Source organism: Staurois parvus, unplaced genomic scaffold, assembly GCF_062004578.1.
Source record: "Staurois parvus isolate SC_StPar_1 unplaced genomic scaffold, SC_StPar_1.0 ptg001766l, whole genome shotgun sequence".
In the NCBI taxonomy this organism is placed as follows: Eukaryota; Metazoa; Chordata; class Amphibia; order Anura; family Ranidae; genus Staurois; species Staurois parvus.
This window is the reverse complement of record NW_028319562.1, coordinates 140,625-208,412: the sequence shown is the minus strand read 5'-3', so window position 1 is coordinate 208,412 and position 67,788 is coordinate 140,625. Positions and strand designations below refer to the sequence as shown.

Here is a 67,788-nt window from a genome sequence, read left to right as displayed (position 1 = left end):
AGAGTGGGAGAGAGGGGCAGAGGGTTCTGGTTCTATAGGAAGGAGAGTCAGAGAGAGGGGCAGAGGGATCTGGTTTTATAGGAAGGAGAGTCAGAGAGACTGACAGAGGGATCTGGTTCTATAGGAAGGAGAGTCGGAGAGAGGGGCAGAGGGATCTGGTTCTATAGGAAGGAGAGTCAAAGAGAGGGACAGAGGGATCTGGTTCTATAGAAAGGAGAGTCGGAGAGAGGGGCAGAGGGATCTGGTTCTATAGGAAGGAGAGTCAAAGAGAGGGACAGAGGGATCTGGTTCTATAGGAAGGAGAGTTGGAGAGGTGGATAGAGGGATCTGGTTCTATAGGAAGGAGAGTCGGAGAGAGGGGCAGAGGGTTCTGGTTCTATAGGAAGGAGAGTCAGAGAGAGGGGCAGAGGGATCTGGTTCTATAGGAAGGAGAGTCGGAGAGAGGGACAGGGGGATCTGGTTCTATAGGAAGGAGAGTCGGAGAGATGGACAGAGGGTTCTGGTTCTATAGGAAGGAGAGTCAGAGAGAGGGGCAGAGGGATCTGGTTCTATAGGAAGGAGAGATGGAGAGAGGGACAGAGGGATCTGATTTTATAGGAAGGAGAGTCAGAGAGACTGACAGAGGGATCTGGTTCTATAGGAAGGAGAGTGGGAGAGAGGGACAGAGGGATCTGGTTCTATAGGAAGGAGAGTCAAAGAGAGGGACAGAGGGATCTGGTTCTATAGGAAGGAGAGTTGGAGAGGTGGATAGAGGGATCTGGTTCTATAGGAAGGAGAGTCGGAGAGAGGGACATAGGGATCTGGTTCTATAGGAAGGAGAGTCAAAGAGAGGGACAGAGGGATCTGGTTCTATAGGAAGGAAAGTCAGAGAAAGGGACAGAGGGATCTGGTTCTATAGGAAGGAAAGTCGGAGAGAGGGACAGAGGGATCCGGTTCTATAGGAAGGAGAGTCAGAGAGAGGGACAGAGGGATCTGGTTCTATAGGAAGGAGAGTGGGAGAGAGGGGCAGACGGATCTGGTTCTATAGGAAGGAGAGTCAGAGAAAGGGACAGAGGGATCTGGTTCTATAGGAAGGAGAGTGGGAGAGAAAGACAGAGGGATCTGGTTCTATAGGAAGGAGAGTCGGAGAGAGGGACAGAGGGATCTGGTTCTATAGGAAAGAGAGTCGGAGAGACAGACAGAGGGATCTGGTTCTATAGGAAGGAGAGTTTGAGAGATGGACAGGGGGATCTGGTTCTATAGGAAGGAGAGTCGGAGAGAGGGACAGAGGGATCTGGTTCTATAGGAAGGAGAGTCGGAGAGAGGGGCAGGGGGATCTGGTTCTATAGGAAGGAGAGTCGGAGAGAGGGACAGGGGGATCTGGTTCTATAGGAAGGAGAGTCGGAGAGAGGGGCAGAGGGATCTGGTTCTATAGGAAGGAGAGTCGGAGAGAGGGACAGAGGGATCTGGTTCTATAGGAAGGAGAGTCGGAGAGAGGGACAGGGGGATCTGGTTCTATAGGAAGGAGAGTCGGAGAGAGGGGCAGAGGCATCTGGTTCTATAGGAAGGAGAGTCGGAGAGAGGGACAGGGGGATCTGGTTCTATAGGAAGGAGAGTCGGAGAGTGGGACAGAGGGATCTGGTTGTATAGGAAGGAGAGTCAGAGAGAGGGACAGAGGGATCTGGTTCTATAGGAAGGAGAGTCGGAGAGAGGGACAGAGGGATCTGGTTCTATAGGAAGGAGAGTCAGAGAGAGGGGAAGAGGGATCTGGTTCTATAGGAAGGAGAGTTGGAGAGAGGAACAGAGGGATCTGGTTCTATAGGAAGGAGAGTCGGAGAGAGATCTGTTTCTATAGGAAGGAGAGTCAGAGATTGGCACAGCGGGATCTTGTTCCGTAGAAGGGACAGTTGGGAATGAGGTTGTTCCTCTCAGATCTTGACAGTGTAGAGTTAAACATTAACTACTCCAGCCCAGCAATTCCATCCTATAAATCTGACACTTCAGCGCGGCCTATAAAATCACTTTATGTTCATATTAAACTTGTTTTGTATCAATAGAAATTTTTACACAGCAATATAAACACCACCTTTACCTGACCTTGAATCCTTGTATCACCTCAACCTCTCCCTCATGAAATGGCTCTGTACCAGCAAAGAGACTTCCAAATACATGGCCAGTGCTGGGATAAGGTCATCCAGTACCCAGGGCAAAGATGCAAAACTGCGCTCCCCCGCCCCTCTTGGTTCATGATGTACAAACTTACTGGATCCTATGCCCAGCATTCACTCGCTTGTTAAAATCACTGCCACTGTCACTACTCCTGCCAGCCTTGTAACAGAAGAAAGGCACCATCCATCCCTACAGCAAACCACTGTGCCCGGGGCAGCCGCCCCTTTTGCCCACCCCTTGTCCCATCCCTGTACATGGCAGAGAATATTCTGTGGCCATGTTGTATTTTAGGCTTAGTGGAGCCCTTTATGGGATCCCATCAGTCTATATACACAGAGTGAGGCCGCATTCACTCTTCTACGCACCTTCTAGATTTTTTGCAAGTTACCATGACAAACCAATGCACATACATGGACAAAACAAATGCACCTGACCCTCAGCGCACAAAAAGAAATGTAGATTGCCTTCCAATATGCTGAACAAAAAATCAGGCAGGTGTGTTTATTTGTTCCATGGATGGGCGTTGAGGGCCCCTGAAATGAATAGGCACGCTCCACACAAAACACGTCAATATTCTATCAACACACATGTACAAATACATGCACAAGTGTGAATAAGCCAGGTGTGTTGGTGGGACCTGGACTTTTTTGTGAAAATCACATCAAAACAAATGATCTGTTCATATAGTCTGTATTCACTGAGAGAGGGACAGTCCAGATTGGGGTTTCTCAACCAGGGTTCTATGGAACACTAGGTTTCCTCCAGAGGTAGCTAGGGGTTCCTTGAGAAATGAGCAGTTTCTGCCTCTCAGATGAGTTCCCACTAATTCCACTGATTTTTTTTAGCTATCTGTAAGGGGGCATTCTTCTCAAGGACCACAAATGTAAGGAGAATTCTTCCCACTGACCATCACAGTAATGTATCTTGAGTTGATATATTTTTATCAGGGGTTCCCTGAGATCAGAAAATTATTTCAAGACTTCGTCCATATTGCAAAGGTTGAAAAAGGCTGATCCAGATGATGCAGGAGTATATTGGAGGTTGCATTAAGGCACAGGTGTCACCAAGGTGGAAAAGGGTGCACTAGGAGACACGGGTGGATGACCCATGGACTGGGAATGCATTTGGAGTTGCTTGACGCAAAGAAGTCGCAAAATGACCCATGACCTGGGTACCCACGTGGAATCACTGAGTAAACTGACTCCAGTGTACTCAGTGATTCCAAGTGGGTACCCAGGCCACTAGATCAGATTTTTCAGCCAGGGAGCCATGGTACCTTGAGGTGCCTTCTGGGTTATCCAGGGGTGCCTTGGCAAAATGCCTAAAATTTTCCCCACATTGTTCAGAAATTGTCCACAATGGGTCGATCAAGCCTGCCTTTTTTTGGTTACAGAGGTCCAAGCCACAAGTTTTTATTGTGCAGCATTACAAACTTGGACACCCTGCAGGCCAGCCACTTGCATCCTAACAATCATTGGCATATTTGGTTGATATGGAGCATGTTGGGTGTCTGCACAGTTGTCCTTGTTTGCCCTTCCCCTGCCCCACTGGGGTCACATTAGCTGCGTGATGGAGAGAAACTGAGGAGAAGAGAATGCTGGAATTATTATTATTATTATACAGTATTTATAAAGCGCCAATAGTTCACTCAGCGCTGTACATTACAAAGGGGGACAGAACATGTGACAGAACAATACCAATACAATGCAAAACATGAGGGGATCGAGGGCCCTGCTCTTTCGAGCTTACAATCTAGGAATAGAGGTCAGTACCAGTGTGCAATATATATATATATATATATATATATATATATATATATACAGTCAGGTCCATAAATATTGGGACATGGACACAATTCTAACATTTTTGGCTCTATACACCACCACAATGGATTTGAAATGAAACGAACAAGATGTGCTTTAACTGCAGACTCTCAGCTTTAATTTGAGGGTATTTACATCCAAATCAGGTGAACGGTGTAGGAATTACAACAGTTTGCATATGTGCCTCCCACTTGTTAAGGGACCAAAAGTAATGGGACAATTGGATTCTTAGCTGTTCCATGGCCAGGTGTGTGTTATTCCCTCATTATCCCAATTACAATGAGCAGATAAAAGGTCCAGAGTTCATTTCAAGTGTGCTATTTGCATTTGGAATGTATTGCTGTGAACTCTCAAGATGAGATCCAAAGAGCTGTCACTATCAGTGAAGCAAGCCATCATTAGGCTGAAAAAACAAAACAAACCCATCAGAGAGATAGCAAAAACATTAGGCATGGCCAAAACAACTGTTTGGAACATTCCTAAAAAGAAGGAACGCACCGGTGAGCTCAGCAACACCAAAAGACCCGGAAGACCATGGAAAACAACTGTGGTGGATGACCGAAGAATTCTTTCCCTGGTGAAGAAAACACCCTTCACAACAGTTGGCCAGATCAAGAACACTCTCTAGGAGGTAGGTGTATGTGTGTCAAAGTCAACAATCAAGAGAAGACTTCACCAGAGTGAATACAGAGGGTTCACCACAAGATGGAAACCATTGGTGAGCCTCAAAAACAGGAAGGCCAGATTAGAGTTTTCCAAACAACATCTAAAAAAGCCTTCACAGTTCTGGAACAACATCCTATGGACAGATGAGACCGACATCAACTTGTACCAGAGTGATGGGAAGAGAAGAGTATGGAGAAGGAAAGGAACTGCTCATGATCCTAAGCATACCACCTCATCAGTGAAGCATGGTGGTGGTAGTGTCATGGCGTGGGCATGTATGGCTGCCAATGGAACTGGTTCTCTTGTATTTATTGATGATGTGACTGCTGACAAAAGCAGCCGGATGAATTGTGAAGTGTTTCGGGAATATTATCTGCTCATATTCAGCCAAATGCTTCACAACTCATTGGACGCTTCACAGTGCAGATGGACAATGACCCAAAGCAGACTGCAAAAGCAACCAAAGAGTTTTTTAAGGGAAAGAAGTGGAATGTTCTGCAATGGCCAAGTCAATCACCTGACCTGAATCCAATTGAGCATTTCACTTGCTGAAGACAAAACTGAAGGGAAAATGCCCCAAGAACAAGCAGGAACTGAAGACAGTTGCAGTAGAGGCCTGGCAGAGCATCAGCAGGGATGAAACCCAGCGTCTGGTGATGTCTATGCGTTCCAGACTTCAGGCTGTAATTGACTGCAAAGGATTTGCAACCAAGTATTAAAAAGTGAAAGTTTGATTTATGATTATTATTCTGTCCCATTACTTTTGGTTCCTTAACAAGTGGGAGGCACATATGCAAACTGTTGTAATTCCTACACCGTTCACCTGATATGGATGTAAATGCCCTCAAATTAAAGCTGACAGTCTGCAATTAAAGCACATCTTGTTTGTTTCATTTCAAATCCATTGTGGTGGTGTATAGAGCCAAAAATGTTAGAATTGTGTCGATGTCCCAATATTTATGGACCTGACTGTATATATATATATATATATATATATATATATATATATATATATATATATAGTTTTTTTGGTTTTTTTTAATCACCTCTAATGTCAGGTGTCCTACGTGTGTAGATGACAACTATTTCATTTTGTTTTTTAATATTTTAGAATGGGGTGCCTTGAGATTCTGCAGAATTTTAAAGGGTGTCTTGACTGAAGAAGAGGTTGAGAAACACTGATCTAGATCAGCCTTTGGGGTGCCTTGAGGATTCTTCAGAGGTGCCTGGAGGTTTCTTTAGGGGTGCCTTGGCAAAATGTCTACAAATTGCCCCAGACATGTTTTAAAGCCCACGGGTGGAACAAGCCTGCCTTTTAGTTACACAAAGTCACAGGTTTTCATTGTGCTCCATTGCAACCTTCTAAGCTGCCGGAATCCTGACAACCAATGACATCATCAATTGATAAGGAGAATGTTGGTTGTCTGCACAGCATCCTAGCTTGACCCTCCCCTGCCCCTCGCCATCAGTGTTGGGGTCACATTAGCTCAGTGATGGAGAAAAACTGAGGGAGAAGAGAAACATTGGAATACTAGTCAGTACCAGTGTGCAAACATGTATTTGTTTTGGAAGAATAAATCACCTCTAATGTTCGGATTTTGCTGCGTTGTATAAAACTTTTAGAATAGTTTTCACATTTTAGAAAGGGGTGCCTCGGGACTGTCCATAATTTTAAAGGGCGTCTTGATTGAAAAAAGGTTGAGAAACACTGCTGTAGATAACAGGGGACTAAGCAAGCACTTGGAGTCACCAGGCACACTGGAGAAACTAGTGATATGTGGACTGGGAATGTACATGGAGTCACTGAAGTCAATAGAGGACAATGGGACTAGAAGCACACTTGGAGTCACTGAGCATACTGGAGTCATTAGTGAAATGTGGACTGGGAGCGTGCCTAAAGTCACAGGCTGGGGCGGACTGACCATTTGGAAACTTGGGCACTGCCCGAGGGCCCGGGGTCAGTAGGGGGCCCCATGAGATGCCCCTGGTACCTTTTTCATAGGCTTTTATGAGTTTGGGCAAGGACACAGGGGCCCCATGATCCCCTATTGCCCGGGGCCCCATGAGTTGTCAGTCCGCCCCTGGTCACAGGGTACACTAGTCATTAGATGACACGGACCCAGAGCACAATTGATGTCACTGGGGAGTTGTTAGATGACGTGGACTAAGAGCGCACTTAGAGTCGCTGGACACACTTAAGTCACAAGATGACACATGATGCGGAGTGCCCTTGGAGTCATTAGATGATACTGGGACTCAGAGCACATCTAGAATTACTGGGTGCACTGGAGACTTCAGATGACACATGGACTCGGAGCACCTGGAACCACTGGGCACACTGGAGTTAATACATGACATGTAGACCTGAAGTGCAGTTGAAATCAGGGCCATCTTAATAACCTCTTGGGCCCCTGGGCAAAGTAATGCACTGGGGCCCCTACAAGCCTGGACAAATTTATGCACCTACTCTCAAAAATTAAAGTATAGATGACAGAATTAAACATATATTTATTAATGCTGTCAATAAAATTGATTTTAAACAATAAAAATGCATGCCATAAATCAAATACGTATCAACACAAAGGGCAGAGTACAGAGAGAGTCAGGAGGGCACAGTACAGGGAGAGTCAGGAGGGCGCAGTACAGGGGGAGTCAGGAGGGCACAGTACAGGGGGAGTCAGGAGGGCACAGTACAGGGGGAGTCAGGAGGGCACAGTACAGGGGGAGTCAGGAGGGCACAGTACAGGGAGAGTCAGGAGGGCGCAGTACAGGGGGAGTCAGGAGGGCACAGTACAGGGGGAGTCAGGAGGGCACAGTACAGGGGGGGTCAGGAGGGCACAGTACAGGGAGAGTCAGGAGGGCGCAGTACAGGGGGAGTCAGGAGGGCACAGTACAGGGGGAGTCAGGAGGGCACAGTACAGGGGGAGTCAGGAGGGCACAGTACAGGGGGAGTCAGGAGGGCACAGTACAGGGAGAGTCAGGAGGGCGCAGTACAGGGGGAGTCAGGAGGGCACAGTACAGGGGGAGTCAGGAGGGCACAGTACAGGGGGAGTCAGGAGGGCACAGTACAGGGGGAGACAGGGGGAGTCAGGAGGACACAGCACAGGGAGAGTCAGGAGGGCACAGTACAGGGGGAGTCAGGAGGGCACAGTACAGGGAGAGTCAGGAGGGCGCAGTACAGGGGGAGTCAGGAGGGCACAGTACAGGGGGAGTCAGGAGGGCACAGTACAGGGGGAGTCAGGAGGGCACAGTACAGGGGGAGACAGGGGGAGTCAGGAGGACACAGCACAGGGAGAGTCAGGAGGGCACAGTACAGGGGGAGTCAGGAGGGCACAGTACAGGGAGAGTCAGGAGGGCGCAGTACAGGGAGAGTCAGGAGGACACAGTACAGGGGGAGTCAGGAGGGCACAGTACAGGGGGAGTCAGGAGGGCACAGTACAGGGAGAGTCAGGAGGGCACAGTACAGGGGGAGTCAGGAGGGCACAGTACAGAGAGAGTCAGGAGGGCACAGTACAGGGGGAGTCAGGAGGGCACAGTACAGAGAGAGTCAGGAGGGCACAGTACAGGGAGAGTCAGGAGGGCACAGTACAGGGAGAGTCAGGAGGGCGCATTACAGGGGGAGTCAGGAGGGCACAGTACAGGGGGAGTCAGGAGGGCACAGTACAGGGAGAGTCAGGAGGGCGCAGTACAGGGAGAGTCAGGAGGACGCAGTACAGGGGGAGTCAGGAGGGCACAGTACAGGGAGAGTCAGGAGGGCACAGTACAGGGGGAGTCAGGAGGGCACAGTACAGGGGGAGTCAGGAGGGCACAGTACAGGGAGAGTCAGGAGAGCACAGTACAGGGAGAGTCAGGAGGGCACAGTACAGGGAGAGTCAGGAGGGCACAGTACAGGGAGAGTCAGGAGGGCGCAGTACAGGGAGAGTCAGGAGGACACAGTACAGGGGGAGTCAGGAGGGCACAGTACAGGGGGAGTCAGGAGGGCGCAGTACAGGGAGAGTCAGGAGGACGCAGTACAGGGGGAGTCAGGAGGGCACAGTACAGGGAGAGTCAGGAGGGCACAGTACAGGGGGAGTCAGGAGGGCACAGTACAGGGGGAGTCAGGAGGGCACAGTACAGGGAGAGTCAGGAGGGCAAAGTACAGGGAGAGTCAGAAGGGCACAATACAGGGAGAGTCAGGAGGGCACAGTACAGGGGGGGTCAGGAGGGCACAGTACAGGGAGACTCAGGAGGGCACAGTACAGGGAGACTCAGGAGGACACAGTACAGGGGGGGTCAGGAGGGCACAGTACAGGGGGAGTCAGGAGGGCACAGTACAGGGAGAGTCAGGAGGGCACAGTACAGGGGGAGTCAGGAGGGCACAGTACAGGGGGAGTCAGGAGGGCACAGTACAGGGAGAGTCAGGAGGGCGCAGTACAGGGAGAGTCAGGAGGGCACAGTACAGGGAGACTCAGGAGGGCACAGTACAGGGGGGGTCAGGAGGGCACAGTACAGGGGGAGTCAGGAGGGCACAGTACAGGGGAGTCAGGAGGGCACAGTACAGGGGGAGTCAGGAGGGCACAGTACAGGGGGAGTCAGGAGGGCACAGTACAGGGGGAGTCAGGAGGGCACAGTACAGGGGGAGACAGGGGGAGTCAGGAGGACACAGCATAGGGAGAGTCAGGAGGGCACAGTACAGGGAGAGTCAGGAGGGCACAGTACAGGGAGAGTCAGGAGGGCACAGTACAGGTTCTGGGATGTTGCCCGGGCCATCCCGGGACAGCTTAGTAAAAAGCATGACTGTCCTGGCAAATCCGGGATAGTTGACAAGTATGATGTAATGCAAGATTATCTTGGGGTAGTCATGCACCGGGGGCTCCTGGGCAGTGCCCAGGGGTGCCTGTGCATTAAGACAACCCTGCTTAGACCCACTAGGCACACTGGAGTCATTAGATGACACATAGACTGGAAGTGTACTTGGAGTCACTGGGCACACTGGGGTCACTGGCTGCCATGTGACCTGGGAGCATACTTGGAGTTGCTGGGTGCACTGAAGTCATTAGACATTTTTGGGGTTCAGAGCACACTTGGAGTCACTGTAGTCATTAAATGACACGTGAACTGGGAGAGTACATGAAAACACTGGACACACTGGGAACACAGGGGACCCAGAGGCTGGAAGCAGGCATGGAGGGCTCAGGTGAGTACTGCAGCTGGGGGGGGTGGGGGAGTTCAGTTGAAGCACAGCTATAAAATGCTGGAACGCCAAACCACATGTCGCTTTTTAATAGAAGACGGTGCAAATCAGCAGTGTCGTCTCCTGATTGGTTGCAGCGTTGGCACTCCAGGTGCATCCAAGAGCCAATCAGTTTTGCTACAGTGCAAGAAGTATGCCAATAGGAGGAGAGAGCAGAGTGACAGACAGATGAGCTCATCAGTCTACTGCTTCAACTGTTACTGTCCAATCACAGGCTGAGGGAGAGACTAAACCTCTGTTAGGCTTGGTTCAGATCTGCGTGTGTCAGGGATGTGTGCAAAATCATGTTGTGTTCCCGACCCACGCAGAAACCCGCTGCTCATTAGCAGATGCATGGGGGTGCCACTAATTTGCGTTTCAAGAGCGCCAAACCACATTGAGTCTCAGCACCATGCAGTTTGGTGTGGCACTATTTTAACAAAAGGTGTCAGGGTATTTCTTTCCCTGCATTTCTCATGGATGGTGCAGCACATTGAAATGAATGGGCTACCCTACCTGTGACATGCATGCGCAAACATGTAGGCATAGGTCTGAACCAAGCCTTACCGAACTGCAGCAGCGAAAAATTGGGACTCCTGCTCTGCCAGACAGGGCTGTGCCTTGTGGCAGAGCTGTGTAAATCTCAGGACTGGATGGGCAGTGATACAACTCCTCTGGCAGGTAAACCATCTCCCTTATATGTATTTCATCTGTTTTCCCGGAGTTCCACTTTAAAGCAAACCTCCTTTCACCTCAGTTGTCCTGAACTGGAACTAACAACGAGGAACAGTCAAGCAGGATCACTGTGCAAAAGTAGTATATAGGAAGCAAAGCTCACACAGATAATGAGGAACCCTCTATAATGATGGACTATATACAGGATCATGGTTTATAGAATGTGATTGCCTTATTCCCGAAGCCCCTCCCCATCTATATATCTCTAGGAAGATGGATGCATGGTTATCTGTGCTGGAAGGTGAATCTTTCTCACGGGTGGTAATCTGTCACTGTCCATTCCTTCCTTGAGATTTTTTGAGGTTTATTGTCCTGACCTCCACCCATAACTTCATCTTATCACCTGCTGCTGACACCGGAGCCGATATAAATCAATAAATCTGATGATCATTAAATCCTGGGAACTGCAGCCTGCAGAGAAGCACAAAGCAACCCTTGGAACCCTTTGAGCAATGTGCTGGGCTGAGCATTCCATTCCTTTCAATGGATAGTGACCTGCTTCAGTGGTGTCACTTATCACAGGCAGAGGCATGACTGATTGGGATGGGTGTCACATACTAAAGAGGTGTCATCCAGTGAAGCCAAGATCTAAAACAGAAAATGTTGAGAGTCCATCCACACTTGTTGAGAGTCCATCCACACTTGTTGAGGGTCCATCCACATTTGTTGAGGGTCCATCCACACTTGTTGAAGGTCCATCCATACTTGTTGAGGGTCCATCCACACTTGCTGAGGGTCCATCCACACTTGTTGAAGGTCCATCCACACTTGTTGAGGGTCCGTCCACACTTGTTGAGGGTCCGTCCACACTTGTTGAGGGTCCGTCAACACTTGTTGAGGGTCCGTCCACACTTGTTGAGGGTCCGTCGACACTTGTTGAGGGTCCGTCCACACTTGTTGAAGGTCCGTCCACACTTGTTTAGGGTCCATCCACACTTGATTAGGGTCCATCCACACTTGATTAGGGTCCATCCTCACTTGTTGAGGGTCCGTCCACACTTGTTGAGGGTCCATCCACACTTGTTGAGGGTCCATCCACACTTGTTGAGGGTCCATGCACACTTGTTGAGGGTCCGTCCACACTTTTTGAGGGTCCGTCCACACTTGTTGAGGGTCCGTCCACACTTGTTGAAGGTCCATCCACACTTGTTGAAGGTCCATCCGCACTTGTTGAGGGTCCATCCACACTTGTTGAAGGTCCATCCACACTTGATTAGGGTCCATCCACACTTGTTGAGGGTCCGTCCACACTTGTTGAGGGTCCATCCACACTTGAAGGTCCATCCACACTTGTTGAGGGTCCATCCACACTTGTTGAGGGTCCATCCACACTTGTTGAGGGTCCATCCACACTTGAAGGTCCATCCACACTTGTTGAGGGTCCATCCACACTTGTTGAGGGTCCATCCACACACACTAGCATTGCTTGCTAAAATGCGCACAATATTAACATGGGCTGGCACCAGGGGCGGACTGACAACTCATAGGGCCCCCAGGCAATAGGGGATCATGGGGCCCCTGTGCCCTTGCCCACACTCAATGCACACCCAAAAAGGCCTATAAAAGTTACCAGGGGCATTTCATGGGGCCCCCTACTGACCCCAGGCCCTCGGGCAGTGCCCGAGTGCTCAAATGGTCAGTCCGCCCCAGATTGGCACAACACATGGCAACACACTTGCTCTATGTACAGTGCTTTGTGGTGACATTCAATGTGACCAGAACCCCAACTCACTGTACAGTAGAGCCAAATGCACTGTGGCACTCCTCAATGCATATACTGTACCTGCGGTGCGCTGCATTTCTTAGAAAAGGGTCATGTGCGCTCATTGATTGTAGTGCACTTGCAGCCCATTAATAATAAATGGCTGCCATGCAATAGAATGCTTGAATATGAATGGGCCCTTGCATTTTAATGTACCTTGCTGCAACACACAGTATACATGTATTATATTGCATTGTTATTCAACGCACATGTATAGAAAAACCAAAAACAAACAACTCAAATACTCCTGCACTTGGGGATGGACTCAGCTTGGGCTATGGCTACATCTCGGATGTCCTGGAATGTACACTCCTTGCTGCCCTCAACGGACCGGGGTAGTCCAAATGCACTGGATATAAAGAAAACAAATTGAGGGCGCACCAGCCATTACCGTAAAAAACATTTATTGGAATAATAAAAATAGGTATCATACTCACAAATGACATAAATGTCAAAGGCGCATCATAAAGAACAGTTCTGTCCAATCCATACTACATGTCCATCTGCAATGGGAGCCATGGACTTCCAACAGGCTAACGCATTTCAGGGACTTGCCTCTTCCTCAGAGCCAACCAAAAACGCCCGTTCCTGGCTCTAATAAGAATTTATGAGCAACTGAGTAGAGAACGCGGCACGCGGCGTCTGATTTATTGCACCAAGGATCGGCATTACACATATACTGTATACTTCATTGCTGCGTACTGCGCTGCTCATTTGCCATCGCCATCTTTGCTCTCGCTGAGCTCCTCCTACAGCACCACTCCTGCTGTAAGTTAACACCTCGCCTTCCAGTCCCCAGTGCCTGAAACAGTTAAACCCTATGTTCACACCTTAGCGTTTTCTACAGCGTTTTGCAGAAACGCAGTTCAGTCCATTTAACATGATTTCCTATGGGACAGGTTCACATCTGAGCGTTTTCACCCGGTACGTTTTTTGGAAAGGGTCAGGGACTTTTTTGAATGCAAAAAGTTGCATTTTTGGTTCTATAGACTTCAATGGAAACGCTGCAGAAAAGCATGAATTGTGTTTTTGCTGCATTTTGCATTTTAAATCCGCCAAGCAACAAGAAAAATTTAAAACAAAAAACCCCCCAGCAAAACGCATCAAAAACGCAACTCAAAAACGTCTCAAATGTAACCTGCACAGGTGTGAACCTAGCCTCAAATGGCATCATTATTCAGGATCCATTTGTGCGTTTGTATTATGGTGAAGATGGCATTACCCCGACACTTATCAATGCATGTTACATACATTCCATGCACACTAAGGCACTAATGTATGGTGGTTGTGCTCCTTTACAAAAAAGGAATTTGGCCCATCAGGGAGGAATGGCAGCCTATTCACTTCCATGGGCTGCTGTAACACAATGCTTGTTAACGTGCGACATAAATACACCGCAAAGAAGTAAATGGGATCTTAATATATTGCAGTGCAGGGTTTGATTTGTGCTGTGCGGGGGGGATAATATAAAGACAGATGTCTGGAAGTCATACTGACTGGCTCACACCAGAACACAGTGCAGGAAAGGTGCGTTTCCCACACCGCGTTCAAAACGCACTGCCTTTGCAATCTGCTGCAGGTGCCAATACATTTGCCCATGGCACCCCTAATGCAGATTGTAAGTGCATTTGCTGACATGGGAACACATAGTACGGTAGTAGCATGCAATTTGGTGTGGGGAGTTCTTCAAAAGTAGTGCATGCGCCACTATATGTGCGTTCCAGTGCAATCAGGTGAATGGGCTGCAAAATCGCACTGCAGGGGAAAGCACAGGAATCGCACGGGAACGTGGAGCTCATTCGTGTGAGATTCTGGTGTGAACCGGCCCTCCGTGTTTTGTGTTCTACTCTGGAGTTCTCTGAGATGTTATCATCATATCTGGACTTATCAGCTCTATACAGTCAGTTCAGAGTGGAGATGAATTGCTGGAACAGCGGTGATATCCGCTCACATTATTATTTATAGTCTGTGATAGGAGATCATTATGGCGGTCTGTATATCACTGAGTGTCAGCGATCGGCCATGATGTATTGTGGGAATATTCCGCCCATCCATTGATAACCACCATGGGAGGAATCACTGCCAATATTATTTGTATATTTATTATTATTATTTGTATGATTATTATTAGTAGTAGGAGTAGTAATTGTAGTATTGTTGTGGTTGCTGTTATTCATATTATCGTCATCATCATTATATTAATATTAGCAGTAGTATAGTTGCTGTTATTATTATCATCATCATCATTATTAATAGTAGTAGTAGTAATTGTATAACTTGGTATTATTGTTGTTATTATCAATATTTTTTTTATCATCATCATATCCTTAGTAGTAGTAGAGCAGAAGTATTGTTGTCATTATTATTATCATCATCAGTATTAGTAGTATTGTTGTTATTAATATTATTAGTATTATACGTATTATTATTATCATCATTATTATTATTAGTAGTAGTATTTGTTTAACTTGTTACTATTATTATTGTTATTATCAATATTTTTTTATACAGTTGCAAGAAAAAGTATGTGAACCCCTTGGGATTACGTGGAGTTTTGCATGAATTGGGCATAAAATGTGCTCTGAACGTCATCTAAGTCACAACAATAGAAGAACACAGTCTGCTGAACATAATACTACACAAACATTAGATGTTGCCATGGTTTAATTGCACATAACATGTAAACATTCACAGTGCAGGGAGGAAAAAGTATGTGAAGCCCTAGCTTAATGACTTCTCCCAGAGCTAATTGGAGCCAGGAGTGAGCCAACCTTGACTCCAATCAGTGTGATGATATTGGATGTGTTGCTGACAGCTGTACTGCCCTTAAAAAACACACACCTGTTTTGGGTTTACTGGTTTCAAGAAGCACTGTCTGATGTGAACCATGCCTCACAGAAAAGAGCTCTCAGAAGACCTACGATCAAGAATTGTTGACTTGCATGAAGCTGGAAAGGGTTACAAAAGTTTCTCCAAAAGCCTTGATGTTCATGTGTCCACGGTAAGACAGACTGTCTACAAATGGAGAAAGTTTAGCACTGTTGCTACTCTCCCTAGGCGTGGTCGTCCTGTAAAAATGACTGCAAGAGCACAGTGCAGAATGCTGCATAAGGTAAAGAAGAATCCCAGAGTGTCAGCTAAAGACCTACAGAAATCTCTGGCACATGCTAACATTTTTGTTGACACATCTACAATAAGGAAAACATTAAACAAGAATGTAGTACATGGGAGGACACCACGGAGGAAGCCATTGCTGTCCAAAAAGAATATTGCAGCACGTTTGAAGTTTGCAAAAGAGCACCTGGATGTTCCACAGCACTACTGGCAAAATATACTGTGGGCAGATGAAACCAAGATTGAGTTGTTTGGGAAGAACACACAACACTATGTGTGGAGAAAAAAAGGCACAGCACGCCAACATCAAAACCTCATCCCCACTGTGAAACATGGCGGAGGGAGCATCATGGTTTGGGGCTGCTTTGCTGCCTCACTGCCTGGACAGATTGTTGTCATTGATGGGAAAATGAATTCCAGAGTTTATCAAGGCATTTTGCAGGAAAACGTACGACCATCTGTCCGCCAACTGAAGCTCCGCAGAGGATGGGTGATACAACAGGACAATGACCCAAAGCATACAAGTCATTCAACAAAACAATGGCTGCAACAGCACAGAATACGCCTTCTGGAGTGGCCCAGTCAGAGTCCTGACCTCAACCCGATTGAAATGCTGTGGCATGACCTTAAGAGAGCGATTCACACCAGACATCCCAAGAATACTGCTACACTGAAACAGTTTTGTGAAGAGGAGTGGTCCAAAATGACTCCAGATCGTTGTGCAGGTCTGATCTGCAACTACAGGAAACGTTTGGTTGAGGGTATTGCTGCCAAAGGAGGGTCAACCAGTTATTAAGTCCAAAGGTTCACATACTTTTTCCTCCCTGCACTGTGAATGTTTACATGTTATGTGCAATTAAACCATGGCAACATCTAATGTTTGTGTAGTATTATGTTCAGCAGACTGTGTTCTTCTATTGTTGTGACTTAGATGACGTTCAGAGCACATTTTATGCCCAATTCATGCAAAACTCCACGTAATCCCAAGGGGTTCACATACTTTTTCTTGCAACTGTAATCATCATCATATCATTAGTAGTAGTAGAGCAGAAGTATTGTTGTCATTATTATTATCATCATCATCAGTATTAGTAGTATTGTTGTTATTAATATTATTATTAGTGTTATACGTATTATTATTTCACTTAGATATAGTGAATACAGGGAGACCAGATATAGTGAATGCAGGGTCCGGGGAGACCGGATATAGTGAATGCAGGGTCCGGGGAGACCAGATATAGTGAATGCAGGGTCTGGGGAGACTATAGTGAATGCAGGGTCTGGGGAGACCAGATATAGTGAATGCAGGGTGCTGGGAGACCAGATATAGTGAATGCAGGGTCCTGGGAGACCAGATATAGTGAATGCAGGGTCCGGGGAGACCAGATATAGTGAATGCAGGGTCCGGGGAGACCAGATATAGTGAATGCAGGGTCCGGGGAGACCAGATATAGTGAATGCAGGATCCGGGGAGACCAGATATAGTGAATGCAGGGTGCTGGGAGACCAAATATAGTGAATGCAGGGTCTAGGGAGACCAGATATAGTGAATGCAGGGTCCTGTGAGACCAGATATAGTGAATGCAGGTTGCTGGGTTTAGTAACAATTTAATTCATGAAAAATAGAGTGGTTTGGAAAAATACCACATTATGACCATTAGATGGCGCTGGAAATCATAGGAAATAATCACTTATTACATGTACACAGAATGGATAATATTGAGAAAAATGGACTGAAACTCCTCCAGTGTGGATGTAGCGGGGTGATTGTGAGCTCCTATGGTGCTGGGAAGTGAACGCCTCCATGTCGCACATAAAGGGCTGTCAGATCCATATCAACACTGGAAACAAATAATATTTTGGTTGCAAATAAATGATCAATAGGTCTGTTATCACCGATATTTATCACATTGTTTATTTTTCCAACAATGATTGTCATCAATACAGCTGAGTCCACATCATTGCGTGTACTCAACAAGGACAGCCTGACAGCTGAGCGACAACAGAAATACACAGGATCTACAGCGCCGTCTGCTGGTGAGATCGGTGAATGAGACTTTAGATACAGGCCTATGGCGCCATCTGCTGATGAAATCAGAGAATTACATTTTCTGTATTATGGAGCAGTCCACATACCAATAACTTATCAATTATCAATAATTATATTTATCAATTATCAATACACATGTAATAATAAGTGTGGCTGTGGGGACATTATTATACAGGATTTATATAGCGCCAGCAGTTTGCTCAGCACTCTACAATATAAAGGGAGACAATACAGCAACAATACAGTTCAATAGAAGAGGGTGAGGAGGGCCTGATCCTGGGAGCTTACAATCTAAGAGACATTAGAGTGTAAGCTCCTCTGGCACAGAGACTGCTGTGTATGGTTCAGTGTGCTCTGTACAGCAGGACAGTATAGGTGAGCGCTATGTACGGAGAATATCATCGCCCAGCACAACCGCTCACAGCATCTCTCATCCACAAACACTCATCTGTGCACCGTGTAATGTCCTCCCCTTATAGAGGGCGGGTGTTGTGTCTCACTGAGAGCGCCCCGGTCAGCACACCCCTCCAGTTTCGGGTTCCGGGCGGAGTTAGTTCCTCTCATGCTTCAATCTTCCGATGATCTCTATTGGGTGATTATGTGAGGTGAGGGCGGGGAGTAGGCGGGGTGTAAGTGGGGATTGGCTGCTACTGGTTGTACAGAATAGGACGGGGGCGGGGTCAGGAGGAGAGGAGAGTGGGAGCTAAGAGTGAGTGGAGACAGTAGAGGACCCAGAGAGGTGAGAGATGCCCACTGACACCATGTATACTGCATACACCTCACTGACACCATGTATACTGCATACACCTCACTGACACCATGTATACTGCATACACCTCACTGACACCATGTATACACCTGACACCATGTATACTGCATACACCTCACTGACACCATGTATACACCTGACACCATGTATTCTGTATACACCTCACTGACACCATGTATACGGCATACACCTCACTGACACCATGTATACTGCATACACCTCACTGACACCATGTATACTGCATACACCTCACTGACACCATGTATACTGCATACACCTCACTGACACCATGTATACACCTGACACCATGTATTCTGTATACACCTCACTGACACCATGTATACGGCATACACCTCACTGACACCATGTATACACCTGACACCATGTATTCTGTATACACCTCACTGACACCATGTATACGGCATACACCTCACGCTGACACCATGTACATTGCATACACCTCGCTGACACCATGTACACTGCATACACCTCGCTGACACCATGTACACTGCATACACCTCATACCGACACCATGTATAGAACACATAACTCATGCTGATATATTAGTATAATAATACAGACTGTATGTACCTAATACTGATAGATATATACCATTCAGGGAGTATCTGGTCTGTTGTACATTGTTCTATCTGTAATACTGGTCAGGTGGCGCAGCATGAGTGCTCTGTACTTTTATACATCGTACCCTATATATAGATCTCATACCGATACATCGTACCCTATATATAGATCTGATACCGATGCATCGTACCCTATATATAGATCTGATACCGATGCATCGTACCCTATATATAGATCTGATACCGATACATCGTACCCTATATATAGATCTGATACCGATACATCGTACCCTATATATAGATCTGATACCGATACATCGTACCCTATATATAGATCTGATACCGATGCATCGTACCCTATATATAGATCTGAAACCGATACATCGTACCCTATATATAGATCTGATACCGATGCATCGTACCCTATATATAGATCTGATACCGATACATCGTACCCTATATATAGATCTGATACCGATACATCGTACCCTATATATAGATCTGATACCGATACATCGTACCCTATATATAGATCTGATACCGATACATCGTACCCTATATATAGATCTGATACCGATACATCGTACCCTATATATAGATCTGATACCGATACATCGTACCCTATATATAGATCTGATACCGATACATCGTACCCTATATATAGATCTGATACCGATACATCGTACCCTATATATAGATCTGATACCGATACATCGTACCCTATATATAGATCTGAGACCGATACATCGTACCCTATATATAGATCTGATACCGATACATCGTACCCTATATATAGATCTGATACCGATACATCGTACCCTATATATAGATCTGATACCGATACATCGTACCCTATATATAGATCTGATACCGATACATCGTACCCTATATATAGATCTGATACCGATGCATCGTACCCTATATATAGATCTCATACCGATAAATCGTACCCTATATATAGATCTCATACCGATACATCGTACCCTGTATATAGATCTGAGACCGATACATCGTACCCTATATATAGATCTGATACCGATGCATCGTACCCTATATATAGATCTGATACCGATACATCGTACTCTATATATAGATCTCATAATGATATATTGTATATATTATAACCTATACTGATACAATGTATCCTTCTATATATATTTCTCTATGTAGCAGTGATCGGGCTGTACAATGTACGGGGTGCAGTGTGTACAGTATACATGTGATCTGTCTATGTATGATGTCATTGGTTAGTGATCGGTCCTGGTATGGATCGGTCATTACCGGTAATCTATTCTCTGTTCCTCTGTACATCATGTATTGTCCCTGTAATGTATATGATGAGATGTCTGTATACAGGTATATACATATATATGATCCATCAATTGGTGGGAAGAGGACAAAGCCAGGTTCTCAGACATTGTTTTCCATGATCCTCCATTCTGCACCCTCCTTCAGTTGCCATGTCTCCATCACCGTTTTCTTCTTGTCTTCTCCTCCAGCATCCCGCTGAAGATGAGGAAGGTGACGTGCACAGCTCCCGTAAACATCGCTGTCATCAAATACTGTGAGTTGGTGGGGTCAGGATAGATGGTATGATAACAACAATAAATCAACCTTCTGGGTCAGACAGCCATACAGTGCTTTGAAAAAGTATTCATACCCCCTGAAATTTTCTACATTTCGTCATGTTACAACCAAAAAACGTCAATATATTTTATTGGGATTTGATGTGACAGACCAAAACAAAGTGACACATAATTGTGAAGTGGAAGGAAAATGATAAATGGTTTTAAAATTTTTTTACAAATATATATCTGCAAAGTGTGCTGTGCATTTGTATTCAGCCCCCCGGAGTCAATACTTTGTAGGACCCCCGTTCGCTGCAATTCCAGCTGCAAGTCTTTTTGGGGATGTCTCTACCAGCTTTGTACATCTAGAGAGGGACATTTCTGCCCATTCTTCTTTGCAGAATCGCTCAAGCTCTGTCAGATTGGATGGAGAGCGTCTGGGAACAGCACTTTTTAAGTCTTGCTACAGATTCTCCATTGGATTTAGGTCTGGACTGTGACTGGGCCATTCTAAGACATGAATATGCTTTGATCTAAACCATTCCATTGTAGCTCTGGTTGGATGCTTCGGGTCGTTGTCCTGCTGGAAGGTGAACCTCTGCCCCAGTCTCAATTGTTTTGCAGACTCTAACAGGTTTTCTTCTAAGATTGCCCTGTATTTGGCTCCATCCATCTTCCCATCAACTCTGACCAGCTTTCCTGTCTTTGCTGAAGAAACGCATCCCCCTCAGCATGATACTGCCACCACCATGTTTCACGGTGGGGATGGTGTGTTCAGAGTGATGTGCAGTGTTAGTTTTCCGCCACACAGTGTTTTGCTTTTAGGCCAAAAAGTTCAATTTTGGTCTCATCTGACCAGAGCTCCTTCTTCCACATGTTTGCTGTGTCCTCCACATGGCTTCCTGCAAACTGCCAACGGGACTTCTTATGGCTTTCTTTCAACAATGGCTTTCTTTTGCCACTCTTCCATAAAGGCCAGATTTGTGGAGCGCACGACTAATAGTTGTCCTGTGGACAGATTCTCCCACCTGAGCTGTGGATCTCTGCAGCTCCTCCAGAGTTCCCATGGGGCTCTTGGCTGCTTCTCTGATGAACGCTCTACTTGCCTGGCCTGTCAGTTTAGGTGGACGGCTATGTCTTGGTAGGTTTGCAGTTGTGCCGTACTCTTTCCATTTTCAGATGATGGATTGAACAGTGCTTCGTGAGATGTTCAAAGCTTGGGATATATTTTTATAACCTTACCCTGCTTTAAACTTCTCCACAGCTTTATCCCTGACCTGTCTGGTGTGTTCCTTGGCCTTCATGATGCTGTTTGTTGATTAATGTTCTCTAACAAACCTCTGAGGGCTTCACAGAACAGCTGTATTTATACTGAGACTAAATTACACCCACATGGACTCTATTTACTAATTATGTGATTTCTGAAGGTAATTGGTTCCACTGCACTTTAGTTAGGGGTATCAGAGTAAAGGGGGCTGCATACAAATGCACATCACACTTTTCAGATATTTGTTTGTAAAATATGTTGAAAACCATTTATCATTTTCCTTCCACTTCACAATTATGTGACTTTGTGTTGGTCTATCACATAAAGTCCCAATAAAATACATTTATGTTTTTGGTTGTAACAGGACAAAATGTGGAAAATTTCAAGGGGTGTACATACTGCATATGTGCATTCTCCCTGATCCAGCAGGCCTTTAACAGTGCCTCAGTCAGCACGAAAATGCAGCTCCCCTCCTCCGCCTCCTGCTTACGCTGAGCTGTGCCCCACCATTTGATTTCTCCCTTATTTGTGTGGGGGGGGTGGGGTTAGTAGGGGGTTTGAAAACTCTCCTTGTGATTGGTCAGGGGATAGACTGGAGAAAGGCTTTGATAGATTTGTGAATTCCTGACTTGAGGAATCAAAGGCTTCACATTGGGGGTCTCCAGAAAACCTGCAGCTTCTACAGCAGGATGACAGAGTACTTTGAAGAAAAACTGTTGGGGTGGAGTCAGTTCCAACCAATCAAAATTCATTGTTCGGTGTCCTGATAGAGGGATGGGGTTGCTGTGGGTTACAGTGCTCTGACGGTCCCCATGGGTCCATCTTGTATAATTAATCATTACACTGAATTTGTGTTCCAGGGGGAAAGCGCAATGAGGAGCTCATCCTCCCCATCAACTCTTCTCTCAGCGTCACCCTCCACCAGGATCAGGTCCGTGATCTTCATTAAGAGAACAAGTCATTGGCTGGTGTATGATATGATATGATGTGGTGTGTTGTGTGAGTTATTGTGTATGGTAGGTGTATGATGTGATGTGCTTTATGGTATGGTAGGGTGTATGGTGTGGTCTATGGTATGGTAAGGTATACAGTGTATGGTAGATGTATGTTGTGGTGTATGGTATGTTGTATGGTGGGGTGTATAGTGTGGTAGGGTGTGGTGGGATGTATGGTAGGGTGTATGGTGTGGTGGGATGTATGGTAGGGTGAATGGTGTGGTGGGATGTAGGGTGAATGGTGTGGTGGGATGTATAGTAGGGGGTATGGTATGGTGTGGTGGGATGTATGGTAGGGTGTATGGTGTGTTGGAATGTATGGTAGGGGGTATGGTATGGTGTGGTGGGATGTATGGTAGGGTGAATGGTGTGGTGGGATGTATAGTAGGGGGTATGGTATGGTGTGGTGGGATGTATGGTGTGGTGGGATGTATAGTAGGGGGTATGGTATGGTGTGGTGGGATGTAGGGTGAATGGTGTGGTGGGATGTATAGTAGGGGGTATGGTGTGTTGGAATGTATGGTAGGGGGTATGGTATGGTGTGGTGGGATGTATGGTAGGGTGTATGGTGTGTTGGAATGTATGGTAGGGGGTATGGTATGGTGTGGTGGGATGTATGGTAGGGTGTATGGTGTGTTGGAATGTATGGTAGGGGGTATGGTATGGTGTGGTGGGATGTATGGTAGGGTGAATGGTGTGGTGGGATGTATAGTAGGGGGTATGGTATGGTGTGGTGGGATGTATGGTATAGTAGGGGGTATGGTATGGTGTGGTGGGATGTATGGCAGGGGGTATGGTATGGTGTGGTGGGATGTATGGTAGGGTGTATGGTGTGGTGGGATGTATAGTAGGGTGTACAGTGTTTGGTATGGTGTGGTGTATGGTAGGAGGTATGGTATGGTGTGGTGGTATGTATGGTAGGGGGTATGGTGGGATGTATAGTAGGGTGTACAGTGTTTGGTGTGGTGGGATGTATGGTAGGGGGTATGGTGGGATGTATAGTAGGGTGTACAGTGTTTGGTGTGGTGGGATGTATGGTAGGGGGTATGGTATGGTGTGGTGGGATGTATGGTAGGGTGTACAGTGTTTGGTGTGGTGTATGGTAGGGGGCACTGATAGTGCAGTAGGAAGCTTTACCTCATTATAGTCCGGCACATTTTGGGGTTTCCGGAATCTGGGATACTCCGAGATAAAGAACGCCCCTCCTCCACACCCTATAATACATTGCACCTCTCAATGGCGGTACACAGAGCATGACTTCTGTTCCAGTCTGTGTCATCCAGCAGCCAATCAGAGTAGACATTGCAACAGCTGGCATTGTATCCCTCACTGCTAATGGCAGAAATGTTTCCCCTTTTAATGTTTCAGTTAAAGACGACGACCAGCATTGCAGCCAGCCGCGAGTTCACCGAGGACCGGATCTGGCTGAACGGGAAGGAAGACGACATTAATCACCCACGCCTGCAGTCCTGCCTGCGAGAGAGTGAGTGATCCTACCTGCAGAGCTCCTCTTTAACTCATTAACCTTCACCCCCATTTTTTTATTGATTCGAATTCCTCTTCCTCACGTCCTCCAATCCCGCTCAACGTGATCTTCTTCTCCATTGGCCCCTTCCAGTCCGTCGTCTGGCGAGAAAGAGGCGGAGCAGCGGCAGTGAAGATGGCGTCTCCAGGATCCTCAATGACAAAGTCCACATCTGCTCCATCAACAATTTCCCCACCGCCGCCGGGCTGGCGTCCTCTGCCGCGGGATACGCCTGTCTGGGTAAGAGAAGGTGATGGCGCCAAACGGAGGCGGAAAAATCTTGAACACCCACAAAGCGCACATGTGTGTCACTGGTCTGCTGATGGTTCTGCGCTGAGAACGCGCGCTGTACACTCCCAGCGCGGAGATCGAGCTGTCAAAGACAGCCATCAGTCTCCACTAATGCTCAATGGGACTGGCTCCTGATCATGTGGTCTCTGTGACAGCCAATCACAGTGGCCACATGATCGCCGATCCTTTGCACCCCCTCCAGGCTTTCAGGACTTTAAAGGGACGCAGGGGTGGGCAGGCAGGGGTTAAGTAATATGAGGCAAGCAACAGAGTGTCATAGAATTCACATAATCCTCAGAAAGTGATGACCGCGTATGACAGACAGTGATCAGCATCAGGAATGGAGAGACTTTCAGTTCAGGGTGAGGACATTCATTCTGTGTGAACTCACCAGCTGTTGTGAATCGAAGGCTCTTCCTATATTATGGGCAGAAGTAAAGATGGGTTCATATATCACAAACGTAGTGTGAATCAGGAAAATACTGCATCATGACCACTAGATGGAGCTGAAGATCAGAGGAAATAATTACAGCTTAGTGAGAAGAGATACAAAGTGACAGTTCTAGAGGACATTGGAGGAGGTTGTTGGTGGGGGGAGGGGGGGATCCTGTAGTAGTATTGGTTATATGTATTTGCCCTCCAGCGTTCTCTAGAATTGTTACAATGTTGTATATCTTCTCACTGAGATGTATTTATTTCCAATGCTCCTCAGCTCCATCTAGTGGCCATAATGTGGTGTTTTCTTAAAGCTATACAGATATATTAGAAGTCAACCCTTAACCCTTTGAGGACCGTAAGATTTTGGAACGCCAAAAGAATCAATTTTTCTGTTTTTAAAGTTCGTACACTTCAGTTGCTGTAACTAAGCCATTTCATGAAATAATGGGCAAAAAGCCAGATCCATTTGTTGTTTGTTGATAAGAACTAATATTTTGACTCAAACCGAAAAAAAAGAAGAGAGTTCTTAATCAGATGATACACGCAATTAAAAACATGGGACAAATACGTCCCCTGGTCCTCAAAGGGTTTTAACCCCTTCACGCCGGCGCCTCCTGGCCCTTTAAGAGTTTCAGAAGCCGGGAGGCGGGGTTTAGAGTCATGTGACCGCCGTGACGGCGCGTCATGGCGGTCACATGATCGGGAAAAGTTTCGATCAGCACCTTTCCGTGAGCACCGGACATGTGTGCAGGGAGCGCGCTCTCAGCACATATGTTCTTTTTTAATGGAACGCAAATGTGCGTCCGCTCGGCGTCTAGGCCCAGATGCAGGGAGACCGCACATTTGCATTCGGCCGGCATGAAGAGGTTAAAGTGTCCAGGCTCAGTTTTGTAGATTTGGGTGGAGCAGGTTTCGCATTTTGGGTTTTACTGCTATCTATGCCGGTCATACATGGGTCAAAATTCGACTGATTTTTTTTTTTTTGTCCGAAAATTGGACCTAAGAATAATCGGCCGATTTTCGCTCTGTTAGTGGGTTAATGGCGCCGGCCGATTTTCATGGTTCCTCCCCTTTTCGGTGATCGGGCATGTTGGAAAATTCTTGACTCATGTATGGCCGGCCTTAGAGAGATTTGCCCTCACTTCCTGTCCTGACAGTGATTTCACCAGACAGGAAGTGAGGTGAACTCTCCAACGGAAACATTTGATGGCAGTTCTGACCTTCCTCTACTCTATAACTCCCTGTTGCTGGATTTCCCTCACTTCCTCTCCGGTATAACTGTTGTCACTGGGACAGGAAGTAAGGGGGAATCTCTCCAAAGGCACCCCACATAGCAGTAAAATCCCAACAGAAGTTCTAATCCTTCCCTATTCAATCCACAAATTAAAACAAGTCAGAGGCCACCTCATTTCCTGGCTGGACGTCCAGCATCATCTAGCTCCTTCCAAACCAGCCTGACTTTCCCTGACTCGCCCCTTTCATTCATTGGTTCCTTTAACTGTGGAGGCTCAGCATCACATGTGGGCGTTGCCTATGCAAATACAGTCTGTCTAGGAACACCCACTCCACATGTACCTATCAAAATAGTTTGATATTTGCATAATTCTTCCCAAGAGCCAGCCCATTGCTTGCATTAGGACTGAGGGCTCTTGAGAGGAGCTCTAGGACAGGCTGCTGTGATGTTTACAGGAAGCTATGTACAGTAGCCTGTCGGCCCCTCCTACCAGCCATGATCAGCCTACATTGCATAGAGAGACACAGAGAGCCAGTGCTGACATCACTGGGTCTATAAGGCATGTCATGAAAATGGGAAGGTTTTATTTAAAAATATAATTATGTTGATGGGGGGCGGGACCAGGATTTGGCTGAACATACACCTGAAATAAGGACTGATTGTTCTACATCTATATTACGATGACTGCGGAGGTCGTATTGGTTGGATGCGATTGTGCAAATCTTTGGAATGCGGTCCTACTTGTCCTGCTGATACATTGTTTCCTGTCCTGCAGTCTACACCCTGGCCAAGCTGTACGGCGTAGAGGGCGAGCTGTCTGAGATCGCCCGGCAGGGTTCCGGCAGCGCCTGCAGAAGTATGCATGGAGGCTTCGTCCAATGGCTGATGGGGGAGCGGCAGGATGGTAAAGACAGTCTGGCGCAGCAGGTGGAGGCGGAGACTCACTGGCCAGAACTACGCATCCTCATCCTGGTGGTAAGAGCAGAGCGATCACCCCCCCATCCTGTGATGGCGCCCCCTGCAGTATGAAGACAAGACATCATAGTTTACATATAATGAGCATTCCATCTGGTTCCATGTTGCAGGCCAGCGCAGACAAGAAGCATGTTGGCAGCACAGCCGGGATGCAGACCAGTGTGGAGACCAGCCCGTTACTCAAGGTAGGGTCCGTGGTCACATGACAGAGCGACTAAACTTAATCTGTGCGTCGTTCTCAGCATTACCAGACATGCTTTGGTCCATACAATGAATCTGGATGTTCAGATGGTGGGGAAGGAGGGGGTGGGGGAGTCTAGTACTGCATAAATACCGCCTGTCTGTTTCAGGTACGGGCGGAGTCGGTGGTGCCGGGAAGAATGGCTGAGATGATCGAGTCTATCAGGAAAAAGGATTTTGAAAGCTTCGGGCAGCTAACAATGAAGGACAGCAATCAGTTCCATGCTACGTGCCTGGACACCTTCCCCCCAATCTTCTACTTGAACCAGGTGTCACAGAAAATCATCGGCCTAGTGCACCGCTACAACGCCCACTACGGGCAGACCAAGGTACTGCAATCTCTACACTGCCCACTAAGGGCAGACCAAGGTACTGCAATCTCTACACTGCCCACTAAGGGCAGACCAAGGTACTGCAATCTCTACACTGCTCACTAAGGGCAGACCAAGGTACTGCAATCTCTACACTGCCCACTAAGGGCAGACCAAGGTACTGCAATCTCTACACTGCCCACTAAGGGCTGACCAAGGTACTGCAATCTCTACACTGCCCACTAAGGGCAGACCAAGGTACTGCAATCTCTACACTGCCCACTAAGGACAGACCAAGGTATTGCAATCTCTACACTGCCCACTAAGGACAGACCAAGGTACTGCAATCTATACACTGCCCACTAAGGACAGACCAAGGTACTGCAATCTCTACACTGCCCACTAAGGGCAGACCAAGGTACTGCAATCTCTACACTGCCCACTAAGGACAGACCAAGGTACTGCAATCTCTACACTGCCCACTATGGGCAGACCAAGGTACTGCAATCTCTACACTGCCCACTAAGGGCAGACCAAGGTACTGCAATCTCTACATTGACCACTAAGGGCAGACCAAGGTACTGCAATCTCTACACTGCCCACTAAGGGCAGACCAAGGTACTGCAATCTCTACATTGACCACTAAGGGCAGACCAAGGTACTGCAATCTCTACATTGACCACTAAGGGCAGACCAAAGTACTGCGATCTCTACACTGCCCACTAAGGGCAGACCAAGGTATTGCAATCTCTACACTGCCCACTAAGGACAGACCAAGGTACTGCAATCTCTACACTGCCCACTAAGGGCAGACCAAGGTACTGCAATCTCTACACTGCCCACTAAGGACAGACCAAGGTACTGCAATCTATACACTGCCCACTATGGGCAGACCAAGGTACTGCAATCTCTAAACTGCCCACTAAGGGCAGACCAAGGTACTGCAATCTCTACATTGACCACTAAGGGCAGACCAAGGTACTGCAATCTCTACATTGACCACTATGAGCAGACCAAGGTACTGCAATCTCTACATTGCCCACTATGGGCAGACCAAGGTACTGCAATCTCTACACTGCCTACTAAGGGCAGACCAAGGTACTGCAATCTCTACATTGCCCACTAATGGCAGACCAAGGTACTGCAATCTCTACACTGCCTACTAAGGGCAGAGCAAGGTACTGCAATCTCTACATTGCCCACTAAGGGCAGACCAAGGTACTGCAATCTCTACACTGCCCACTAAGGGCAGACCAAGGTACTGCAATCTCTACACTGCCCACTAACTGCAGACCAAGGTACTGCAATCTCTACACTGCCCACTAAGGGAAGACCAAGGTACTGCAATCTGTACATTGTCCACTAAGGGAAGACCAAGGTACTGCAATCTCTACATTGTCCACTAAGGGAAGACCAAGGTACTGCAATCTCTACATTGCCCACTAAGGGCAGACCAAGGTACTGCAATCTGTACATTGTCCACTAAGGGAAGACCAAGGTACTGCAATCTCTACATTGCCCACTATGGGCAGACCAAGGTACTACAGCAGGGGTGCTCAACCTGTGGCCCATGGAGTCCTCTGATATGGCCCTTGACCTCAAACCAGGGAAGCGCATGCCCGGTGTTGGCAACCCAGTGATCGCAATCTGGAGTGGCTGATCCGCCATCCCAAAGCTTTAGAGTGTATTGAGCCGACGCCAGAAGTGGCGGAAGCAGAAGGCCACAGAAGGAGCAGCAGCCGCATAATCCAACGATTCCTTTGTAGCACCAACTCCTGGCCCAGACTGAGTGATACCAAGTGCACTTCGCACCTGGGACCTTTCTAGCAGCCTAAACCCCATTTTTGAGATATGTTTTTACCACACACCCCAACCACTGGTGTAGCATCAGGGGTCGCAATGGTGACCCCCCCCACCCCATGCTCCATGGGGCTCATATGGCCTCCCTATCACATTTACACTTTGATGGGAGAGGCGGCATATACTGGAACTGATCCTCTCAATTTTTCTCCTGAATCCACTGAAAGCCGACTTCTCCTCCTCTCCCTCTGCCGGAATTCAGCGGCTTCAGGAGGAAAATATCATTATGATATTCAAAATAAAAAAATGTGAAATTCTGAACCATTTAATTTCATTGTGGTCCACGACCAGCTACCAAATTACTTAAAGTGGAGTTCCACTCACCTGTCAAAAAATAAAAGTCACAGCTGCAAAAACTGTAGCTGCTGACTTTTAAAAAATAGCCACTTACCTGTCCCTCGGTCCTGTGGTGTGTCCCTTGCAGCTCGTTTCACCGGCCATCCTGTGTTCCAGGCGCCGGCATCTTCAGTGTGGGTACCCAGCTGTGACAGCTTGCGGCTTCACAGCCGGGTACCCACTGCGCATGCGCGAGCAGCGCTGCACTTCATGAATGGTCCTGTAGTCTTCTGGGACCTGTCACGTGTCCCAAAAGACTACAGGGAGGGAGGGAGGGAGGACACCTTCCGCTTCCGGTCGCCTAGGAGTCAAATTCAGGTACCTGCTCACCCCCAAAGGTGCCAATCCTTAATGGGGAGCGGGGGAGCAGTCCTTAAAGCAGAACTTTTTGGGTGGAGCTCCGCTTTAAGTGGCCCTGGCTCTTTAAAAGGTTGAGCACCCCTGTACTACAGTCTCTACAATGCCCACTATGGGCAGACCAAGGTACTGCAGTCCTTACATTGCCTACTATGGGCAGCTCAAGGTACTGCAGGGTCCACATTGCCCACTATGGTCAAACCAAAGTACTGCAGTTTGTACTGTATATTGCTTACTATGGGCAGATCAAGGTACTGCAATCTCTACAACGCCAACTACAGGCAGACCAGGGTATTGCAATCTCTACAACGCCCACTACAGGCAGACCAGGGTACTGCAATCTCTACAGCTCCCTGCTTTGGGCAGACCAAGCTACTGCAATCTTTACAACACCCACTAAGAGTAGACCAAGCACTGCACACTGTACATTTCTCACTACGGGCAGACAAAGGTACCTCCATCTCCACAATGCTCGCTATGGGTAGACCAAGTTGCTGCACTTCCTTTAATGTCCTTCAACTCTCCATCTCTTTCTCATTACTTTTACTCACTCGCCTGTCCTCTATTGCCTGTTTGCTGTTTTGTGCTCTCACTCACTGGCTGTTTCGTTCTCACTTGCTCACTCTCTTTTGATGTGCCTCTTGCTTGCTCTATTTTGCTCTCATTTATTTGCTTACTTGCTTGTTCGCTTTTTTTTCTTTCATTTTTTTAACTTTACTTTATTTGCTCTCTTTTGCCCTCATTTGCTTTATCACTTGTTTTGATCTCGCTTGCTTGCTCTCTTTTGCTCATGCTTGCTCACTTTTCTTTGCTCACCTGCGTTCTTTTGCCTAATTTTTGGTTTTGTTCTTGCTCACTCTCTTTGCTTTACTTGAGCTGTTTTGCTGTCTTTTCAGCTTGCTTGCTCACTCTCTGTTTCTTATGATTTCAGGTAGCGTATAGCTTTGATGCGGGTCCTAACGCCGTCATATTCATGTTGGAGCCGACTGTCAACGAGTTTGTGGAAGTTGTAAAGCGTTCCTTCCCTCCGGCATCTAACGGAGACCCGTAAGTGTTGGGAGAATTGTCTAATAATCGAATTCTTCTGGGGATTTTCTGCATGAAATTCCAGTTTTAAAGTTCTTGGTGCTGAACTGGTATGTCCTGTACCCCACCTAAGGTAGATGGAACAGTCATCAGTGAGGGAAATGGACATGTGGTTGAAGACTGACTAGCTCTGTGCAGCAAGCTGTAAAAAAAAAAAAGACCATTTAATAACAATGTACTGGATTCTATCAGATGACCATTACAAGTACGATTCATCATTTGTATCCTCACTCAGCCTGCAATAGACCCTTGAGAGTCCTGGAGGATGATGGGATTTGTAGTTCTGGAATGCAGAAGTTGCAGTAGTAGTGGAGGGTTGTACTGTGTTAATCATTGATCAGTGCAGGAAGTCTGGGGTTTGTAACACTCAATATTGCCAAACTGAAGACATTAAGGATGAAAGTTTTCGAAACACACTAAACTCTTCATCAGGCAAGATAGCGATTGTGTTTCGAAAGCTAACATCTTAGCCAATACTGGGTGTCACTTAAACTCCAAACATCCTGCAAATATAGATCTACTAATTAACGACCATGTCCTCACCTTTTGTTCTCATTTTCAAACTTTTCAGTAAGATAAGGGTGTCTGTATTCTCTCCAGAACAGAAGCCGGTTAGAATTTGCAATATCATTGCCACATATAGATCCGGCGATCATACACTTGTTTTTGTCATCATACACAGTTTGCGTTCAGTGAATTCACAGAAGCATGAAATCTTCTCGCCCTAATTTCTGACATGCTCTGGAGAAGCACTGTGATGGGGGCCGCTGGTCTCCTTGTTCTTCCATTAACTCTGCTTACTATGTCAGGAATTCACAGTAGGAGATCCAACTGACCAGATTCATCCAGTTCCATGTCTTCAAACCGCTAGTTGTAGACCATCAAGTGATCTGCTGCTATGTTGTACTTCTCTACAGTATTGGGTAGAATCTGCTGTGGCTGCAGAGGGCTGGAACCCTCCCACTTCTCTATCCTCCATAAAAAATATAATATAAATAAAATATTAAAGATGATTCTTCATGAAGGAGAATTGGCCCATGTGCCTCTTGGCCCATGTGCTTTGTACATGATGTAGATCCTGAAGATGTTGTCCATCAGGTAGAGATGTTTCCATATAAAGCTGGAGTGATATGGCAGTAGTGAGCTCTGCCTACCAGAATTCCCATTTCTGCCTAATTATTGCAAATGATGGTGTCACACATTGCAGTGGAAGGGGCAGAGACACAAACGACTGCGGGGGAAAAACTGACTATTGTGGGAGGGGCAGAGACACAAATGACTGCAGGGAAATCTCCCCATTGTGGGAGGAGCAAGGACAAACTACTGGGAGGGAAATCTCACCATTGTGGGAGGGGCAGAGACACAAACTACTGGGAGGGAAATCTCACCATTGTGGGAGGGGCAGAGACACAAACTACTGGGAGGGAAATCTCACCATTGTGGGAGGGGCAGAGACACAAACTACTGGGAGGGAAATCTCACCATTGTGGGAGGGGCAGAGACACAATCTACAGGGGGGAAATCTCCCCATTGTGGGAGGGGCAGAGACACAAACTACTGCGAGGGAAATCTCACCATTGTGGGAGGTGCAGAGACACAAACTACTGCAGGGAAATCTCCCCATTGTGGGAGGGGCAAAGACACAAACTACTGGGAGGGAAATCTCACTATTGTGGGAGGGGCAGAGACACAGACTGATGGGTGGGGGGAACTCACCATTGTGGGAGGGGCAGAGACACAAACTACTGGGAGGAAATCTCACTATTGTGGGAGGGGCAGAGACACAAACTACTGGGAGGGAAATCTTACCATTGTGGGAGGGGCAGAGACACAAACTACTGGGGGGAAATCTCACTATTGTGGGAGGGGCAGAGACACAGACTGCTGGGTGGGGGGAACTCACCATTGTGGGAGGGGCAGAGACACAAACTACTGGGAGGAAATCTCACTATTGTGGGAGGGGCAGAGACACAAACTACTGGGAGGGAAATCTTACCATTGTGGGAGGGGCAGAGACACAAACTACTGGGGAAGGGGGGGAATATCACCATTGTGAGAGGGGCAAAGACACCAACTACTGAGAGGGAAATCTTACCATTGTAGGAGGAGCAGAGACACAAACTACTGGGGGGAAATCTCATCATTGTGGGAGGGGCAGAGACACAAACCACTGGGAGGAAATCTCACCATTGTGGGGGGGGGCAGAGACACAAACTACTGGGGGGAAATCTCATCATTGTGGGAGGGGCAGAGCCACAAACTACTGGGAGGAAATCTCACCATTGTGGGAGGGGGAAGAAACACTGAAATATCTACCTTAGGTGGTAATTGCCATTAAATTATGGCACAATAGTCCTAAAACAAGCTAAAACAGCAGGAGGAGGATACTGAAAACAAGACAGTTATTTTTAGAAATTACATTTTAAAAATAATCACATGCCTGAAAATAACCATGCGTATTCTTGCGTAAAGCTCTGTGCTGTGAGCCTATAGAGGGGGAAAAATTGCCCAATGTGTTTCTGTCATTAAATCTTTCATCTTTGATCTCATCTCTGTAGGTTTATCAAAGGGTTACCAGTGAGCTCTGCTGCCTTGTCTCAGGAGCTGACATCTGCCATCAAAGGTGATGTGTGCCCAGGAGGAGTGTGTTATGTCATTGTTACACAGGTAAGAATGGAGTGTGATTATTTGTGAAAATAAAAGTCAACATGTAGAAAACCTCAAAATATTCTCTTTATAAAGAAACTCAATTTCCTTTCATTTCCTGCGATGTCGTCCCGTGTGGGATTGAAGGATCACTGATACAATTTATAGATTACAGACAATAAATAACTGTATTATGTCTGTTTTCTGGGGAAAAGATACATAGTTGAAATTGTTCTGAATATATTTCCGGATTTTTATTTTTTTTCACTTTGTGGATTATATGACATTGCAGCCAGGACCAGGCCCAGCACAATCCCAGGACCCCTCGCTGGATCTATTAGGAGCAGACGGGCTGCCCAAACCCTCCACCTAAGAGGAAACAATGAAACCTTCGAAAAGACATTTTATTGATTCACAAGAAGTTCCGCCTTTGTTACTGTATACCCAGCTATGTCAACACTGAGATGCAGCTGGGAAATTTCTGCCGTCTTCATAAAAAAAAAAAGAACTTTAATTACGGGTGTGGCCATCACCAAATATTTATTTTCTCAATTCTAAATGATTATTGGCCAATTTTTGTACAAGTCCCGGTTTAATATGCAAATAAAAGAACCATTACTTTCATTTTGTTTTATTGTTTTAGATACAATAGTCAGAAATGTGCAGTAACCTACATGTGTGATTCATTTTCATGTGTTTACAGATCTCTATCAGTCATTTTGTCGAAGATGGAGGGGGAGGGGTCAAGGTGCAATAGATGGATGACTGTAGAGCAAAAGGGGAGGGAGGGGTTGGGGTACAGTAGATGGACAGCTGTAGCACAAAGGGGACGGAGGGGTTGGGGTACAGTGTGGAGGGAAGGGGACGGAGGATTCGGGGTGCAATAGGTAGACAGCTGTGGTGGGAAGGGAACAGAGGAGTCGGGGTACAGTAGATGGACAGCTGTAGCGCAAAGGGGACAGAGGGGATGGGGTACAGTAGATGGACAGCTGTAGCGCAAAGGGGACAGAGGGGATGGGGTACAGTAGATGGACAGCTGTAGCGCAAAGGGGACATAGGGGATGGGGTACAGTAGATGGACAGCTGTAGTGCAAAGGGGACAGAGGGGATGGGGTACAGTAGATGGACAGCTGTAGCGCAAAGGGGACAGAGGGGATGGGGTACAGTAGATGGACAGCTGTAGCGCAAAGGGGACAGAGGGGATGGGGTACAGTAGATGGACAGCTGTAGTGCAAAGGGGACAGAGGGGATGGGGTACAGTAGATGGACAGCTGTAGCGCAAAGGGGACAGAGGGGATGGGGTACAGTAGGTGGACGGCTGTGAAGGAAAGGGGACGGAGGGGACTGGGTACAGTAGGTAGACAGCTGTGGTGGGAAGGGAACAGAGGAGTTGGGGTACAGTAGATGGACAGCTGTAGAGCAAAGGGGATGGAGGGGATGGGGTACAGTAGGTGGGAAGCTGTGGAAGGAAGAGGACGGAGGAGTTGGGGTACAATAGGTGGACAGCTGTGCAGGAAAGGGGACGAAGGGGTCGGGGTACAGTAGTTGGACAACTGTGGAGAAAAGGGGATGGACGGGTTGGGGAACAGTAGGTGGACGGCTCTGGAAAGAAAGGAATGGAGAGGTCTGGGTATAATGCAAACCAAAAGAAGAAAATAGGCATACACACCCATATGGCTACTACTACTACAAATTATAGGGACAGTCCAATGTGTTAGACAATCATGATGTGAGATATATGTAAAGTCACTATATGGCTAGATGCACTGTAATCCAGAGTTCTCGGATGGATGGGCTACAAAAAACAACAGATATATGCTGACCGGTATGCCACATGTGTTGTAAATGGATCACAGACATGGCTGACATGGGTAATTCACGATTCTAAGCTGGTGGTGTGGCAGCATGATGATGATGATGACGCAGTCCATGATATATCTGTGAGAAGACTGATAGCCTGCAGTGCTATCCCTAATAGCGGCTAGGCTGAGTATGCATGATGTAGTGAGCGGAGCTATATGCAGCTAGCAAACCGGTGTCAGTACCTAAACTGCAACCTCAAAATGTGTCTCCAGTCCTGCCTGCATGGATATAAAATGCAGCTGATCTGACCTAGAGAACTGCATAGGGTCGCCGGTACTCATTGCACAGTCCATGATCCAGTATCCAGCCAGTCAACCGCTGCTATATTCCAGCAGCCAGCTATGCATGCAGGGGGAAAGATGTACTAAAGCAGTCCATGACACAGGCCGCTCACCGAGATACGATGCACTAGGTCCGGTCAGAGGATATAATCTCTATACAGGGTCCACTGAGCAACCATGTGCTGTAGAGGTGGTGGGGGGAAAGCCGTGGCACCACCCTAGAGGAGATGGAGGACTGTGGAGGGGAGGGGTTGGGGTACAGTAAATGGAAGGTTGTGGGTTGAAGGGGATGAAGGGGTCGGGGTACAGTAGGTGGACGGGTGTAGAGGGAGGTGTTGGGGTACAGAAAGGATAGGACGACTGTGGATTGAAGGGGATGGAGGGATTGGGGTACAGTAGATGGAAGGTTGTGGATTGAAGGGGATGGAAGGGTTGGGGTACAGTAGGTGGATGGGTGTAGAGGGAAGGGAATGGAGGAGTCAGGGTACAGAAGGGATAGAACAGCTGTGGACTGAGGGAATTGGGGTACAGTAGATGGAAGGCTGTGGGTTGAAGGGGATGGAAGGGCCGGGGTACAGTAGGTAGACGGGTGTAGAGGGAATGGAGGAGTTGGGGTACAGAAGGGATAGAATGGTTGTGGATTGAAGGGGATTGGGGTACAGCAGATGGAAGGCTGGGAGTTGAAGGGGATGGAAGGGTCGGGGTACAGTAGATGAAAGGCTGTGGGTTGAAGGGGATGGAAGGGTTGGGGTACAGTAGATGGAAGGCTGTGGGTTGAAGGGGATGGAAGGGTCGGGGTACAGTTGATGGAAGCCTGGGAATTGACGGGGATAGAAGGGTCGGGGTACAGTAGATGGAAGGCTGGGAATTGAAGGGGATGGAAGGGTTGGGGTACAGTAGATGGAAGGCTGGGAATTGAAGGGGATAGAAGGGTCGGGGTACAGTAGATGGAAGGCTGTGGGTTGAAGGGGATGGAAGGGTCGGGGTACAGTAGATGGAAGGCTGTGGATTGAAGGGGATGGAAGGGTCGGAGTACAGTAGATGGAAGGCTGGGAATTGGAAGGGTCGGGGTACAGTAGATGGAAGGGTGTGGAGTGAAGGGGATGGAACGGTCTTGGTACAGTAGATGGAAGGCTGTGGATTGAAGGGGATGGAAGGGTCGGGGTACAGTAGATGGAAGGCTGTGGATTGAAAGGAATGTAAGGGTCGGGGAACGGTAGATGGAAGGCTGTGGATTGGAAGGAGATGGAAGGGTCGGGGTACAGTAGATGGCTGTGGGTTGAATTGGATGGAAGGGTCGGGGTACAATAGATAGAAGGCTGTGGGTTGGAAGGGTCGGGGTACAGTAGATGGAAGGCTGTGGAGTGAAGGGGATGGAGGGGTCGGGGTACAGTAGATGGAAGGCTGTGGGTTGGAAGGGTCGGAGTACAGTAGATGGAAGGCTGTGGAGTGAAGGGGATGGAGGGGTCAGGGTACAGTAGATGGAAGGCTGTGGAGTGAAGGGGATGGAAGGGTCGGGGTACAGTAGATACTCATTGATAATATTTTCTACCAATCAAAACTGTCCCTCCCCGTCTATGTCTGTGGGGTCAATGAAGGCTGATCACTCAACGTAGTGAATGGTTGTGAATCTGGCGATCTGTCCAATCATATTCCAGGACTGTCCTTGTTTTTCCCTCTATAGCTGGGTACTCTAGTAGAATTTTTTGTCTGAAAATTCGTTCTTTTCTCTGATCATTAGTGGGGTTAAATCAATGATTACTTTTCACCGCTGTGATGAGAGAATCTGAAGGAGGATGGAAATGTTTCTCAACTAAATGAATTTCTAACAATGTGGTTTTTGTTCAGTAAAGTCCATTCGCTCCAAAAGTGAATTACCTGCAAATGACATTCGAACGTTCAGAGAATTTTTGTTCGACTTTTTGTCTGCACTTCTCCCAGAATATACCCGGCTTTCCTCTCCCATGATTGGAGGATCAGATCACATCTCCCTTTATGTACTAATACTGACTTTGCTGGATGATCTTCCATGTGACATCACACAGTGCGAGGATTAGTGAGGTGGGTGTGGACTGGGCGTGTCCATGTGGAGGGGGCGGTCCAGGGGAGGAATTCTTTGTATATAGAGAAGGAAGTGATAGTATGTAACAAGTTGTCTCCAGTCTGCAGATCGATCGTCTCCTCCACCATGGGGCAGATCGAATGGGCGATGTGGGCCAATGAGCAGGCGCTGGCATCTGGAATCAGTGAGTACCCCCCCCCCCCCCCAATTGTCTTCACTTTATTATTTATTCCACCAATCAGATCTTCACCTGGAGGGGAACTACAAGGCTCAGCACTGGGTGGATGGGGCTCCTGGAACTTGTAGTTCCTCCCAGGGGCGGACTGATCATTCGAGCACTCAGGCACTGCCCGAGGGCCCGGGGTCAGTAGGGGGCCCCATGAGATGCCCCTGGTACCTTTTTCATAGGCTTTTTTGAGTTTGGGTAAGGACACAGGGGCCCCATGATCCCCTATTGCCCGGGGGCCCCATGAGTTGTCAGTCCGCCCCTGGTTCCTCCAGATAAAGACTGAAAATATCCCGGTAAAAATATTCATGAGATCAGATCAGAGAACGATAATCGATTGTTGGATGGTGTGTGGGGGTGTCCGCAGGTGATTGGACATTGAAATATACAGGGGCGGACTGACACCTCATGGGGCCCCCGGGCAATAGGGGATCATGGGGCCCCTGTGTCCTTGCCCAAACTCAAAAAGCCTATGAAAGGTACCAGGGGCATCTCATGGGGCCCCCTACTGACCCCGGGCCCTCGGGCATGGTCAGTCCCCCCTGTACAGGAGAGCAGAAGAGGGTATTAATATTTGCAGATATTCGGTGCCCAATCTGTCCCGTCGTCATCGATCTGCATCCCTGGACACGGAAGACTTGTGTTGTTGGTTTATTTAAGAAAAACGGTAAAATAATCGATTTGCGTTTCCTCAGTTTTGCTGCTGAAATTTATACCAAGTTGGTGAAATTTGCTTGAAAATCAGGAAGTGAAACAAAACTGTCGAATACGAGACATACGGGCGACATTTATCACAAACGTTTTTTTTTTTTTAAATATATTTTCACTTTTATACGGCAGAAATGATTGGGAAGATTTCTCATAATCAGACTGTTGGACCCTTTGTAAAGCTCGCCATACACGCTACAATCTGATTGTACAAGCAAAGTCATGTTATTAAAACGTTGTAATATGAGGACCGACCCAATCCATCCAATTCGATTTCCCCTATACCAAGGCTGGCCATACACTATACAATCTCTGCAGATTTACCAAAACATTGTAATATGAGAACACACCTCAGACAATCCAATCAAATACGATCCGGAGAGGCCTCTGCACCAGATACTTGTTGGTAGAACTAAAGGAGATTGTACAATCAGATTGTAACGTTCGGTGAGGTTTTCTCTGGCAGATTTGGCATCAGTAAATGTCTGGCAGATATGCAAGGCGATCCAACCGACCTCTATCCAGCAATCTCCATCTCTGGAGGCCTCAGGAAGAGAAGATGCTGACCATACACTCTACAATCTGGTTGGAAGGGGTTGTCCATACACTCTACAATCTGATTGGAAGGCGTTGACCATACACTCTACAATCTGATTGGAAGGTGCTGACCATACACGCTACAATCTGATTGGAAGGGGTTGACCATACACTCTACAATCTGATTGGAAGGGGTTGACCATACACGCTACAATCTGATTGGAAGGGGCTGACCATACACTCTACAATCTGATTGGAAGGCGCTGACCATACACGCTACAATCTGATTGGAAGGCGTTGACCATATACTCTACAATCTGATTGGAAGGGGCTGACCATACACTCTACAATCTGATTGGAAGGGGCTGACCATACACTCTACAATCTAATTGGAAGGTGCTGACCATACACTCTACAATCTGATTGTACAATCTCCTTTAGCTCTAGCAGTATGTATGTAGCAGAAGGGCCAGGATGGATTCTTTAGGCCGGCCATCACATTACCTGGGGGAGATTGTACAGAGATTGTAAGGTGTATGGACAATTTTAGAAGGTGGACAATGATTGGCTGGTGGACGAATGCACTACAGACACGAGACTGAAGCAAGAAACGACGACTGTGTGTATTGTGTCATGTGACGGTTGATATTTGGAGAGCCTCTTCTAGTAGACGGGGTCTGTGGAGGGTTGGAGTCCTCGAGAGAAGTCAGCCAGCAGTTCACCTCATCGGTATCCACCCATACATGAAGTGCCAGGTTTGGGTGGAATGGTCCTTTAAATTTCCCTGACACTCAGCTGACACTTTTGGATGGACTGGCCCTTTAAGCATCTATTAACCCTTTCATGCCTTAGCCAGCTGACAGTTTAGAGTGGACTGGCCCTTTAAGCATCTATTAACCCTCCCCCACCTTGGAGTGCCTCACCCCCATAGGCTCCACCCTTTGTACTTTTGGGGATTATGAATAGTATTTGCCTTTGTTTTTTTGGTTTTTGTTCTGCATTTATTTTTCTCCTCTGATGACAAATCGGAAACATTGCCTGTAAATACAAAATTGGTCGCTCCACCTTAAGGCGATATTTCAGTTTTGGGTGGATGGCGATGGATCTGATCACTCCCTCTCAGTTCGACAGATCGGGGCTCAGACCGCCGGACTCTCCCTCTCAGTGCGACAGATCGGGGCTCAGACCGCCAATCGCTCCCTCTCAGGGCGACAGATCGGGGCTCAGACCGCCAATCGCTCCCTCTCAGGGTGACAGATCGGGGCTCGGACCGCCAATCGCTCCCTCTCAGTGCGGCAGATCGGGGCTCAGACCGCCGGACACTCCCTCTAAGTGCGACAGATCGGGGCTCAGACCGCCAATCGCTCCCTCTCAGTGCGACAGATCGGGGCTCAGAGCGCCAATCACTCAAAGTGCGACAGATCGGGTCTCAGAGCGCCAGATGCTCCTTCTCAGTGTGACAGATCGGGGCTCAGACTGACAATCGCTCCCTCTCAGTGCGGCAGATCGGGGCACAGACCGCCAATCGCTCCCTCTCAGTGCGGCAGATCGGGGCACCAATGCATGTAGCTTGGATTGCTCAGTTAAAGTACTGGTGCATCGCCATGCGTTGTGGTGTGCTGCAATGCATGTGCAAGGGAGCTGCATTACCTTAGTGTATAGGGGTGCCATTTAGAATGAAGAGCACTGCAACACATGCTAACATATGTTGCTGCGACACTAAGGCTCAATTCATGATATGCATGTGCAATGGAACACGTGTGCATTGCCATGCATCATGTGTGGAGCAGCCCATTCATTGCCATGCATCATGTGTGGAGCAGCCCATTCATTCCCATGCGTCATGTGTGGAGCAGCCCATTCATTTCAATGCATCATGCGTGGAGCAGCCCATTCATTCCCATTCATCATGTGTGGAGCACCCCATTCATTTCAATGCGTCATATGTGGAGCGGCCCATTCATTCCCATGGGTCACGCGTGGAGCGGCCCATTCATTCCCATGGGTCACGCGTGGAGCGGCCCATTCATTCCCATGGGTCACGCGTGGAGCGGCCCATTCATTCCCATGGGTCACGCGTGGAGCGGCCCATTCATTCCCATGGGTCACGCGTGGAGCGGCCCATTCATTCCCATGGGTCACGCGTGGAGCGGCCCATTCATTCCCATGGGTCACGCGTGGAGCGGCCCATTCATTTCAATAGGCTGCCCTCTTCACGAGAAGCACAAAAACAAAGTCTCTGACCCTTTTCCAAAATCGCTCCTTGCATTTTGGTGCAAGTGGACATGTGCGTGTTAGGAGACGCATAAAGTGCTTCTGTGTGCGTCAGGAAAGCGTGTGATTTTTGCGCTCGTTACTGACATGCAGAGATGGGGTCGTAGCTTAAAGGAACGCGCAACTCCAGCCAATGGAGAAGGGAGACCCCAGTGGAGGAAAAGTCTGACCATGGTTAGAACCCTTCCTCCATGTTGGGCCGGAGTTGGGCTTTAATCTGAATCCGTTGCTCAGCATGTCGGCGACCCGTTCAGTGGCGCGGTACTCAGCGTCTTGATATGACATAGCAGAGCTCAGCAGTCACCCGGGCGTGGGAAGCGAAGGGGTTAATTATAAATGAGGAAGTGAAATGAGGAAGTCGCAGTCCAGGAATTCACCTCCTCCGCCCAACCTGAAACCCTGAGATTGCACCACTGCTCAACGGATCGGATCGCAAGCTCTTGGGTCAACTCCAGTTATGCAATGTGGCTGATCTTCTGCTGAGGGTTTCAGGAGTGTATGGAATCCCCTGCCTCGTCCTACAATCCCTCTGTGTGATAAAAGGGCACTCCGCCCCAAGTTACGGATTTTCTGTGTGCCCTTTATTGCTGAGATAGGCAGGAAAATATTCAGTTTATGGTCTGTAAAATATCCGACTCGTTTTGGGGTCCTATAGGCCCCTTCCTCAGGGCCCAGACTTCCCAGATGTCTCCTGAGTGACCCGTATACCTGGATAATCAGGTTGGTGTCAACCCTTCCCCCTCCCCCATATGTTCTGGTGTCACTGAGAGGAATCCCAAACTGTTACAGTTGTCCCTGGAGCAAGAAGGAAACCCTTCACCGAGGACACCTGTTCTGGTGACAACTCTGTAAACAGGGGATTTCCCTCACTCCGGAGAGTATTAATCTCACTTCCTGTTGTGTCAGGGACACCCCCACACATGCACATCACATCAGACTCTCCCTCCTCGGCATCATCCCCTTCACATCTGAGTCCTCAGCCCCCCCCCCCCATATCAGAGTCCTCAGTTCCCCCCCCCTTCACATAGAGACCTCCTGAACCCCCTTCCTCCACCATCTCCTTCATATCAGAGTCTTTTGTCCCCCCCCAATCCTCTTCACATCAGAGTCCTAAGGAGCCCCTACCCCCCATTCCCCCCCCTTCACTTCAGAGTCCTAAGTCCCCCTCCCCGTCCTCAGTACCTTTTCACTCTGCCTTCATATCAGAGTCCTCAGTCCCCCCCCCAATCCCCTTCACATCAGAGTACCAAGTCTTAGCACTGATCACTGTATTACTGTCACTGGGGATGTCAGTGGCAGTTAATTCCCCCCCAGTGTCAGAATGCCCGCCACAGTCTCGCTATAAGTCGCTGATTGCCGCCCTTACTAGTACAAAAAAAAATTAAAATAAAAATTCCAGTATCCATACCGCCATTTGTAGACGCTATAACGTTCACGTGAACCAATTAATATTCAATTATTGGGATTTTATTAGCAAAGACATGGAGAAGAATACATTTTGCCCTAAATTTATGAAGAAACTTGATTATTAAAACTTTTGTATTGGATATGTATTATAACAAAAAATCAAAAATGTTTTTTTTTTTTTTTTCAAAATTGTCATTCTCTTTTTGTTTACAGCACAAAAAATAAAAAGCACAAAGGTGATCAAATACCACCTAAAGAAAGCTCTATTTGTGGGGGATAACAATGACATAAATTGCATTGCATGACCGCGCAATTGTCAGTTAAAGTAACGCAGCGCTGTATCACAAAAATGGCCTGGTCAGGAAGGGGGGGGGGGGGTAAATCCTCAGGAGGGCAAGTGGTTAATGATGTACTTTCTTGAACCACTCCATTTTGTGAATGGATAATATTCGGCCTGGAGAGGAAGCAGCCTACTAACATTTGATTTTGCCCCCGCCATACAGAACAAATGTGCAGTAGCAGGACTACCACGTTCTACCACGTTTTCTTAATCCACACCCTGCTTGGGTTATTATTATTATTTATTTCAGGTACTTCTATAGTTTACGCAGCGCTTTACATACATATATTACAGGGCTTGAAATGTCCACTCGCCTGCTCGCATTTGGCTAGTGAAAATAACGTGGGCGAGTGTGTGCCAGGAGCCGCATCGGAGGGTGGGGGGCGGGTGCTACCAGCAGCACCAACCCGCCCCAAGCACTGTGTTGAGGGGGGGGCGCACTGTTGGTGCCGCTTCTCAGTGATCGCAGTTTCACTCCTGTCACAGGGAGCAGCTGCTGACACTTGCTGGAGGGAGGACTAGGCTTTCTCCTCCCTCCTGCCTGCAGGGGGTAATAGACAGCTGGGACTAAGGAGTGAAGGCAAAGTGTCCTTCCTCTCTCCCCTTGTCATGTGACTTATCACCGAAGGAGGAAAAGGAGAAGCTGCATTCATGAGATCTGTGAGTACAAGGGGGAAGGGGGAGGTTACACTTATGGGGACACCTGATGTAAAGGGGGACTCTGATGGGGACACCTGATGTAAAGGGGGACTCTGATGGGAACACCTTTATATAAAGGGGGACTCAGATGGGGACACCTTATATAAAGGTGGAAGGGTGAGGTTACACTTATGGGGACACCTGATGTAAAGGGGGGCTCTAATGTGGACACCTTTATATAAAGGGGGACTCTGATGGGGACACCTGATGTAAAGGGGGACTCTGATGGGGACACCTTATATAAAGGGGGACTCTGATGGGGACACCTGATGTAAAGGGGGACTCTGATGGGTACACCTTTATATAAAGGGGGACTCAGATGGGGACACCTTATATAAAGGTGGAAGGGTGAGGTTACACTTATGGGGACACCTGATGTAAAGGGGGGCTCTGATGGGGACACCTTTATATAAAGGGGGACTCTGATGGGGACACCTGATGTAAAGGGGGACTCTGATGGGAACACCTTTATATAAAGGGGGACTCAGATGGGGACACCTTATATAAAGGTGGAAGGGTGAGGTTACACTTATGGGGACACCTGATGTAAAGGGGGGCTCTAATGGGGACACCTTTATATAAAGGGGGACTCTGATGGGGACACCTTATATAAAGGGGGACTCTGATGGGGACACCTTATATAAAGGGGGACTCTGATGGGGACACCTGATGTAAAGGGGGACTCTGATGGGGACACCTGATGTAAAGGGGGACTCTGATGGGGACACCTGATGTAAAGGGGGACTCTGATGGGAACACCTTTATATAAAGGGGGACTCAGATGGGGACACCTTATATAAAGGTGGAAGGGTGAGGTTACACTTATGGGGACACCTGATGTAAAGGGGGGCTCTAATGGGGACACCTTTATATAAAGGGGGACTCTGATGGGGACACCTGATGTAAAGGGGGACTCTGATGGGGACACCTTATATAAAGGAGGACTCTGATGGGGACACCTTATATAAAGGGGGACTCTGATGGGGACACCTGATGTAAAGGGGGACTCTGATGGGGACACCTGATGTAAAGGGGGACTCTGATGGGTACACCTTTATATAAAGGGGGACTCAGATGGGGACACCTTATATAAAGGTGGAAGGGTGAGGTTACACTTATGGGGACACCTGATGTAAAGGGGGGCTCTGATGGGGACACCTTTATATAAAGGGGGACTCTGATGGGGACACCTGATGTAAAGGGGGACTCTGATGGGGACACCTTATATAAAGGGGGACTCTGATGGGGACACCTTATATAAAGGGGGACTCTGATGGGGACACCTGATGTAAAGGGGGACTCTGATGGGGACACCTTATATAAAGGGGGACTCTGATGGGGACACCTTATATAAAGGGGGACTCTGATGGGGACACCTTATGCAAATAATGCAAATTTCCTTCTAATAACTCTATAACAGTCTCTCTGAGCGCAATGGCTGATTTGGCAATTGCACATTTGCAAGAGCAGAAGCAACATTGTGGAGGGAAGTGGGGAGCGTTGCTGCATCGCCTCTTTCATAAATCAATATCTTGTCCTCGGATTTCTCCACCCGGGGGGAAGTTTTAGTAAGAGGTGAGAAGGGCAGCAAGAACGGCAGATACGTGACACAGGATTTCCACCCAGCAAGGGGGGAGGGGGTGTTGTCTATTGGGGTTACTTTCTTTGTAATCTGCACTTATATAGGTTGCTAATAATTTCATTGTGAAGATGGATATTAAAGTTACATCCATGCATGCTGAGTAATGTAACAATGTCACATGACCAGGAATTTATTACCTCTCACACAGTATCTCAGTACTCCCCACACAATGCCTTCATCTGCTTTTCTCTCCAGAAGGACGGCACCATCTTTGTTCAGGTATCACAATCTGCTTCCTGTACAAAGATGTCGGCTCAGAGATGGCACGTCATGTAAATCCTGGTGCCTGCGCAGTTCTTGGTTGTGTTCACAAATGTCTGACACAGATCAGCCCCTGCTGCAGCTTTGCGCCTTGTGAGTGGCTACAAAGTTACAATCTACAGCCTGATCACTGGGGGAGGAGTGACTGAGGAAATGCTTCCTCCTGCCTGTATAAATTTCAGCAGCACAGAGATGTGAACTCCTCTGCTGACAGATTTCGCCTACATTCTGCTTGATTTTTGGTCGCCTAGAGAATCTCAATGCACTAGTCACCCTTCCGCCCCCATCATCCCTACAAGATAACAGTCACTAAGATTGTGCCCACCAACTGAATGGCCGCCTCCACAGGCCGCAGGACCACTTTAAAGTGGAGTTCAAATATGTTTTGTGTTTATTAAAAGTCAGCAGCTACAAAAACTGTAATGACTTTCAGCCCGGGTTCACACTGAGGCGGTGAGGAATTTGCAGCGTTTTCTGTGCGAATTCTGCACCGCATCAGAATCGCACCCCATTCATGCGAACCGCTGCGGGTGTGTATGTTAAGTTAACCACCCCCCCGAAATTGGTCCGCAAAACGCGGTGCGATGTGCAGAATTGGATCTCATAGGTGTGAATACCCATGACACCCGATTCTAGTGCGAACCATAAAAAGGGTCCTGCACCTTCTTGGTGCGGATGTGGTGCGATCTGAGCCATATTGTATGAGACATTATGTATGGCTCCAATCGCACCGCGCACAATACGCATGTGATTTGTGCAGGAATGCGGTGCGGTTCCTGTGCGAATCACATGCGATATACTGCACCGCACATATGTGAACCTAGCCTTTATAAAGGCACACTCACCAGTCCCGGGGTCCAGCAATGTGCTCATCTGCGCTGTCCCTTCTCTCCCTCTTCTCTCCCCGCCATCTCAACTGTGGGCACCAGGCTGTGACAGCTTGCGGCTTCACAGCTGGGTGCCCCCTGCACATGTGCATCCTGATCTGGCCGTCTTCTGGGACCTGTGAAGTGTCCCAGAAGACTGCAGGAGATAGGAGGGGGCCAAACTCTGACTCACTGAGCCGTACTTAGGAGCGGGTACCTGTCAAAACCAGGCACCCGCTCCCCCCCCCCCCCAAAAAAAAGTGCCAAATATGGCAGTGAAGGGGGGGAGGAGACAAACCAGCGGAGCTTCTGCTTTTGGGTGGAACTCTGCTTTGAAGATCCAGTGCTGACCTACCATCCAATACTGTGTGTGTACAGACAGATGAGCGCTCACTGCCTGCATTTAATTCTCTTTTTTTTTTGTTATTCCTACAGTTCTCCTGTCGGGTGGCATTGTGGCGGTGGCCGGTCAGTTTAAAGGATGGGAGTTTGGTGCATACTCCATGTATCCTTCATAAAGGCTCATTTATTCCATAGACATCTTGGAGGATGTCGGGATTCTCCTTCAGTGATGGTTACATTGTCTCCATATGTTTTATGTTAAAGTGTATCTAGAGCCAAAACTTTTTTGGTGTTTACTTTTGGATGGTTGGAACCTATCAGGAGGGGAATGCCCAACTTAGTTGTCACTAGAACATGTGTCCCCATTTCCTCTTCCTGTTCTGGTGACAACTTAAATTTAAAATTTTTCAATCATCTCCAGTTATGTGGACAATGGTCATCAGAACAAATAGACAGGAAATGGATCTGGTGTAAAAAGCGGAATGACAGCGCCAAACCAGAAGTTCTAATGGCAGCCACACAATCTTTGATTCTTTTTTTATCTATTTATTTCTTTATCTGATCAATGAACAAAATGATCAAATCTGCAAACAAATAGCCAGAACGTCCCTTCCAATCCATTACTGGGTTGATCAGCCAGGGCAGAATATTTATTCATTGTTTTGCATTAGTCAGCAGCACGGAGATACTTTATTCATGAATACAATCGTATCCCGATCAATCAATCAGATCCTGAAACCACATGGTGGAAACGGAGATGTGATCAGTGACCTACAGGGGTATCTCAACTACCGATTGAAATCCTGTTCACCGTGTACAGCATATCGATCAAATGGGTTGTCAACTATAGATGAATTATTTAAACGGAAGAGATCAATTGGAAAGGAAATCTATAATTTGTTGAAATTCCGATGGCCTCCATAAGAGTCCAAGATCATTGAATATTGGTAGTAGAGTTAAGGATCCGCTTGTAAAGATTCTGAAAGTGCTAAACCAAAGATCCAGAATCTATTATCGGTATTGGTTCATAACAGGTAGACCTAAAACAACTGACGCGTTTCAGGGGCTCCAAGATCTCCCTTCATCGGGGCTCAGGCATTGTATGTACAGGGAAAGCGTCAGACCAAAGATCCAGAATCTATCAATATTGATATTAGTTTATGAGAAGAAAACCCACAACAGACGACGTGTTTCTTGGGCTCAGAAATCTCCCTCCATCAGGGCTCAGCTATTGTATGTAGATAGGAGTCACAGGAATTAATTTGTGAACAATAGAATGTAGCTGTCAGTATGAGGTCCCCACCGCTGCACATACACTATATTGCCAAAAGTATTGGCCACGCCCTCCAAATCATGTGATTCAGGTGTTCCAATCCCCTCCATGGCCACAGGTGTATAAAATCATCACCTAGACATGCAGACTGCTTCTACAAACATTGGTGAAAGAATGGGTCGCTCTCAGGAGCTCAGTGACTCCAAGCGTGGTCCCGTGATAGGTTGTCACCTGTGTAATAAGTCCATCCGTGACATTTCCTGGCTACTAAATATTCCACGCTCAACTGTTAGTGGGATTATAACAAAGTGGAAGCAACTGGGCACAACAGCCACTCCGCCACCAAGTGGTAGGCCACGTCACATGACAGAGCGGGGTCAGCGCATGCTGAAGCGCACAGTGCGCAGAAGTCACCAACTGTCTGCAGAGTCAATAGCTAAAGACCTCCAAACTTGGTGTGGCCTTCAGATTAGCACAACAACAGTGCGTAGAGAGCTTCATGGAATGGGTTTCCATGGCCGAGCAGCTGCATCCAAGCCTTACATCACCAAGTGCAATGCAAAGCGTCGGATGCAGTGGTGTAAAGTATGCTGCCACTGGACTCTAAAGCAGTGGAGACGTGTTTGCTGGAGTGACCAATCACACTTCTCTGCCTGGCAATCAGATGGACGTGGAAAGACAAAACAGAGGGCGCACAGGCCTAGTGCATTACCATAAAAAATGTTTAATAAAAAATAAAGTAGGTGTTGTACTCACAAACGACAATATAGTCAAAGCACATCATAAAGGAACAGCTGGGTCAACACCGCGCTGAGTAACAGTCCGCAATAGGGAGTTTAGACATCCAAAAGGCTGACGCGTTTCGAGGACTTGCCTCTTCCTCAGAGCCAACTGACCAAATGTCTGCTCCCTCTTTTATATGCTCACTACTAGTTAAACCAAAGGTTTAAGGGGATGGCCCCTTCCTGTTCCAACATGACTGCCCACCAGTGCACAAAGCAAGGTCCATAAAGACATGGAGGAGCCAGTTTGGGGTGGAGGAACTTGACTGTCCTGCACAGAGTCCTGACCTCAACCCCATAGAACACCTTTGGGATGAATTAGAGTGGAGACTGTGAGCCAGGCCTCCTCCCCCGACATCAGTGCCTGACCTCACAAATGTGTTTCTGGAAGAATGGTCCAACCTTCCCATAGACACCCTCCTAAACCTTGTGGACGGCCTTCCCAGAAGAGTTGAAGCTGTTATAGCTGCAAAGGGCGGGGCCAACTCAATATTGAACCCTACGGACTAAGACTGGGGGGCCATTAAACTATGATAAGCACACCACAACTCTGCTCCCTTTCTGCACTCTGTTGGGTAATCCAAGCACTGCATGCCCCTATATATCAAAGTATGTGAAGAGATGGGAACCCCATACTGACACCTCCACTCATCATTCACACATTATCCCGGCCGGTGACCCCTATCTACTTACCCAACCCTGATGTAGGGAGATCTCTGAGGCCCTGAAATGTGTTGTCTGTTTTTATGTCTTCTAGTTATGAACCAATATTCTATTCTGGATCCTCACGAGCCTGCGCAGCTCTACAACAAAGCAATAACAAACTATAATGACTCCGACGTCTATAAATAGATGAAGGAAGTCTTCCCAAGGCTCCTATAATTGCAGCTTCCCTGCCCCGCCCCCTCCGGGGAATCCCCTGTAATGACTACACAGGCCAGCGGTGCGCTCTGTAATTACTTCCCTCTCATTACTTCATACACAGATCACTTCACCGGAATTCTCATTATTCCAACGCAAGGTGGTTGTCCCCAACTTCCTCCTCACCATAAAGGAGATATCCAGAGAGAAGACAGCCAATCCATATGTACAACCGACCTCCAAAAACCTTCATAGTAGAGGAAGGAGCGGAGTCCTCCAGCAGTGCAGAGTATTTCAGGAGAGGAGAGTTATAGAGGAAGGAGCGGAGTCCTCCAGCAGAGCAGAGTATTTCAGGAGAGGAGAGTTATAGAGGAAGGAGCAGAGTCCTCCAGCAGTGCAGAGTATTTCAGGAGAGGAGAGTTATAGAGGAAGGAGCAGAGTCCTCCAGCAGTGCAGAGTATTTCAGGAGAGGAGAGTTATAGAGGAAGGAGCGGAGTCCACCAGCAGCGCAGAGTATTTCAGGAGAGGAGAGTTATAGAGGAAGGAGCGGAGTCCTCCAGCAGCGCAGAGTATTTCAGGAGAGGAGAGTTATAGAGGAAGGAGCGGAGTCCTCCAGCAGAGCAGAGTATTTCAGGAGAGGAGAGTTATAGAGGAAGGAGCGGAGTCCTCCAGCAGAGTAGAGTATTTCAGGAGAGGAGAGTTATAGAGGAAGGAGCGGAGTCCTCCAGCAGAGTAGAGTATTTCAGGAGAGGAGAGTTATAGAGGAAGGAGCGGAGTCCTCCAGCAGTGCAGAGTATTTCAGGAGAGGAGAGTTATAGAGGAAGGAGGGGAGTCCTCCAGCAGTGCAGAGTATTTCAGGAGAGGAGAGGTATAGAGGAAGGAGCGGAGTCCTCCAGCAGAGTAGAGTATTTCAGGAGAGGAGAGGTATAGAGGAAGGAGGGGAGTCCTCCAGCAGTGCAGAGTATTTCAGGAGAGGAGAGTTATAGAGGAAGGAGCGGAGTCCTCCAGCAGTGCAGAGTATTTCAGGAGAGGAGAGTTATAGAGGAAGGAGCGGAGTTCTCCAGCAGTGCAGAGTATTTCAGGAGAGGAGAGTTATAGAGGAAGGAGCGGAGTCCTCCAGCAGTGCAGAGTATTTCAGGAGAGGAGAGTTATAGAGGAAGGAGCGGAGTCCTCCAGCAGTGCAGAGTATTTCAGAAGAGGAGAGTTATAGAGGAAGGAGGGGAGTCCTCCAGCAGTGCAGAGTATTTCAGAAGAGGAGAGTTATAGAGGAAGGAGGGGAGTCCTCCAGCAGCGCAGAGTATTTCAGAAGAGGAGAGTTATAGAGGAAGGAGCGGAGTCCTCCAGCAGTGCAGAGTATTTCAGGAGTGGAGAGTTATAGAGGAAGGAGCGGAGTCCTCCAGCAGTGCAGAGTATTTCAGGAGAGGAGAGTTATAGAGGAAGGAGCGGAGTCCTCCAGCAGTGCAGAGTATTTCAGGAGTGGAGAGTTATAGAGGAAGGAGCGGAGTCCTCCAGCAGTGCAGAGTATTTCAGGAGAGGAGAGTTGGATGGAGGAAGGAGCGGAGTCCTCCAGCAGTGCAGAGTATTTCAGGTGTTTCTTGTCATTTTTGGTGAGTTGTAGTCCTTAGTGATTCTATGCAGAGCGGCCGGCGTGTTCGTCTCCCTCCTGGAATACCCCAGAAGTAAGAGGAAGAAGGGCTCCACCATGGAGAGATGGTAAGGGGGGTTCATTGGGGGATTTTTTCTTGACTAGTTAAAAGATCACTCCTCTCCACTATGTAAAATCTAACCTGGACATATACACAGAGGACACAGTCCAGCCTTCCTTTTTATGTCTCTCTGACTTTCTCATTATCACTGTCCAGTCTTAGGTTGGGGGAGGGGCAAGGAATGTAGGTGTTATTAACCAGAGCAGATTAAAATTCAGTCCCCTGTTCTGCTAAACAGTGCTGTGGGCGGAGCTGAGTAGATCTTGGGACTGGATGGACAGACATACAAGTCATTTGGCAGGTAAAATAGCTCCCATATGTTCATTTTATCTGTCTGTTCTCAATATGTCCGGAGTTCCTCTTTAACATCACACATATCAGCAACATTCCCAGCACAGGGCAATCTTATATCACTGACTATTTATCTGGTGGGTCAGATGGGTCCTCTCTATAGATTGCTGGATCTGGTAGGCTGAGGGTAACGGGTACACAGGGGTGGACTAACCATGCGGGCAGTTGGGCACTGCCCGAGGGCCAGGGGTCAGTAGGGGGGCCCATGAGATGCTCCTGGTACCTTTTCATAGGCTTTTTTGAGTGTGGTCGAGGACACGGACCCCATGATCCCCCATTGCCCAGGGGGTTGTCAGTGAGTTGTCAGTCCACCCCTGCGTGTACACCTAGCTATGGGGGTCATCCTAGCCTCATATTTGGGTGGGGGAGGGGGGAGTATGGTGAGTGCATAGACAAAGGATATAATATACATTGTGTCTTTGCCTTCTTAGCGGACAGAAGTACATGGCGGCGGTGGTGAAAGCGTTTGGACCCCTCACACGCAATTATTATGTCCGCGCTTTTCTGCATGCAGGGTAAGTACAAGGTGTCCGGGGTCACACCACCCCTCTACATATGACTGCATGTGGTGTGTAGGTCACATTTTTGGGGTATATTGTTTTGCATTTGAATAATTTAGAAATTTTGAGGTCTATTTATAGAATAATTTGCAAAAACATTCGTCCAGTGAATCTGCATGTGCATTCGTTCTGTGCAAACCGGGCAAAAGGGAATGTTCTTCGGGCTGTGTTCTCTTCTCCTCCAGTGGTAAAATACCGCATTGTGGCCACTAGATGGAGCTGATGACCATAGGAAATACATTGGAGGAGATTTCGGAATCTGGTTCAGCTGTGCATGGCAGCCAATCCCCTTCTAACTTGTTCAATTAAACTTTGAGAATAAAACCTGGAAACTGGTGTCTATGCAGAGCTTCACCGGCTTTTGCACGTTCCAGTTTTAGTAAATCTCCCTCATTGTGTGTTTGTAACAAGAGATACAATGTAATGCTAGAGGCAACTGTTGGTAACATTGATTTGCCAATTTCCTCGAATTTCTCTACAATGACTATGTATTTCCTATGCTCCTCATCTCCATCTAGTGGCCATAATGTGGTATTTCACCACTGGATGAGAGGAGAAAATCGCCTAAACAACATTTGTTTTTGCTCAGTTTGCGCAGAATGAATGTACAGTATGTGCAGATTCGCTGGGTAAGTCATTATATATATATTCAGAAATACTGCAATGACTCATAGGGGTCCATTAATAAAAAAATATATATATATATATATATATATATATATATATATAATATTTTTATTTATTTTTTTTATGTATTTATTTTGTTTTTATTAGTAATGGACCCCTATGAGTCATTTCAGTATTTCTGAATTTGTGACACAACATTTGCAGTTTTACCACCTTGTGGAGCCCTTATTGGTTGCTGTGATTTTAAAATTCTCTTTGAATAAAATAATGAGACATTAAAAAAAAAAAAGTTACCTTTTGTGCTGTAATAATGGGTATGTGCTGCAAAAGGGGGGCATTCTGTCACATGACCAGAGCTGAGGCATTGGTCACATGGTCTGCAGTGAAGGTTCTGGTCAGTCCCTGATGTCAGTCCCCCAGACCCTGTGGATGTCCTCACACCATGTAATGCAGAGACTGGCGTGCCGCGTCATCGCAAAATCCGTTTTTACAGAAGAAAGTCTACTTTGAGATCTTCTATTCACAGTTTCTGGTATCACACAGAGCAGAGTGTACATCGTGTCCTTCTGTATATACAGGTCCACTTTATTGGGGTAACATAGCACGTCATGAGGGGAGGCTCTGTGCCCCATAATGCACCCCTTACTCAGTCATGTGACACAAGTGACATCTCTACTGCTCAGGCACCCGATATATAACCTTTCCTTTGTGTACTACAGGCTGGCTGTGCCTGGAGGCTTCATTCTGGCCACCGTCCTGGGCACCGTGTGTCTTGGCATTGCAGCCATCATCTACCTTTTGGTGAGTACTACAGGGGAAGGCAAAAAAAACCAAGCAGATTAAACTTCAGATTTAAAATGTATGTATAGGTAATCTTTTTTTAAGGGAGGTTAGAACCCCTGGCACTTTTGTCCTTCCCGTATCCCTGTACTTCCCTGTACATCCTGTTCTGTAGACATGATGGAAAGTCAGAAGAACTTTCTCCAGTCTCCAATTCCTTTTCTGGTGGCATCTGTTACATTTAAAACTTCTCATCACTTTTATGTCCCAGTGACATCGGGAGAACAAAGAAGGTGACTCTCCCCAGATGGGACAAACAAGAATAGGAAACTTTCAGATTTATAAAGAGTTTCAGGCTAATTAGTTCTCATTAGTGTCAGATAAAGAAACATGGTTTCTATAAAGCAGGTCTGGGGAGCACCGAGACATGATAATCAAGGGCTGGTGGGAGCTCAAAGATAGGATAACCAATCGCAGTATGGTGGGAGCACCAAAGCACAATAATGGCGGGAGCACAGGGACACGACAATCGGGGGGATGGCGGGAGCACGGGGACACGACAGTCGGGGGGGGGGGGGTGGTGGGAGCACAGGGACACGACAATCGGGGGGGGTGGCGGGAGCACGGGGACACGACAATCTGGGGGATGGCGGGAGCATGGGGACACGACAGTCGGGGGAGTGGCGGGAGCACAGGGACACGACAATCGGGGGGATGGCGGGAGCACAGGGACACGACAATTGGGGGGATGGCGGGAGCACGGGGACATGACAATCGGGGGGATGGCGGGAGCACAGGGACACGACAATCGGGGGGGATGGCGGGAGCACAGGGACACGACAATCGGGGGGGATGGCGGGAGCACAGGGACACGACAATCGGGGGGATGGCGGGAGCACAGGGACACGACAATCGGGGGGGATGGCGGGAGCACAGGGACACGACAGTCGGGGGTGATGGCGGGAGCACAGAGACACGAAAGTCGGGGGGGATGGCGGGAGCACAGGGACACGACAATCGGGGGGGATGGCGGGAGCACAGGGACACGACAATCGGGGGGGATGGCGGGAGCACAGGGACACGACAATCGGGGGGATGGCGGGAGCACAGAGACACGACAGTCGGGGGGGTGGCGGGAGCACAGGGACACGACAGTCGGGGGGGATGGCGGGAGCACAGGGACACGACAGTCGGGGGGGATGGCGGGAGCACAGGGACACGACAATCGGGGGGGGGATGGCGGGAGCACAGGGACGCGACAATCGGGGGGGATGGCGGGAGCACAGGGACGCGACAATCGGGGGGATGGCGGGAGCACAGGGACGCGACAATCGGGGGGATGGCGGGAGCACAGGGACACGACAATCGGGGGGATGGCGGGAGCTCAGGGATGTGATAACCAATCAGCAGCTGGAGGGGACCAATATAAACCAGAAACTCCTCCACTAGAAGTGCAGCATCTGAGTTTTACGAACACTTATTCGCAATGGCATGTGGACAATAGTGTAGATGATTCATCTCTGTGAGAAGCAAATTCTGAACGTTTCCAGCTGGTCGCTCTGGATCTTTGAAGGGCCTACACAGACATTACAGAATAGATAATATACAGGGTGAACAAAATTCAAGCAGTAAACGTGTATGTATATTTTTTCTGTTTGAGTGGGGCAAAAAATGAATGTTATCAGGCTGTTTCCTGTGCTGGTTGAATGTTTTCATTGATTTAAAACAGAAAATACAGCATTTGGCCACTAGATGGTGATAATTTTATAATAGACACAAAGAAAAATTTTTTTTTTTTTTTGTTTTAAAATAAAAAAACTCAGTGGCTCTTCACCACTTGCCTATCAGGAACTTATACCCCCTTCCTGCCCAGGCCAATTTTCAGCTTTCAGCACTCTCACATTTTGAATGACAATTGTGCAGTCGTACAACATTATACCCATATGAAATTTTTATAATTTTTTTCACACAAATAGAGTTTTCTTTTGGTGGTATTTACTCATTGCTGGGTGTTTATTTTTCATGCTATAAACAAAAAAAGAGCAAAAAATAAAATGTTTTTCTTTGTTTCTATTATAAAATTTTACAAACAGTTAATTTGTTTCCTTCACTCATGTGCGGTGATGAGGCGGCACTGATATGCGGCACTGATGATGCTACTGCACTGATATGCGGCACTGATGACGCTACTACACTGATAGGCGGCACTGATGGGTGGCACTGACTGATGGCACTGATCATCCGGGCATTGATGATCAGTGCCGATCACTTATCTGGCAATTACCGGTTATCAGCAGTACTTTCCTCATGCTGTGACAGCGTGAGGAAAGTATTTAACCGGTGATCTGCTGTGTCATTAGGACACAGCGATCACCAGTGGCACCAAGTGCGCTTGGGGCGTGCAGGGGGCATGTTCTGGGAGGAAGTCCATGGATGTCATATGGGTACAGTGTTGCATGACCGCGCAATTGTCATTCAAAGTGCAACAATGCTGAAAGCTGAAAATTGGCCTGGGCAGGAAGGGGTGAAAGTGCCTGTTAGACGTGGTTAAATCAATGTAAACATTCAACCAGCACAGGAAACAGCCTGATACCATTCATTTTTGTCCCATTCACACAGAACGAATGTACTTGCACTTTCACTTGGTAAGTCTTCATACATACACCCCATAGTGTTTTTAATGTCCTACAATGAATGCCAATATCAGTCTAGAGAGGTCATTGGCATGACTCCAGGGCTCCTGCATCTCAACCCCTTTCCTCCAATGTTTGTACTGTCCTCCCTCTACAGGCAGCTATTTGCGGCGAGGAATGGCGTCCCATTGAGGTGCGGGAACAACCCAAGTTGAGAGTGGCGGAGACCATAAAGCGCCCACCGGAGAACCCCCCTCCTCGCCCCCCTCCAGAAGTGCGCAGGAAACAAGTGGATGAAGGGCACGTCAACCCCATCGGCATCCAGGATGAAGTATGACGCTGTCCCGAAGTATTCAACCGTCCGCTGAAGGGACTCAATACTACTGTTCAGTACTCCCAGGGCGGGAGGGTCATGTGACCTACTGCTGCAAATATTCCATCTTTCAAGGACTAAAAACGTCCCCCCTGTGGGGTGCTCCCCTCCCCTCAGACCTCCTGCGTGTGATTGGATGAGAAGAAATACATCAGAAAGAAAGCGTAAAGGCCAACAGCAGCAGATACTTGGGGGGCATTTTGTTCATTTCAAGACGCAGCCAGTATTCACAGACGTATTATAAGAATAATAATGAGGCTTCCTTGTTACGTCGGTTATCTTACATTGCTACATTGTATATAACGCCAATAAACTTTTGTGTTCTCTTTTCTTTATCTCATTTCCACAGCCAGCTATCACTTCCTTTTATATATAAAGTATACATCTATGTCTCTCATGGAAAATACAGTTCATACTTTGGGGTGTATTTGTTGAAAAAAAAATGGCCATCGAAACGTGCATGTAAATTTGTTTTATGCAAATGAAGCAAGATCGAATGTTCTCAGGTCATATTCTCTGTATTCCGAATGGGTGAATGCAGAAAATACAATATTAGAGCTCATGCACACAAGCAGTAAGCCCTGTACAGCATACGGCCCTAAATGTGAGTACCACTTGACAGGGGCGTCCCTAGGGTAGGTATCACCCGGTGCGATAACACTTGGTGACACCCCCCTCCGACGATCCCCGCAGGATGGATCGGATCTGCGGATTGAGCATAATGGATCAGAGTCCGATCCATTATGCTCCCCAATCCACAGATGCGATCCATCCTGCGGGGATCGTCGGCATGCAACCTATACGGGGTGACACCGGCTTTCTTTACAACTTACCTTTTCATGGAGTGGGTCTGGTGTCACCCCGTATAGGTTGCATGCCGACGATCCCCACAGGATGGATCGGATCTGCAGATTGGGAAGCATAATGGATCGGACTCCGATCCATTATGCTCAATCCGCAGATCTGATCCATCCTGCGGGGATCGTTGGCTTTCTTTACAACTTACTTTTTCGTGGAGCGGGTCCGGTGTCACCCCGTATGGTAGGTGTCACCCCCCACACCTGCCTCGGGACGCCACTGCCACTTGGAACAGGTGTGTATCATAGTCAATCGGAAGTCTGTATGCTACACCTGTACCTCCCATGTGCCCCAAAGCGCTGTGACTGTGCGTTGTGCGCATTAGGCTTTATGACCACTAGATGGCACTGTCTATCAGAGTAAGTAAATAAGTGCTCACCTATGCCATCTAGTGGCCATAATACACTTTTCTGCATTCACACATTACAGGTTTGTCTACACTTGCTTCAAAATGTATTTATTTATCTATTTCAGGTACTTATATAGCGCCATCAATGTACACAGCGCTTCACATATATATTGTACATTCACATCAGTCCCTAACCCTCAAGGGGTGTACAATCTAAGGTCCCTAACTCACATTCATACATACACATACTAGGGACAATTTAGACAGGAGCCAATTAACCTACCAGCATGTCTTTGGAGTGTGGGAGGAAACCGGAGTACCCGGAGGAAACCCACACAGGCACAGGGAGAACATGCAAACTCCAGGCAGGTTGTGACATTGGACACGCTATTTTTAAGGCGCTCTGAATGCCAATCAAAGCACCTGTCTCTAAATAAAATGGTTACCTTACAGTCCTGTTTACACGTTGTGTTTTCTTTGCTTCAAAATCTATACCCCATGTCACTTTTTCTTGGTGCTTCAAAGCCTCCATAGTAGTTGATGACAAAGCTCGCTCACAGCAACTGCAGCTTTTTGAGAGCCTTTCATTCAGCTTTAGATTTGTTTTGTTTCAGAGGTATTGCAGGTATGAGATATCCCAGGATTCAGTGGGAAACCAACAGGAGAACTGGAAAGACATCATCAGCAGTCACTGTCAGCTCATGTGTATATATTCTGGGAATGTCTGGTGCAGACGTCACATCTGGTGTGCAGCCTGGAGCAGGAAAGTGAGTGGGGTCCTGACCGGAGTGGAGCAACTAGCAGACAGTACACATGGTATGCAACATGGGAACGCTATAGTGGATGGTGAGCGGAAACTGGAGAGAGAGAGGACCGAGCAGCAGAGGAACAGCAGAGCTGGGTGATAGGAGCAGGAGAAACTAGCAATGTCATACGTGGTACACAGAATGGGAGCAATATAGTGCGAGGGAGATCAGCAGAGCTGGGGCTACTACCAAGTGGAGGATCAGCAGAGCTGGGGGTTACTACCGAGTGGAGGATCAGCAGAGCCGGGGGTTACTACCGAATGGAGGATCAGCAGAGCCGGGGGTTACTACCGAGTGGAAGATCAGCAGAGCTGGGGGTTACTACCGGGTGGAGGATCAGCAGAGCTGGGGGTTACTACCAAATGGAGGATCAGCAGAGCTGGGGCTACTACCGAATGGAGGATCAGCAGAGCTTTGCGTACTATCGAGTGGAGGATCAGCAAAGCTGGGCGTACTACCGAGTGGAGGATCAGCAGAGCTGGGGGTTACTACCGAGTGGAGGATCAGCAGAGCTGGGGGTTACTACCAAGTGGAGAAGTGGAGGATCAGCAGAGCTGGGGGTACTACTGAATGGAAGATCAGCAGAGCTGGGGGTACTACCGAATGGAAGATCAGCAGAGCTGGGGGTACTAATCAGTGTGGCATCAGCAGATCTGGGAGTACTACTGAGTAGGGGATCTGCTGATCAAAGCTACTAACAAGCTGAGGATCTGCTGAGTGGGAGTTGTGCTTAGCCGCTTTAAAACAAATCAAAAATCAACACACACAAAAGGCATTTGCAAAGCTTCATTAAAGCTTAAAAAAACATCACCAAAGCATCAGAGAAGCATCAAAAACACAATGAAAATGTATATTGAAGCATTTTAATGTATGTTAAAGCCAAAGCAAGTGTAAATGAGCCCTAAAGGGCCAGTTCACACTAGGAATCGCACAGGAACAATCTGTGCATTTCTGTGCATGTGCAGTATGACTTGAGCCCATTCATTTATAAATCGCACTGCACTGCACCAAAAGTAGAACAAGCGTTACTTTTGGAAACACAGTGCAGCCGGATTGCATGGTACTTCGTCATGCTATGCAGGTCAGGCACATCCTCTGTATTTGCGATCTGCATTTTAGGTGTCGTTAACTTGATGCCAGCTGCAGATTGCAACTGCAGTGCATTTGCACATGGAACACGGATTTCCTGCACCACCTTCTGGTGAGAACGGGCCCTAAATCCTTAGGAATACACCCATTTGTGTAATTACTGCACTTGTTTTTTAAACCCTCTCAAACAAAAACCATAAACTTCATATACAGTGTTTTTGCACATAGCACTTAAAATACTATGTTCACATAAAACACATACAAGTGTATCTAATATTCTGTGTGTTGGGCTTCCTTCTATCTACCTAAAAATCAGTGATACTAAATGAACACAAATCTGTCAAACTGATGACTTTCCACATTCAAAACTCTATGATACAGCGAATATAAACAGACATAATCATATCAAGGAAGTGTATATACAAGGTAAACAACCCAACAGGCAAATGAGTCGACAGAAACTAAAACAAAATATTTTCTTCACTTTGTATTTTCGCTACGGTGCTGCAAGGAAATACATGTGCACGCTGAAGTTATTTGATTTGCAAACTTTATTTTTACTTAATTTGATTCACATATTTTGGGTTTATTTGGACTTCTTTGCATTGTTGAATTTCACTATACATATAGGCTGCTTTCACACTGATCCGTTTTTTCTTCCATTTTTGAATTAAAAAAAAGCAGAAACAAATGTAAATAAAATAACAAACCTGTCATACTTACCTATCCTGTACAATGGTTTTGCACAGAGCAGCCCCTATCCTTCTCTTCTCAGGTCCCCTGCCAGCGCTCTTGGCCCCTCCCCTGTGCTGAGTGCCCCCAGAGCAAGCTGCTTGCTCTGGGGGTGCTCGTGTATACTCTCTCCCGAGCCAGCCCTGTATGTCCATAAGACAGCAGAAGGAGCTAATAGCTCCTGCTGCTGAGTCTCAACCAATGAGGAGACAGAGACCTAAGACTCTCATGCACAGTGCAGGATCTAGATGAGGCTCGGGTACGTATTAGGGGGGAATGAGGGGAGAGCTGCACACTGAAGGTTTTTTACCTTCATGCAGCTTCAGCCTTTAGCACCACTTAAAAAAAAGAACCTTCAAGGGCCAGTTCACACTATTGAAATGCAGTCCAGATGCGTTTCCGCATGCCCTTTTGATGCATTTTTGTCACCAGCACACCGAGGATCACCAATATGGGTCCAAAATTTTAATGACGATCACATAGTTACAGCAAGACCAGGGGCGGACTGACCATTTGGAAACTCAGGCACTGCCCGAGGGCCCGGGGTCAGTAGGGAGCCCCATGAGGTGTCAGTCCGCCCCTGAGCAAGACAACATTTCGGAGTCTCGCAGGACCCCTTCATCAGGCATGCGATCACATGGTGCCAGTTATAGACTGGGGCAGTGACCATTTTTTGTAATGCGATCACATGGTCACATGTCTGATGAAGGGGTCCTGCGAGACTCCAAAATGTTGCCTTGCTACAACTATGTGACCGTTCATTAAAACGTTTGGACACAAATTGGTGATTCTCAGTGTGCTGGTGACATCCTCCCTTGCTGATTCTTATAGCAGAACAAGAGCTAGTGTCATCTCCAATGTCTCCACAAGGTGGCAGCCCTTTGATAGTAAAGTCATAATAAATGTGAATATACTGCAACGTTTTGTTGCAAGTTCTAAACTGAACTCTCTGAATACACTTTATAGACATGTAATCCAAATATCTATTCCAAAACAAAAAACAAAAACTTCTAATCTCATATATGCAATTCTGCAGCGGAGGTGCGGAAAAAACTAAAACCCGTAAGTGAACAAAAAACGTGCAAGTGCAAAACACCAACACAAAAACGTGCACTTAGGGGTGTGCTTTTGTCTACTCCACAAAGGGGTAGGACCTCTACCCTGATCCCCCGGGGCATGAGGCTCCAGAGAGGGACAAAGGGATTTCAACATGAACCACCTAGCCAAAAGGCCTGGTGGACCCCTTTCCTTGTGGCTAGCCGAAGCCAACCACCAAGTACTAGGTCAGGGGTCTCTCCCGAAGAAAGGCCCAGGTCAGTTACGTCACTTCCGGTCATGCGCACTAGGTGGAACGCACGCTGGTCCATGAGGAGGAAGCCATCTTCACATGCCATGAGGCAAGCGTGAGCAGCACAAGCGCCAAGAGGGGGCTGGAGCCCGCGGTATATCGGTGGATGTCAGCGGTGGCTCCCTGGTCTCTGTGGCCGTGTATAGGCAATACCCATGAAGGACATCTCTTTTATTCTTATTTTCCACAGCACAGGTGATGGGGACATCATGGTGCTTTATGTAGGACACAAGATATAACACCATATATATTTCTACAAGCAGAAGATACCTTGGGATATGTCTTGTTGTTTTTTCTACAAAAGGTGGTGTGTAGTCCACAAACAGTGGTGAAGACACCATTTCAAGCAGAGTGTTGCTATTTGCATCTTTTCTCCCATCCTGGGAATAACTGGGGCTTATTTTCAATCAAAAGCTCTGAGATACAGCTGTTCATATTACAGATGAATGGGCCCCAACCACGTGTGCTGGCACAGGAATGCATTGTATCATATATTGGACATTTATGTCTTTTTCCATACAGGCCCTAGGCCTATTGTTCTCTTCTTCACGCTTTTTGTGCTGCTGCCTTGCATACATGTGATATATATATATATCCATAGTATAATTTTTGGATTCCCTTATTGGGATTCACCAGAATGATATTGTCATTTATTATATATTCAATATTATGGTATACTTATGGTACAATTTTTGGATACACCTCCTCATGGAAGTGTTCACCTATGTGCTTGCGCTGCAGAGGTATTAGACTCTTGAAGTCATTTTTTCTGTTGCACATGCATTTAGACCGGTCTTGATGTTATTTTATATGGTTTTAGGTCTGTGTGTTATTGTCTCATACTGAGGTGATGGTAAACCAGGGCATATGCCCATATGTCATATCTATATATGTGTAATAAAGCATAATTTTTGGAATTTTCTGAGTGTCACGTTCTATTCATTATGTAGCCGCTTTTCTGTGAATCTCTTTTCACAAACCCCTCTTTTTTGAATGCCCCTAGACTTCAGGGGAAGGCCCAATGACCCACACCCTCCATCCTAGTAAGATAAAAAAAAACACACACAAAAGTGAAAGGTGACAAAACATTGATATTGAAAATATGACTGATCATGCCAAAAATGCTCTTTTATTGAAGGATGATGATCATAAGAAGCCATTTATTATCAAATAGTTGTTTGGCTTCTTTTTAAATCATAATGATAACAGAAATCACACAAATGGTAATGATCAAAAGTTTCCCTTCCCTGGAATGTTTGGCCTTGGTACAGACACACAAGCAGGGGCGGACTGACCATTTGGAAACTCGGGCGCTGCCTGAGGGCCCAGGGTCTGTAGGGGGCGCCATGAGATGCCCCTGGTACCTTTTTCATAGGCTTTTTTGAGTTTGGGCAAGGACACAGGGGCCCTATGATCCCCTATTGCCTGGGGGCCCCATGAGTTGTCAGTCCGCCCCTGCACACAAGGTGACACACGCGGGTTATAATGCCAATTAGAGGTTAATGTCCCACATCTGTGGCTTTTTAAATTACAATTAGTGTCAGTGTATAAATAGTCAATGAGTTTGTTAGCTCTTACGTGGAAGCACTGACTAGGCTAGATACTGAGCCACGGGGATCAGAAAAGAACTGTCAAAAGTCCTGCGTAACAAGGTAATGGAACTTAACCTCCTTGGCGGTATTCCCGAGTGTAGCTCGGGGTAACATTTCAGTACCAAAAGCGGTAACCCCGAGCTACACTCGGGAATACCATGCGGCGCTGCTCCGGCATGTGTTCTTCACTTACCTTACCCTGCGCTCCCACGATGTGTCCCCTGCAGCGTCCCCGGCCATCTCCTCCGGCCGATGCCGGCATCCGGCTTCTGTGTCCTGTCCCTGTGACGTCGGGACGTACGGGCGCCGGCGGGAAATTTAAAAATTTTAAAAAATGTCATTTTTTTTTTTTTTCATTTTACACAGTAAAACATTGCTGTTTCAACCTATTTCACATACATATTGTCCCTAGTGCTTTGTCCGGCGCCCTGCCTGCATTTTGTCTGTTCTTTCTGCCTGGAAACTGAGAAATGTCCATGGCGTCCAAAAAGTGTCCCTTTAGGTCAAAAGTGGTTTAGATCAGCTAGAGAACAGCGATAGTAAATCAGAACCACTTGCAGAATTGAGTGATAATGATTCGTGGGGGAAATTCCTCATCAGAAACTGAAAACGATTTTGCGACTGAGCTCAGCAATGTGCGAACTTGGCGCTATATTTCACATTTCAGTGTTTTTGGTTTGATTATATTATTGAATTAAATTTTTTATTATTTTTATATTATTTTTATGATTATTTATTAAATTATAATTTATGATTTTGTGTTTCAAATTTTATCCTACCCGGGATGTTTACTAGACTCTTGTTCGGACAGATTTCAGTGAGTTTTTCCTAAAAATTACAGCCTACAATAAAAAAAATACATATTTCCATGCAAAAAAATGGTACCGCTTTCAGCACCAAAAATCTGAAATAATCATACCGCCAGGGAGGTTAATAAAGATGGAAAAGGACATAAAAAGATGTCCAAAGCCTTGAATATGCCAATCAGTACTTTTAAATCACCTATTAAGAAGTGGAAAGTTCGGGGATCTCTTGATACCAAGCCAAGGTCAGGTAGACTAAGAAAGATTGCAGCCATAACTGACAGAAGAATTGTCCGGGATTCAAAGAGCAATCATTCTAGTACAAGACCTCCTTTTGAAGCATCGCCTATAGAAATGATAGGACGTACTGAAGTTTGTCGCCATTTCATGGCACACACACATATTTAAGGTTTGACATGTAGTATCTATTTACCTTGTCCTTTATATTTTACCATACAATTGACTCATTTATTGCGTTTGTTTGCCCTAAAATTCAGTTTAGTGTGTTTTTTACTGAAATTTAGCATTTCCTAGACCTTTGCAGTAATATCTTGTGACATAAAAAAATTGGAACTGCCACTCTTTTATTCTCCAGGGTGTCTGCTTTCAAAAAATATATAATGTTTGGGGGGTTTGAGTCATCTTTAGGCCTAGAATGATTTTTTTAAAAATGTGGGGAAAAAACAAAAACAGCTCTGGCAGCGAAAGGGTTAAATCCCGATTCCTCCCTCTGTTTACCTCTCACACATTAGTAATGTTCTTATTGTTGCCTGTGCCTTCCTGTCCTTGTGACAACTGCACCCTACATTTCTTGTGTGGGTGTCACTGGAACAGGAAGTGGGAGAACATTCCACCCAATGTCACAGACAGAAAAAAAACTAAAGAGATTTAAAAGTATCTAAAGGCAACTTTTTAGTTTTAGTTTTGAATAGACTGGGGAGGAGTTAAACTCTCTGTAAGGTTTTTATTCCCCTCACTTCCTGTCCCTGTGACACCTATACAAAAAAAAATATGGTGGCAGTTGACTCTGGGACACATAAGAAGGCATATTTTTGTCACAGTGGGAAGTTGACAGTGAAAGCTTGATGGGATGTTTCTATCTTGATGGGAACCAGCTGGCATCAGGCACTTCTAACCTCAGCAGCCAAAGGGTCAATGATGTATGGGGTTTGTATTCCTGGCCCGGCACCCGCTGGTATGTGAGAAGAGTCTCTCAGCAGCCAAAAGGGACAAAGGAAAAAATCCTGAGAGTGGAGAAGGAGGCCAAGTCTGAGGGATCTCGGAAGGAGGCCAAGTCTGAGGGATCTCGGAAGGAAACCAAGTCTGAGGGATCTCGGAAGGAGGCCAAGTCTGAGGGATCTCGGAAGGAAACCAAGTCTGAGGGATCTCGGAAGGAGGCCAAGTCTGAGGGATCTCGGAAGGAGGCCAAGTCTGAGGGATCTCGGAAGGAGGCCAAGTCTGAGGGATCTCGGAAGGAGGCCAAGTCTGAGGGATCTCGGAAGGAGGCCAAGTCTTACCGACCCCCAATCACCCGCCAACTTCTTACCGACCCCCAATCACGAACCATTTTAGATCACCCGCCAACTTCTTACTGACCCCCAATCACCCGCCATTATAGATCACCCGCCAACTTCTTACCGACCCCCAGTCACCCGCCATTATAGATCACCCGCCAACTTCTTACCGACCCCCAGTCACCCGCCATTTTAGATCACCCGCCAACTTCTTACCGACCCCCAGTCACCCACCATTATAGATCACCCACCAACTTCTTACCAACCCCCAATCACCCGCCATTATAGATCACCCTTCAACTTCTTACCGACCCCCAATCACTGTACTGACCAATCAGAAGCCTTCTAGCCCGTACGGTCATCCCTGCAAAGAGAGGAGAGAAAGCCATTTCACAGGTCTGAGGATTTGAAATCCCTACAGCTTTCTCTCCTCTCCTTGCAAGGATGACAATACAGGCTAGACATCTGATTGGTCAGCACTTTATATCGGCACTGGGGCATCCCTAGTGACAACAGTGAACATCCCTAGTGAACAGCATTGTCACCCTACAATGGTAGCTCATAACAGTACAGAGGCAAGATTTCTGGCTGAACAAACAGCTATTTCTTTGCCACTTGTCAAACAAACAAAAACATTTCAATGGTATATTTAAGTATTTTACTGTCAGAGTTTACTTACACATAACTTTCATGGCATTCTTGGGAAATGAGCCAGCCAATCAGGAGAGATGGAGATCCGGCACAGGGAAGAGCTCGGAAGAAGAAGGGATTCCCCTTCGAAACGCGTCAGCTTCATTCTGAGAGTCTCCCCTCTCAATGGGACCCGCACCTATCTGCTATTCTAGTACGCTGATGTTGGATTTTATATGTTTTTACCTATTGCTACTTTTATGAGTATATATCTCAATTTAATAAATTCACCCTTTACTCACTGAGGTAATGCACAAGGTTGGTGCGCTTTTGTTTTTGTTCTTCTCTACAGTTTCTATTGGGCTTCCCCAGCCTTGTGTTTAAGCTGCACAACCTCTGATCGGCCATTGGATGAACTTATGGTTCTACCCGCTAAATTCTGATCTGGGTCTCTGAGCTCAGGAGGTTTTGTATCTGTTTCCACAGAGAAGAGGTAAAAACCATCAGCCCTTGCACACCAACCAAAGTTCCAAGTCAGGCTTTGGGTTGATTTACTATAGGCAAATAGACTCTGCACATTGCAAGTACAGTTTCTCCACTTCTGAACGATGGGACACTTCTGAA

At 47.2% G+C, this 67,788-nt stretch overlaps 2 protein-coding genes across 2 annotated transcripts; both read left to right on the top strand.

Moving 5' to 3' along the window:
* The first annotated feature begins 18,179 nt into the window (after window positions 1–18,179).
* MVD (mevalonate diphosphate decarboxylase) lies at window positions 18,180–34,613 on the top strand. Its single transcript, XM_089663776.1, has 11 exons — window positions 18,180–18,249; window positions 20,360–20,424; window positions 22,556–22,626; window positions 24,059–24,173; window positions 24,309–24,455; window positions 26,954–27,153; window positions 27,264–27,338; window positions 27,504–27,722; window positions 31,189–31,304; window positions 33,902–34,010; window positions 34,282–34,613. The coding sequence occupies exons 2-11, from the start codon at window positions 20,373–20,375 to the stop codon at window positions 34,360–34,362; spliced, it is 1,185 nt and encodes a 394-aa protein (XP_089519902.1). The 5' UTR covers window positions 18,180–18,249; window positions 20,360–20,372; the 3' UTR covers window positions 34,363–34,613.
* Window positions 34,614–38,227: 3,614 nt separating this feature from the next.
* Window positions 38,228–57,783, top strand: CYBA (cytochrome b-245 alpha chain). The gene is made up of 6 exons (XM_089663777.1): window positions 38,228–38,379; window positions 47,591–47,660; window positions 52,052–52,126; window positions 52,902–52,985; window positions 54,377–54,458; window positions 57,228–57,783. The coding sequence occupies exons 1-6, from the start codon at window positions 38,322–38,324 to the stop codon at window positions 57,405–57,407; spliced, it is 549 nt and encodes a 182-aa protein (XP_089519903.1). The 5' UTR covers window positions 38,228–38,321; the 3' UTR covers window positions 57,408–57,783.
* The last annotated feature ends 10,005 nt before the right edge of the window (window positions 57,784–67,788 follow it).

Coding starts and splice junctions, on each gene's coding strand:
- CYBA (XM_089663777.1), top strand. CDS start 38,322: ATGGGGCAGATCGAATGGGCGATGTGGGCCAATGAGCAGGCGCTGGCA. Junction 52,127..52,901: donor GGCTCCACCATGGAGAGATG/GTAAGGGGGGTT, acceptor TTGCCTTCTTAG/CGGACAGAAGTACATGGCGG. Junction 52,986..54,376: donor CGCGCTTTTCTGCATGCAGG/GTAAGTACAAGG, acceptor TGTGTACTACAG/GCTGGCTGTGCCTGGAGGCT.
- MVD (XM_089663776.1), top strand. CDS start 20,373: ATGAGGAAGGTGACGTGCACAGCTCCCGTAAACATCGCTGTCATCAAA. Junction 22,627..24,058: donor TCACCCTCCACCAGGATCAG/GTCCGTGATCTT, acceptor TTAATGTTTCAG/TTAAAGACGACGACCAGCAT. Junction 24,456..26,953: donor CGCGGGATACGCCTGTCTGG/GTAAGAGAAGGT, acceptor CCTGTCCTGCAG/TCTACACCCTGGCCAAGCTG.